The following is a 72,089-nucleotide window of genomic DNA, read 5'->3' on the forward strand; positions in this document are numbered from 1 at the left end:
CGATTAAAGGAGTTACAATTGTTTAGTCTTGAGAAGAGACGTCTAAGGGGGGATATGATAAACGTATATAAGTATATTAATGGCCCATACAAAAAATATGGAGAAAAACTGTTCCAGGTTAAACCCCCCCAAAGGACGAGGGGGCACTCCCTCTGTCTGGAGAAGAAAAGGTTTAGTCTAAAGGGGCGACACGCCTTCTTTACCATAAGAACTGTGAATTTATGGAACAGTCTACCTCAGGAACTGGTCACAGCAGGAACAATTAATAGCTTTAAAACAGGGTTAGATACATTCCTGGAACAAAATAACATTAATGCTTATGCAGAAATATAAAGCTACATTCCTTCCCCTTACACCCTTCACTTCAATTCCGTGGTTGGACTTGATGGACGTATGTCTTTTTTCAACCATACTAACTATGTAACTATATGTATCCAGTCCAAACAATGCTCTGTGAGCTAAACAGCCTGACGTTCAGACTGATACATTGTACATAGTTTTTTCTAGGGATGCACCGAAAGGGAAATTTTAGTCCGAAACCGAAAATTTAGGCTGTGCTTGACCGAAAACGAAAATGAAAATGCAGTTTTCTTTTCACATTTTATTACTTTTTTTTGAGGGGGGGGGGGGGTGATGTGGTATGACCAAAGTCGTCAATTTTTGCATTTGGAATTTTTTGGAGTTTACGAGTGCAGGATCAGAGACATAATAATTTAATAGTTGGGACGATTACGCACGTGGCGATACTAAATATGTTTATTTTTATTATTTTTATATATTTTTTATTTGGAAAATGGAAAAAGGAGGGTGATTGAAACTATTAATATGGAAGGGGTTGATGGGTGTTTTTTAAACTTTTATTTTACTTTATTAACACTTTATTAGTCCCCTTAGGGGACTTTTAGGAGGAATCATTAGATTCCTCATACAGATCAATGAAGTTCCATAGAACTCCATTGATCTGTGTGATCTGTGCTCATTTGGTTAAGCCTGCTTAGCTAGGCTCAATCAAATGAAGAGCCACGGACACCAATGATGCAGAGGTAAGCTCTCAGGGGGGGCGATCCACCCCACTGGACCACCAGAGAGCATTTACATGTCCCTTTAGATGCCGCTGTCAACTTTGACATCTGCGATCTAAAGAGTTAATAGCCATCAGTGGTGATCGCCTCATGTCGGCTTTTTGCAGTGGCCCCTCGCTACAAGAATTAGCTGCGGGTTATGATCAATGACGGACAAAGGAGCAATCTCCGATGTCAGTCATTACAGGCAGATGTCAGCTACTGATAGCGGGTCCGCGTCATGTCCTCACAAAACCCATGACGTTCATGAATGTCATGGGTTGGGAAGGGGTTAAGCCATGTTATATTCTTGTTCAGTGTTCTGGAGTCTATTCAGACTCACCCAGTTCTAGTTTGTATGTTCTTTGTCTTTGTGTTAACAATATCCTATATTTATATCCTGTTTGGTTGATCCGATCCTTTGTCCTTTGTACTTGAACCTGCTTGTGATAGTTCTTAGTAACTTACCTGTTGAGTTTAGTGTTTTGGCTCTCAGTTCTTCCACTATCCCCTTCATCTCCTGGTTTCTGCTGTATACTCCTATCATGCCTAGTCTTGTTCATTTTATCATGTTTGCTGATATTTGATATCTGGTTTAGTGAACTGTTTGTTAATTCACTATATTCTGTTCTGTTTGTGAGTTTATATTCTGCCCTCTTAATATTTGTATTGTCTAGTAGGTTTCTGTTTCTGGCCTGTGACCGACTATGTTTATTATTTGTTTTTATGTCACTGCACTTTAGCGCAGGCAGGGGCCGGCTCCCAGTTGTCGACTCACAGTATTGGGTTAGTGGGCAAGTAGGCAGGGACAAACGTTTTAGGGTAAGTTTAGGGCTCACTCTCCCTATCCCCCCGGTCGGCCCTTGACACCTCCCAGTTCACTGCCCCAATCATGATAAACCACCCCCTGCCTTTATGTTTATTATTTTTTAGCTTTCTACCTTGATATTGCTCTGTATTTTCTGCTCAGTCAGATCGGACTGGGAAGGGGCGTTCCCCAGCTGGCGTGACATCATCTGAAGCCATACAGGGGAGAACTTCCTTCCTCACTCTGCTACACACAGCCCAGAGCTATGATTGGCTAAGGCTGCAAACAACACCCTCAGCACTCCAGATTGCATTTCCTGATTTTGGACTTCTGCCAGGCCAGTAGGAGTCCAAAGTCTGTGCAAGAGATGGGGGCAAATGTGCTCTGGACAAGTAGGGAGACACCTAGTGGTAGATTTTTTAAACACAAATAAAACATAGAAAACTTCATTTTTTTTAAATAAAGTACATTAAAAAGATTTTTTTTATTTACCATAAGGAGTGCAATAGTAAAAATGAGTTTTAATGACAGTGCCCATTTAAGGGATACAATACTAGCATATTGTTCAATATGGCTAGCCCTGCATCCCCTCCCCCAGGGCTGAAGAGGCGTAGCGGATAACATAACCTGAGACAGTATTGCTATAGATGATGTGCTGGAGGCAATCACAGTATCTGGATTTAGTCTTCTGTAATCTTTTCATTTAGTCTTTAGATGAATAGCAGGACATTGATCATAATAGGCCCCCCCCCCCCCCATCCCTGCCATTACACCACATTCCCAATGTCACCGATACATTTCCCAAAACCCAGTAACATCTGTAACATAAAGGAATAATCGCCTCAAAAAGATTCCTATTGAACATCTTATCTGCCTCATCTGTATCTGACAAAAGGCAATTACTGAGTCTTTCATCGAGAGCCAAAAAAAGGCCTAAAAATGAAGGACTATGTGTGTCGGCTAACATTATCCTAAGATCTTTCTAATATATAATACAGTCACTATTTTTGCTAATTTAACCTACATTTCATATTGGAGATTTATTATTGCATTTACAGCTTTTTTTTCTTACTCCAGGCGCACAAAATGTCTCACATGTGCCTAAGCACTTTTTTTTTTGGCGACCTTTATGAGTAGGCATAAAGTAAAGTAAACAGCCTTCCCTAAGAAACTTTCAGTTTTCACTTTGCAGCGGTTGTGAATTTATGATAGACATAAAAAAATGGGCACAAACCCTCCAAAAAGTCACAAACCTGGCCTACAAAAATCATACCTGGCCTACAAAAATGCCTGTGAAGGGCACTTGGGCAACTGTGACTTTTTGGAAACAAGTTTAGACAAATCTAGTCATGGCCTGCCTGGCTCAGGGCGCAGTTAAATAGAAGAATAACTATACTTACCCCCTCGCTCCCCTGCTGCGCCCACTATCTCCATGTTGGTCCCCCCACTGCATTGCACCTCCCTGTGTCAGGCTGGGTACACACTACGTTTTTACAGTATGGGAACCGGATCTGGCTGGGAGGAGCGAAAACCTGGCGCTCCCGTATGCCAGACGTGATATTCTTCAAAATATCCCTTTAACCCATTCTTACTTTAACATATCTGTCACATAGGGAAGTATGGAGTGGGCTCAGAAGTCTGTCCCATTCCATAGCCAGAGGCTTGAGTGCTTATTAGTTTCCGTGGCAGCCAGGGGGCTTTTGAAGGCCTCTGTGGCTGCCACATCAGATCTACCATTACAGCCTGCCATAGAGTGTAATAGACTGCCGAAATGACAGTACACTGCAACTGAAAGATCTCTTGTACAAGAATGGCTCACCATAAATACCCAAGCTGCTGCCTGTGGGAAGTTCTGGTGAGCACCACCACACTTGTACATTCGTGCTACGGATGCAGTGCTCCTTATTGGCTTGTGACCTGTGTTCTGTCAACTAAAGCTGACTTTAGGTTGTCAGCCAATCACTATCTGGAAGCACAGGACACCAAACATAGTTACATAGTTAGTATGGTTGAAAAAAGACATACGTCCATCAAGTCCAACCAGGGTATTGAAGTGAAGGGTGTAAGGGGATAAGGGGAAGGAATGTTGTTTTATAATTCTGCATAAGCATTAATGTTATTTTGTTCCAGGAATGTATCTAACCCTGTTTTAAAGCTGTTAATTGTTCCTGCTGTGACCAGTTCCTGAGGTAGACTGTTCCATAAATTCACAGTTCTTATAGTAAAGAAGGCGTGTTGCCCCTTTAGACTAAACCTTTCTTCTCCAGACAGAGGGAGTGACCCCTTGTCCTTTGGGGGGGTTTAACCTGGAACAGTTTTTCTCCATATTTTTTGTATGGGCTATTTATATACTAAACAATTGTAACTCCTTTAATCGCTCCTCGTAGCTAAAATGTTCCATGCCCCATATTAGTTTAGTCGCGCGTCTCTGCACCCTTTCCAACTCCGCAGTGTCCCTTTTATGGACAGGCGACCAAAACTGAACGGCATATTCCAGGTGAGGCCGTAAAGTTAATTTAAGTAAAGACTTGTGTGGTGGCCCAGTACTCCTGTACCCTTCTGTCATGTGTGGCGGACTCTATCGCAGTGTCCCCTGGGTCCACCCTTATTGTATATTTCTCAAATGTTTAATACGTGCCTTATGATATATATGAGAATGTCTTTATAATGTTCACATGCCTTTAGATGTTGTTACCAAGTCATGTAACCAGGGAAGGTGTCAGTGACCAGGTGACTTGTGAGGTGACCTATAGGACTCCCCAAAAGACCTCCTATAAAAACCAAGGGAGAAGCTAGTTCACTCTCTTGAGTTCCAGTCTTTGCTGAGGAGCAGTACAGTCAAGACCTGGGAGTGTCTGGTGTCCTGAGGAGATCCAAGGCCTAACCGCGCAGCCGTGCTTCCATCAAAAAGTGCCCCACAGGTGAACATCAAAGCCTGGTAAGCTACACAAGGGGTGAAGTCTAGTTGGTCCTAGTAAAGTCAGTCAAGTCTTTCTAAATTCAGCATGGGTTTGCATAATTCAGCCAAGTCCACTACAAGTCCCAGGGAGCCTGCAAGTCTCCTAAGTCACTGGTCATCTCCTTGGGCCTAACTGAGTTGTAAGGACTATTCCATCTGTATGCCTCCGTAAAGCTGCCGTTGTTCCGTAACTTGGCATCGGAGTGATTATTTGCCCCACGCCTAGCCCAGGATTCAGCGGCCATACCTCGACTGGTGCAGAGGTTAACCACACCCTGGCGTCACAAATACAAGGGGTTAATGCCATCTGCCCCTAGGGTAATAACATCTGCCCTCACCACACTTGTTTTACTATTTTGCAAAACCTGTGTCTGGCTGCATTAGTGCGCAATAAACATTAGGGGCACCCCTGTTGCCCCCACCAGACACATCACACCTGGTGTACCCCAGGGAACAGAGACTTATAACAACAGTACACCCCTCCTTTATCACTTGTGATCTGCTGCCGTAATACTGATCACGATGACCACATGTACCACAATTTCTATCTGGCCCTTGTCTTATGGGTGAGCAGTATATAGGGGGAGATTTATCAAAACCGGTCCAGAGGAAAAGTTGCTGAGTTTCCCATAGCAACCAATCAGATCGCTTCTTTCATTATTGAAAAGGCCTCTGAATAATGAAAGAAGCCATCTGATTGGTTGCTATGGGCAACTTAGCAACTTTTCCTCTGGACAGTGTTTTGATAAATCTCCCCCTTCGTTTCTGAGGGGTCGAGTGGAGCATGTGCCGCACATGTCCCGAGAATGAGTGTAGTGTGCTCATAAAAGTGTATTACCCCTGACTAAAACACTGACTCATATGGGTGTCAGGTCCGAGCATTCCTAGATGAACAGTTTTCTGGAAAATGGATTGGTCGTCGTGGACCAGTTGAATGGCCCCCAAGGTCTCCCGATCTGACCCCCTGAGACTTTAATCTTTGGGGTCATCTGAAGGCAATTGTCTATGCTGTGAAGATACGAGATGTTCAGCACCTGAAACTACGGATACTGGAAGCCTGTGCTAGCATTTCTCCTGCGGTGTATATAGTAGTATATAGCAGTGTATACGGATACTGGAAGCCTGTGCTAGCATTCCTCCTGCGGTGTATATAATAGTATATAGCAGTGTATACGGATACTGGAAGCCTGTGGTAGCATTTCTCCTGCGGTGTATATAGTAGTATATAGCAGTGTATACGGATACTGGAAGCCTGTGCTAGCATTTCTCCTGCGGTGTATATAGTAGTATATAGCAGTGTATACGGATACTGGAAGCCTGTGCTAGCATTTCTCCTGCGGTGTATATAGTAGTATATAGCAGTGTATACGGATACTGGAAGCCTGTGCTAGCATTTCTCCTGCGGTGTATATAGTAGTATATAGCAGTGTATACGGATACTGGAAGCCTGTGCTAGCATTTCTCCTGCGGTGTATATAGTAGTATATAGCAGTGTATACGGATACTGGAAGCCTGTGCTAGCATTTCTCCTGCGGTGTATATAGTAGTATATAGCAGTGTATACGGATACTGGAAGCCTGTGCTAGCATTTCTCCTGCGGTGTATATAGTAGTATATAGCAGTGTATACGGATACCGGAAGCCTGTGCTAGCATTTCTCCTGCGGTGTTTATAGTAGTATATAGCAGTGTATACGGATACTGGAAGCCTGTGCTAGCATTTCTCCTGCGGTGTATATAGTAGTATATAGCAGTGTATACAGATACTGGAAGCCTGTGCTAGCATTTCTCCTGCGGTGTATATAGTAGTATATAGCAGTATATAGAGAAGAGGGTTGTATTGACAATCCAACACAATGGGCAGCACATTGAACACATTTTATAAGTGGTCAGAAACTTGTAAATAACTCATGAAAGAATAAAGTTACGTTAAAACCAAGCACATCATTGTTTTTCTTGGGAAATTCCCAATAAGTTTGATGTGTCACATGACCCTCTTCCTATTGAAAAAACTAAAGTTGGCCGACTTCAAAATGGCTGACTTCAAAATGGCCGCCATGGTCACCACCCAACTTGAAAAGTTTTCCCCCTCACATATACTAATGTGCCACAAACAGGAAGTTAATATCACCAACCATTCCCATTTAATTAAGGTGTATCCATATTAGGGTTGCACCGATATATCGGCGGCCGATACATATCGGCTGAAAATAGCTATTTCGGGGAAATGCCGAAACAAAAAAAAATTTGCTGATAATGACCCACCTCCCCTCCCCGCCCACAGCACAAGTTACAAACACTGCCAGTGCCAGAGGCGTAGCGTGGGGGGTGCAGGAGGGGGGCGGCCGCACCGGGCGCAACATCTGGGGGGGCGCGCTCTCCGGGATAGGAATACTTCTTTTTATGTGCCCGGGCCGGCTCCCGTGTGTGGCTGCAGGCGGGGGCCGGCCAGAGCATATAAAAACTAATACTGTATACTAAAAACCAGGGGGCCTCCAGCTGTTGTGAAACTACAACTCCCAGCATGCCCGGACCGGCAAAGTCTGTCCGGGCATGCTGGGAGTTGTAGTTTCACAACAGCTGGAGGCCCCCTGGTTTTTAGTATACAGTATTAGTTTTTATATGCTCTGGTCGGCCCCCGCCAGCAGCCACACACGGGAGCCGGCCCAGGCACATAAAAAGAAGTATTCCTATCCCGGACATCCCTGTGTCCCGAAAAATCTTTTCAGGACATAAGGATGTCCGCCGGTCACTCACCATTCCCCGGCGTCCTCCCGCGATCCTCCTTCGGTCCTTCGCTTCTCCGCCTCTATGGTTGTACGCACGGCACGGGACGTCCCGTGCGTACAACCATAGAGACGCAGGAGGACCGCAGGATCGTCGCAGGAGAACGCGCGCCGGCCGGGGCCTGGTAAGTGACCGCGTCATCTTGTTCAGTGTTCCGGTCAGTGCTCCTCCGGTCCCGGCACCTACTGCTATGGTCCATAGGCCATAGCAGTAGATGTGACCCTGGGCCGGAGGAGCGGTGACAGGAACACTGTGGGGGCAGCAGTACAGACATACAGCCTGGAGCCATACACTGTATATGGCTGGAAGCTGTATGTCTGTGGGGTGGGGGGAAGCTGCCTACTATTGTGGGGGAACTGCTGACCTAATGTGGGGGGGGAGCTGCCTACAAATGTGGGGGGACCTGCCTAATATTGTTGGGGGGAGCTGCCTAATATTGTGGGGGAGCTGCCTACTATTGTGGGGAACCTGCCTACTATTGTGGGGGAAATGCTGACCTAATGTGGGGGGGGGGGGGGAGCTGCCTACAAATGTGGGGGGAGCTGCCTAATATTGTTGGGGGGAGCTGCCTAATATTGTGGGGGAGCTGCCTACTATTGTGGGGAACCTGCCTACTATTGTGGGGGAAATGCTGACCTAATGTGGGGGAGCTGCCTACTATTGTGGGGGAGCTGCCTACTATTGTTGGGGAGCTGCCTATTAATGTGGGGGAGCTGCTGACCTAATGTGGGGGAGCTGCCTATTAATGTGGGGGAACTCCCGACCTAATGTGGGGGAGCTGGCAATCTAATGTGGGGGAATCTAATCTAATCTAATGAGCGGAGCGCTGCATTTTACCAGAAGACGGGGAGAAGTCATTTTCGGTTTCGGTATCGGTTTCGGCCGGACATTTTTTTTTTTTATTTCAGTTTCGTTTCGGTTCTGAAATTTCCATTTCGGTGCACCTCTAATCCATATAAATGGCCCACCCTGTATATCTTTTCTATACAGTACTATTGTTTTTTCTCGGCGTTGCATTCCAACCATTCCATTAATTACTCTAATTGCTCGGCTCTGCTATGTCGTATACACAGGCACCCGACACTGTACACAGCATTCCATGTGTGGTCCAACCAGTGATTTATTCAATGCTAAAGTATGGCCCTCGTCTTGTGCATCTCGCCTCCTTTTTATCCCATGATTTCATGTGACTTGGCAGCAGCTACCTGGCATTGGTCACTTCTGACTATTTTGCCATATGTTTATTACCTCCATATCTGCCTCGTTGTCTATTTTTACCCATTTTTTCACCATGAAACTTATTGTTTGTATTCTCCTGTAAGCGGACACTGTTATCGTAAGCTTCATAATCTCCTGTTTTATTTTCTTATTTGCCTAGAGAGAAAGCAAACACAGGACCGGGCCCTTGCTCCTATCGAAATCTCCTGCAACGGGGCCTTTGTTCTGCTCCGATTGTATCTCTGTCCCAAGTTAAGTCTCGGATCATTTCCTACAATATCCTTTTGCTTGTTTATTGATAAAGCTCCAAAGCAAACACTGGTAGATGACCGGGAATGGCCCGAGACTTTGAGGCCTAGAAGAAGATTGTTGTCTTAAGACTGGAGGGGGCTCCGGGCGCACAGACTGCGCGCCAAAACCTGTTTGGACACCGAGGCCACAGTAGTGTCCCTACTCCCAGCGATTTTGCTAGAGCAACACCGCACTAATGCCAAGGTGATGGCTCCTCAATGGGGGGAAACCAAGCCCCAGAAGTCACCTCAACTTTCCCAGACTAGATAGACAAACCCATGGTGGCTCTCAGGGTATTGTGTTATGTTTGTAGTGCGTCTCCTATGTGATCGCGTCTGACTTTTTCCTTTTCATGGTGTTTATTTAATCTTTCCAGTGTCTACAAAAGTTGATCTGGTGGCAAAAAAATTTCAATCATACTGTGACTTAAAGTAATTGCGGAGGCCACCCGGCGGAGGTGAGGAGCGAAGCTCAGGTTTCAAAGGGTGAACTCCATGGCTTGCGTAGGACGGAATAATAAAAGGAGCCTGAAACCGTAAGTGTAGTCTGTGGTGTATACTATATACTGCTAATATCCTAATAAAAGGTTTTTAGTGGGGTTTTTTTAATGCTCAAATTACGGGTCTCTAGGAACTCTGTATGCTACTAGATCAGTGGTCTCAAACTGTGGCCCTCCAGATGTTTTAAAACTTCAACTCCCATCATGCCCGGACAGCCGTTGGCTGTCCGGGCATGATGGGAGTTGAAGTTTTAAAATATCTGGAGGGCTTCAGTTTGAGACCACTGTACTAGATAGTGCCAAAAGCCCATAGAACGGGGCATGCTGTAGCTTTAAATGGGTACTCTGGAGGAAAACTATTTTTTACTTATTTATTTATTTTTTCCAATCAACTGGTGCCAGGAAGTTAATCAGATTTGTAAATTACCTCTTTAAAAAAAATAAAAAAAAATCTTAATCCTTCCAGTACTTATCAGCTGCTCTATACTACAGAGGAAGTTAAGTTGTTCTATTCTGTCTGACCACAGTGCTCTCTGCTGCCACCTCTGTCCATGTCAGGAACTGTCCAGAGCAGGAGTGGTATGCTATGGGGATTTGCTCCTACTCTGGACAGTTCATAGGGTTCACAGGGAGGACTACAGTACCCAGAAAGATTAGCAGAATTAGAGATATTTAGTTTAGAAAAAAGAAGGCTTAGGGGCGACCTAATAACTATGTATAAATATATAGGGGACCGTACAGAGATCTCTCCCATGACCTATTTATACCCAGGACTGTATCTATAACAAGGGGGCATCCTCTACGTTTAGAGGAAAGAAGGTTTCTACACCAGCACAGACGGGATTCTTTACTGTAAGAGCAGTGAGACTGTGGAATTTTCTCCCGGAGGAGGTGTCATGGGGAACTCTGTGAGAGAGTTCAAAAAGGGGTCTGGATGCATTTTTGGAGAGAAATAACATTACAGGTTATGTATATTAGATTTATAGGGACAGAACGTTGATCCAGGGATTTATTCTGATGCCATATTTGGAGTCGGGAAGGAATTTTTACCTCTAGTATGAGGGGTTTTTGCCTCCTCTGGATCAACTCAGTAGGGACTTATTAGGGATATAGGTTGAACTTGATGGATTCTGGTGTTTTTTCAACCTTATGAACTATGTTACTAGGGGTGTCAGCAGAGAGCACTGTGGTCAGACAGAAAAGAACAACTCAATTTCCTCTGTAGTATACAGCAGCTGATAAGTACTGGAAGGATTAAGATTTTTTAAGAGAAGTCATTTACAAATCTGTTTAACTTTCTGGAGCCATTTGATTTGAAAAAAATTGATCTACACCGGAGTACCCCTTTAAGGGTTTTTAGGGGCCCATACACTTAAGACAAAAGATGTGGACTTCTGCAGGTTCAGCCCACGGTCTAAAGCGTCGGCGTTAGGCTGTCTTTCCAGCACTCCGACGAGCCCTTTATTTAGCCCTCTCCCCTATATCCAGTTATGAAGTGTGATCATTAAAGGGGTACTCCCATGGAAAACTTTTTCTTTTTAAATCAACTGGTGCCAGAAAGTTAAACAGATTTGTAAATCACTTCTATTAAAAAAATCTTAATCCTTCCAGTACTTTTTAGGGGCTGTATACTAAAGAGAAATGCAAAAAAGAAATGCATTTCCTCTGATGTCATGACCACAGTGCTCTCTGCTGACACCTCTGTCCATTTTAAGAACTGTCCAGAGCAGGAAAAAATCCCCATAGGAAACATATGCTGCTCTGGACAGTTCCTAAAATGGACAGCAGAGGTCAGCAGAGAGCACTGTGGTCAGGACATCAGAGGAAATGCATTTCTTTTTTGGATTTCTCTTTAGTATATGTTACGCCGAGCGCTCCGGGTCCCCGCTCCTCCCCGGAGCGCTCGCTTCTCTCTCGCTACCGCAGCGCTCCGGGCAGCCCCACTGACCCGGTGCGCTGCGATACCATCTCCAGCCGGGATGCGATTCGCGATGCGGGTAGCGCCCGCTCGCGATGCGCATCCTGGCTCCCGTACCTGACTCGCTCTCCGTCTGTCCTGTCCCGGCGCGCGCGGCCCCGCTCCCTAGGGCGCGCGCGCGCCGGGTCTCTGCGATTTAAAGGGCCACTGCGCCGCTGATTGGCGCAGTGGTTCCAATTAGTGTGTTCACCTGTGCACTCCCTATTTATACCTCACTTCCCCTTCACTCCCTCGCCGGATCTTGTTGCCATTGTGCCAGTGAAAGCGTTTCCTTGTGTGTTCCTAGCCTGTGTTCCAGACCTCCTGCCGTTGCCCCCGACTACGATCCTTGCTGCCTGCCCCGACCTTCTGCTACGTCCGACCTTGCTTCTGTCTACTCCCTTGTACCGCGCCTATCTTCAGCAGTCAGAGAGGTTGAGCCGTTGCTAGTGGATACGACCTGGTCACTACCGCCGCAGCAAGACCATCCCGCTTTGCGGCGGGCTCTGGTGAAAACCAGTAGTGACTTAGAACCGATCCACTAGCACGGTCCACGCCAATCCCTCTCTGGCACAGAGGATCCACTACCTGCCAGCCGGCACCGTGACAGTAGATCCGGCCATGGATCCCGCTGAAGTTCCTCTGCCAGTTGTCGCCGACCTCACCACGGTGGTCGCCCAGCAGTCACAACAGATAGCGCAACAAGGCCAACAGCTGTCTCAACTGACCGTGATGCTACAGCAGCTACTACCACAGCCTCAGCAATCATCTCCTCCGCCAGCTCCTGCACCTCCTCCGCAGCGAGTGGCCGCTTCTGGTCTACGACTATCCTTGCCGGATAAATTTGATGGGGACTCTAAATTCTGCCGTGGCTTTCTTTCCCAATGTTCCCTGCACTTGGAGATGATGTCGGACCAGTTCCCTACTGAAAGGTCTAAGGTGGCTTTCGTAGTCAGCCTTCTGTCTGGAAAAGCTCTGTCATGGGCCACACCGCTCTGGGACCGCAATGACCCCGTCACTGCCTCTATACACTCCTTCTTCTCAGAAATTCGAAGTGTCTTTGAGGAACCTGCCCGAGCCTCTTCTGCTGAGACTGCCCTGTTGAACCTGGTCCAGGGTAATTCTTCCGTTGGCGAGTACGCCGTACAATTCCGTACTCTTGCTTCAGAATTATCCTGGAATAATGAGGCCCTCTGCGCGACCTTTAAAAAAGGCCTATCCAGCAACATTAAAGATGTTCTGGCCGCACGAGAAATCCCTGCTAACCTACATGAACTCATCCATCTTGCCACTCGCATTGACATGCGTTTTTCCGAAAGGCGTCAGGAGCTCCGCCAGGATATGGACTTTGTTCGCACAAGACGTTTTTTCTCCCCGGCTCCTCTCTCCTCTGGTCCCCTGCAATCCGTTCCTGTGCCTCCCGCCGTGGAGGCTATGCAGGTCGACCGGTCTCGCCTGACACCTCAAGAGAGGACACGACGCCGCATGGAGAATCTCTGTCTGTACTGTGCCAGTACCGAACACTTCCTGAAGGATTGTCCTATCCGTCCTCCCCGCCTGGAAAGACGTACGCTGACTCCGCACAAAGGTGAGACAGTCCTTGATGTCTACTCTGCTTCTCCACGTCTTACTGTGCCTGTGCGGATATCTGCCTCTGCCTTCTCCTTCTCTACTATGGCCTTCTTGGATTCCGGATCTGCAGGAAATTTTATTTTGGCCTCTCTCGTCAACAGGTTCAACATCCCAGTGACCAGTCTCGCCAGACCCCTCTACATCAATTGTGTAAACAATGAAAGATTGGATTGTACCATACGTTTCCGCACGGAGCCCCTTCTAATGTGCATCGGACCTCATCACGAGAAGATTGAATTTTTGGTCCTCCCCAATTGCACTTCCGAAATCCTCCTTGGACTACCCTGGCTTCAACTCCATTCCCCAACCCTGGATTGGTCCACTGGGGAGATCAAGAGTTGGGGGCCCTCTTGTTTCAAGGACTGCCTAAAACCGGTTCCCAGTACCCCTTGCCGTGACTCTGTGGTTCCCCCTGTAACCGGTCTCCCTAAGGCCTATATGGACTTTGCGGATGTTTTTTGCAAAAAACAAGCTGAGACTCTACCTCCTCACAGGCCTTATGATTGTCCTATTGACCTCCTCCCGGGCACTACTCCACCCCGGGGCAGAATCTATCCTCTGTCCGCCCCAGAGACTCTTGCTATGTCGGAGTACATCCAGGAAAATTTAAAAAAAGGCTTTATCCGTAAATCCTCCTCTCCTGCCGGAGCCGGATTTTTCTTTGTGTCCAAAAAAGATGGCTCTCTACGCCCTTGCATTGACTACCGCGGTCTTAATAAAATCACGATAAAGAACCGCTACCCCCTACCCCTCATCTCTGAACTCTTTGATCGCCTCCAAGGTGCCCACATCTTTACCAAACTGGACTTAAGAGGTGCTTATAATCTCATCCGCATCAGAGAGGGGGATGAATGGAAAACGGCATTTAACACTAGAGATGGACACTTTGAGTATCTGGTCATGCCCTTTGGCCTGTGCAACGCCCCTGCCGTCTTCCAAGACTTTGTTAATGAAATTTTTCGTGATCTCTTATACTCCTGTGTTGTTGTATATCTGGACGATATCCTGATTTTTTCTGCCAATCTAGAAGAACACCGCCAGCATGTCCGTATGGTTCTTCAGAGACTTCGTGACAATCAACTTTATGCCAAGATAGAGAAATGTCTGTTTGAATGCCAATCTCTTCCTTTCCTAGGATACTTGGTCTCTGGCCAGGGACTACAAATGGATCCAGACAAACTCTCTGCCGTCTTAGATTGGCCACGCCCCTCCGGACTCCGTGCTATCCAACGTTTTTTGGGGTTCGCCAATTATTACAGGCAATTTATTCCACATTTTTCTACCGTTGTGGCCCCTATCGTGGCTTTAACCAAAAAAAATGCCAATCCCAAGTCTTGGCCTCCTCAAGCGGAAGACGCCTTTAAACGGCTCAAGTCTGCCTTTTCTTCGGCTCCCGTGCTCTCCAGACCTGACCCATCTAAACCCTTCCTATTGGAGGTTGATGCCTCCTCTGTAGGAGCTGGAGCGGTCCTTCTACAAAAAAATTCTTCCGGGCATGCTGTTACTTGTGGTTTTTTTTCTAGGACCTTCTCTCCGGCGGAGAGGAACTACTCCATCGGGGATCGAGAGCTTCTAGCCATTAAATTAGCACTTGAGGAATGGAGGCATCTGCTGGAGGGATCAAGATTTCCTGTTATTATTTACACCGATCACAAGAACCTCTCCTATCTCCAGTCTGCCCAACGGCTGAATCCTCGCCAGGCCAGGTGGTCTCTGTTCTTTGCCCGATTTAATTTTGAAATTCACTTTCGGCCTGCCGATAAGAACATTAGGGCCGATGCTCTCTCTCGTTCCTCGGATGCCTCGGAAGTTGAACTCTCTCCACAACACATCATTCCTCCTGACTGCCTGATCTCCACTTCTCCAGCCTCCATCAGGCAAACTCCTCCAGGAAAGACCTTCGTCTCTCCACGCCAACGCCTCGGAATCCTCAAATGGGGTCACTCCTCCCATCTCGCAGGTCATACAGGCATCAAGAAATCTGTGCAACTCATCTCTCGCTTCTATTGGTGGCCGACTCTGGAGACGGATGTCGTGGACTTTGTGCGAGCCTGCACTGTCTGTGCTCGGGATAAGACTCCTCGCCAGAAGCCCGCTGGTTTTCTTCATCCTCTGCCTGTCCCCGAACAGCCTTGGTCTCTGATTGGTATGGATTTTATTACAGACCTACCCCCATCCCGTGGCAACACTGTTGTTTGGGTGGTCGTTGATCGATTCTCCAAGATGGCACATTTCATCCCTCTTCCTGGTCTTCCTTCAGCGCCTCAGTTGGCTAAACAATTTTTTGTACACATTTTTCGTCTTCACGGGTTGCCCACACAAATAGTCTCGGATAGAGGCGTCCAATTCGTGTCAAAATTCTGGAGGGCTCTCTGTAAACAACTCAAGATTAAATTAAACTTTTCTTCTGCATATCATCCTCAATCCAATGGACAAGTAGAAAGAATTAACCAGGTCTTGGGTGATTATTTACGACATTTTGTTTCCTCCCGCCAGGATGATTGGGCAGATCTTCTACCATGGGCCGAATTCTCGTATAACTTTAGAGTCTCTGAATCTTCCTCCAAATCCCCATTTTTCGTGGTGTACGGCCGTCACCCTCTTCCCCCCCTCCCTACTCCCTTGCCCTCTGGTTTGCCCGCTGTAGATGAAGTGACTCGTGATCTTTCCACCATATGGAAAGAGACCCAAGTTTCTCTTTTACAGGCTTCATCTCGCATGAAAAAGTTTGCCGATAAGAAAAGAAGAGCTCCCCCCATTTTTGCTCCCGGAGACAAGGTATGGCTCTCCGCTAAATATGTCCACTTTCGTGTCCCCAGTTACAAACTGGGTCCACGCTATCTTGGTCCCTTCAAAGTCTTGTGCCAAATTAATCCTGTCTCTTACAAACTTCTTCTTCCTCCTTCTCTCCGTATTCCTAATGCCTTTCATGTCTCTCTTCTTAAACCACTCATCATCAACCGTTTCTCTCCCAAATTAGTTTCTCCCACTCCTGTCTCCGGTTCTTCTGACGTCTTCTCAGTGAAAGAGATACTGGCCTCCAAGACGGTCAGAGGAAAAAAGTTCTTTTTGGTGGATTGGGAGGGCTGTGGACCTGAAGAGAGATCCTGGGAACCTGAGGACAACATCCTAGACAAAAGTCTGCTCCTCAGGTTCTCAGGCTCTAAGAAGCGGGGGAGACCCAAGGGGGGGGGGGTACTGTTACGCCGAGCGCTCCGGGTCCCCGCTCCTCCCCGGAGCGCTCGCTTCTCTCTCGCTACCGCAGCGCTCCGGGCAGCTCCACTGACCCGGTGCGCTGCGATACCGTCTCCAGACGGGATGCGATTCGCGATGCGGGTAGCGCCCGCTCGCGATGCGCATCCCGGCTCCCGTACCTGACTCGCTCTCCGTCTGTCCTGTCCCGGCGCGCGCGGCCCCGCTCCCTAGGGCGCGCGCGCGCCGGGTCTCTGCGATTTAAAGGGCCACTGCGCCGCTGATTGGCGCAGTGGTTCCAATTAGTGTGTTCACCTGTGCACTCCCTATTTATACCTCACTTCCCCTTCACTCCCTCGCCGGATCTTGTTGCCATTGTGCCAGTGAAAGCGTTTCCTTGTGTGTTCCTAGCCTGTGTTCCAGACCTCCTGCCGTTGCCCCCGACTACGATCCTTGCTGCCTGCCCCGACCTTCTGCTACGTCCGACCTTGCTTCTGTCTACTCCCTTGTACCGCGCCTATCTTCAGCAGTCAGAGAGGTTGAGCCGTTGCTAGTGGATACGACCTGGTCACTACCGCCGCAGCAAGACCATCCCGCTTTGCGGCGGGCTCTGGTGAACACCAGTAGTGACTTAGAACCGGTCCACTAGCACGGTCCACGCCAATCCCTCTCTGGCACAGAGGATCCACCTCCTGCCAGCCGGAATCGTGATATTTATTATATCCATTGTTGAAGTAGTGACCCTGATGACCCACAAGGGCCCTGAGTCACAGGTCACATTATAATTTATTATTAATATATGTCTGTGAACATTTGTTTTATACAATAAAAAATATATTGGTTTAATATCCGTGACCTTGAGCCCCATGTTTTGTATTGTATTTACCCATGTTGGATTTTAACTGTCCGACCCCATTGTTATCAGAAAGATAAGCCACCACCAGAGCTGTCTGGCTGCAGTTTACCCCCAAAGGGGACATCATCCAATCCAAGCCATGTGTATGGGGAGGTCATGAGAGCTAGCTGTCTGCCAAATGAACGTTAGATCTACAGCTATTGAAAATGTATGACTAGCTTAAGAGGTCACACTTGCAATCAAGACCCCCACCCCCACCACAGTAAATGCTGACCCTCTTCATAATGATCAGGCAGTGCCAAAATCATTCTGCCCAATCGCAAAGAGAACTGTGGCCATACAGTTACTGCTGCACAGTCCCCTTTGTTCCCTCCCTACATGTCTCTCTATTATCAATGCACGAAAGAGACAGAAGTTACAGCCTGAAGAGGTGAGGATCCAGGTAAAAAAATAAATTAACCTTCCACTGCCCCCCACCCCCCAGTCAGTATTATCCTCTTCCATTTCCTAGACCACAAGGGACATTTACTATGGCTTGATGATGTCTAGCATTAAATGCTCTCCCCCTGAGCCACGGGGACCCCCTGCGATCTCCTGAACGGGGCCCCAGCAGCCTGCTGGAATGGGGCGTGCCAACTCCAGCACGGAGCGGCAGCCAACACGCTTCCATGCATCTCATAGAGATACATGGAGGGGGCGTGTCACCCACGGCTTCCTGCAGGGGTTGGACCGTCCGCTTCCGGCAGACTGCCGGGGCCCTATTCAGAAGATCGTGGGGGGGGGGTCCTATGGGTCGGACCGCAAGCGATCTATAACTTATCCTCTATCCTTTGGATAGGGGATAAGTTGCATTTCACTGCACTACTGTCATGTCTGTCTTGGTCGGTGTTCACACACAGCCTATTAGTTTTGCTGTGTGTGAATCATTTTATGTTCCCTGGTTAGGGAAGAGTTAATGTCTATGGCCTTTTCAGCTTCAGCCTCTGTTAACCAATAGCCTTTTGGGTGTGTCTATTTATGGTCAGCCCAGCCTAGCCTCGGCGCTGGTGATTATCCTCATTATATTCTTACTTGCTGCTATGCTGGACATGCGGCTAATGGCGGCTGGGTGAAACTCTTCTTATTTGAGCTTTTATCTACTATCTCTGTTTTAGCATGCACTTTGTATTTTCTTGTTTTAGCTATGTTTATGGGGCTTGCTCTTAGTAGGTTTTAAGCTGTGTTTATTTAGTCGGTTTTAGGATTTATTTATCCTTTCTGCTATGTGTCTGTTCACACTGTGTTTTCTCTTGTATCCATTTATGTGAAGTTCTGTGTTTTATATTTCTGTTTTCCTACTGGGCCAGCATTCTGAACTCGGTGGAGTGTGCTACTGGCTAGTAGTCTATTTGGATTTATTATTAATGGCTACTCCTATAGTGGAGCAGGGTGTCCAGTTTGTGTGTCCAGTGTGAACAGTGTCTTTTGTTAGGCATCCCTGTTTCTGCTCCATGGGGACATCCTTGACTACTGGAGGTGTTCTGAAGGGATTGCGATTTCTGTCTTGTGTTCTGGGTGAACATTGTTCTATAAATATATCCTGTGTATCTGGCATCCCTTTTACCTGTCCATGGGGACTTCGTGTCTACTGGAGGTTTTGCATAGGGAATGCGTATATTCCTGATTAGCGATAGATCCCTGTCTCTGGTCCAATGGGACTTTGTTTCTATTGGACTTTCTGGGGGATTATGCTATATTCCGGTCTGTTTCTAAAGTTTGTTGACTTATCCGTTTTCCTGTCTGGTGTTTTTAACTCTATGTTTATTAGTTCTTGATTTCAGATCTTTGGTGTTCTGTACATGACTATTTATCTATAGTGTCCTCTGTTCACAACCACAGATCTATAGAGTCCTCTGTTCACGACCATTGAGTCCTCTGTTCATATCCGATGATCTATAGTGTCCTCTGTTGATGTCCACTGATAATGTCCTCTGTGCTGCTCACTGATCTGTGTCCTCTGCACTTAATATATTATAGAGTTGTATGTTCCTGTTATGTTTCTGGTTTGTGACTGTCACGATGCCGGCTGGCAGGTAGTGGATCCTCTGTGCCAGAGAGGGATTGGCGTGGACCGTGCTAGTGGATCGGTTCTAAGTCACTACTGGTTTTCACCAGAGCCCGCCGCAAAGCGGGATGGTCTTGCTGCGGCGGTAGTGACCAGGTCGTATCCACTAGCAACGGCTCAACCTCTCTGACTGCTGAAGATAGGCGCGGTACAAGGGAGTAGACAGAAGCAAGGTCGGACGTAGCAGAAGGTCGGGGCAGGCAGCAAGGATCGTAGTCGGGGGCAACGGCAGGAGGTCTGGAACACAGGCTAGGAACACACAAGGAAACGCTTTCACTGGCACAATGGCAACAAGATCCGGCGAGGGAGTGAAGGGGAAGTGAGGTATAAATAGGGAGTGCACAGGTGAACACACTAATTGGAACCACTGCGCCAATCAGCGGCGCAGTGGCCCTTTAAATCGCAGAGACCCGGCGCGCGCGCGCCCTAGGGAGCGGGGCCGCGCGCGCCGGGACAGGACAGACGGAGAGCGAGTCAGGTACGGGAGCCGGGATGCGCATCGCGAGCGGGCGCTACCCGCATCGCGAATCGCATCCCGGCTGGAGACGGTATCGCAGCGCACCGGGTCAGTGGAGCTGCCCGGAGCGCTGCGGTAGCGAGAGAGAAGCGAGCGCTCCGGGGAGGAGCGGGGACCCGGAGCGCTCGGCGTAACAGTACCCCCCCCCCCTTGGGTCTCCCCCGCTTCTTAGAGCCTGAGAACCTGAGGAGCAGACTTTTGTCTAGGATGTTGTCCTCAGGTTCCCAGGATCTCTCTTCAGGTCCACAGCCCTCCCAATCCACCAAAAAGAACTTTTTTCCTCTGACCGTCTTGGAGGCCAGTATCTCTTTCACTGAGAAGACGTCAGAAGAACCGGAGACAGGAGTGGGAGAAACTAATTTGGGAGAGAAACGGTTGATGATGAGTGGTTTAAGAAGAGAGACATGAAAGGCATTAGGAATACGGAGAGAAGGAGGAAGAAGAAGTTTGTAAGAGACAGGATTAATTTGGCACAAGACTTTGAAGGGACCAAGATAGCGTGGACCCAGTTTGTAACTGGGGACACGAAAGTGGACATATTTAGCGGAGAGCCATACCTTGTCTCCGGGAGCAAAAATGGGGGGAGCTCTTCTTTTCTTATCGGCAAACTTTTTCATGCGAGATGAAGCCTGTAAAAGAGAAACTTGGGTCTCTTTCCATATGGTGGAAAGATCACGAGTCACTTCATCTACAGCGGGCAAACCAGAGGGCAAGGGAGTAGGGAGGGGGGGAAGAGGGTGACGGCCGTACACCACGAAAAATGGGGATTTGGAGGAAGATTCAGAGACTCTAAAGTTATACGAGAATTCGGCCCATGGTAGAAGATCTGCCCAATCATCCTGGCGGGAGGAAACAAAATGTCGTAAATAATCACCCAAGACCTGGTTAATTCTTTCTACTTGTCCATTGGATTGAGGATGATATGCAGAAGAAAAGTTTAATTTAATCTTGAGTTGTTTACAGAGAGCCCTCCAGAATTTTGACACGAATTGGACGCCTCTATCCGAGACTATTTGTGTGGGCAACCCGTGAAGACGAAAAATGTGTACAAAAAATTGTTTAGCCAACTGAGGCGCTGAAGGAAGACCAGGAAGAGGGATGAAATGTGCCATCTTGGAGAATCGATCAACGACCACCCAAACAACAGTGTTGCCACGGGATGGGGGTAGGTCTGTAATAAAATCCATACCAATCAGAGACCAAGGCTGTTCGGGGACAGGCAGAGGATGAAGAAAACCAGCGGGCTTCTGGCGAGGAGTCTTATCCCGAGCACAGACAGTGCAGGCTCGCACAAAGTCCACGACATCCGTCTCCAGAGTCGGCCACCAATAGAAGCGAGAGATGAGTTGCACAGATTTCTTGATGCCTGTATGACCTGCGAGATGGGAGGAGTGACCCCATTTGAGGATTCCGAGGCGTTGGCGTGGAGAGACGAAGGTCTTTCCTGGAGGAGTTTGCCTGATGGAGGCTGGAGAAGTGGAGATCAGGCAGTCAGGAGGAATGATGTGTTGTGGAGAGAGTTCAACTTCCGAGGCATCCGAGGAACGAGAGAGAGCATCGGCCCTAATGTTCTTATCGGCAGGCCGAAAGTGAATTTCAAAATTAAATCGGGCAAAGAACAGAGACCACCTGGCCTGGCGAGGATTCAGCCGTTGGGCAGACTGGAGATAGGAGAGGTTCTTGTGATCGGTGTAAATAATAACAGGAAATCTTGATCCCTCCAGCAGATGCCTCCATTCCTCAAGTGCTAATTTAATGGCTAGAAGCTCTCGATCCCCGATGGAGTAGTTCCTCTCCGCCGGAGAGAAGGTCCTAGAAAAAAAACCACAAGTAACAGCATGCCCGGAAGAATTTTTTTGTAGAAGGACCGCTCCAGCTCCTACAGAGGAGGCATCAACCTCCAATAGGAAGGGTTTAGATGGGTCAGGTCTGGAGAGCACGGGAGCCGAAGAAAAGGCAGACTTGAGCCGTTTAAAGGCGTCTTCCGCTTGAGGAGGCCAAGACTTGGGATTGGCATTTTTTTTGGTTAAAGCCACGATAGGGGCCACAACGGTAGAAAAATGTGGAATAAATTGCCTGTAATAATTGGCGAACCCCAAAAAACGTTGGATAGCACGGAGTCCGGAGGGGCGTGGCCAATCTAAGACGGCAGAGAGTTTGTCTGGATCCATTTGTAGTCCCTGGCCAGAGACCAAGTATCCTAGGAAAGGAAGAGATTGGCATTCAAACAGACATTTCTCTATCTTGGCATAAAGTTGATTGTCACGAAGTCTCTGAAGAACCATACGGACATGCTGGCGGTGTTCTTCTAGATTGGCAGAAAAAATCAGGATATCGTCTAGATATACAACAACACAGGAGTATAAGAGATCACGAAAAATTTCATTAACAAAGTCTTGGAAGACGGCAGGGGCGTTGCACAGGCCAAAGGGCATGACCAGATACTCAAAGTGTCCATCTCTAGTGTTAAATGCCGTTTTCCATTCATCCCCCTCTCTGATGCGGATGAGATTATAAGCACCTCTTAAGTCCAGTTTGGTAAAGATGTGGGCACCTTGGAGGCGATCAAAGAGTTCAGAGATGAGGGGTAGGGGGTAGCGGTTCTTTATCGTGATTTTATTAAGACCGCGGTAGTCAATGCAAGGGCGTAGAGAGCCATCTTTTTTGGACACAAAGAAAAATCCGGCTCCGGCAGGAGAGGAGGATTTACGGATAAAGCCTTTTTTTAAATTTTCCTGGATGTACTCCGACATAGCAAGAGTCTCTGGGGCGGACAGAGGATAGATTCTGCCCCGGGGTGGAGTAGTGCCCGGGAGGAGGTCAATAGGACAATCATAAGGCCTGTGAGGAGGTAGAGTCTCAGCTTGTTTTTTGCAAAAAACATCCGCAAAGTCCATATAGGCCTTAGGGAGACCGGTTACAGGGGGAACCACAGAGTCACGGCAAGGGGTACTGGGAACCGGTTTTAGGCAGTCCTTGAAACAAGAGGGCCCCCAACTCTTGATCTCCCCAGTGGACCAATCCAGGGTTGGGGAATGGAGTTGAAGCCAGGGTAGTCCAAGGAGGATTTCGGAAGTGCAATTGGGGAGGACCAAAAATTCAATCTTCTCGTGATGAGGTCCGATGCACATTAGAAGGGGCTCCGTGCGGAAACGTATGGTACAGTCCAATCTTTCATTGTTTACACAATTGATGTAGAGGGGTCTGGCGAGACTGGTCACTGGGATGTTGAACCTGTTGACGAGAGAGGCCAAAATAAAATTTCCTGCAGATCCGGAATCCAAGAAGGCCATAGTAGAGAAGGAGAAGGCAGAGGCAGATATCCGCACAGGCACAGTAAGACGTGGAGAAGCAGAGTAGACATCAAGGACTGTCTCACCTTTGTGCGGAGTCAGCGTACGTCTTCCCAGGCGGGGAGGACGGATAGGACAATCCTTCAGGAAGTGTTCGGTACTGGCACAGTACAGACAGAGATTCTCCATGCGGCGTCGTGTCCTCTCTTGAGGTGTCAGGCGAGACCGGTCGACCTGCATAGCCTCCACGGCGGGAGGCACAGGAACGGATTGCAGGGGACCAGAGGAGAGAGGAGCCGGGGAGAAAAAACGTCTTGTGCGAACAAAGTCCATATCCTGGCGGAGCTCCTGACGCCTTTCGGAAAAACGCATGTCAATGCGAGTGGCAAGATGGATGAGTTCATGTAGGTTAGCAGGGATTTCTCGTGCGGCCAGAACATCTTTAATGTTGCTGGATAGGCCTTTTTTAAAGGTCGCGCAGAGGGCCTCATTATTCCAGGATAATTCTGAAGCAAGAGTACGGAATTGTACGGCGTACTCGCCAACGGAAGAATTACCCTGGACCAGGTTCAACAGGGCAGTCTCAGCAGAAGAGGCTCGGGCAGGTTCCTCAAAGACACTTCGAATTTCTGAGAAGAAGGAGTGTATAGAGGCAGTGACGGGGTCATTGCGGTCCCAGAGCGGTGTGGCCCATGACAGAGCTTTTCCAGACAGAAGGCTGACTACGAAAGCCACCTTAGACCTTTCAGTAGGGAACTGGTCCGACATCATCTCCAAGTGCAGGGAACATTGGGAAAGAAAGCCACGGCAGAATTTAGAGTCCCCATCAAATTTATCCGGCAAGGATAGTCGTAGACAAGAAGCGGCCACTCGCTGCGGAGGAGGTGCAGGAGCTGGCGGAGGAGATGATTGCTGAAGCTGTGGTAGTAGCTGCTGTAGCATCACGGTCAGTTGAGACAGCTGTTGGCCTTGTTGCGCTATCTGTTGTGACTGCTGGGCGACCACCGTGGTGAGGTCGGCGACAACTGGCAGAGGAACTTCAGCGGGATCCATGGCCGGATCTACTGTCACGATGCCGGCTGGCAGGTAGTGGATCCTCTGTGCCAGAGAGGGATTGGCGTGGACCGTGCTAGTGGATCGGTTCTAAGTCACTACTGGTTTTCACCAGAGCCCGCCGCAAAGCGGGATGGTCTTGCTGCGGCGGTAGTGACCAGGTCGTATCCACTAGCAACGGCTCAACCTCTCTGACTGCTGAAGATAGGCGCGGTACAAGGGAGTAGACAGAAGCAAGGTCGGACGTAGCAGAAGGTCGGGGCAGGCAGCAAGGATCGTAGTCGGGGGCAACGGCAGGAGGTCTGGAACACAGGCTAGGAACACACAAGGAACGCTTTCACTGGCACAATGGCAACAAGATCCGGCGAGGGAGTGAAGGGGAAGTGAGGTATAAATAGGGAGTGCACAGGTGAACACACTAATTGGAACCACTGCGCCAATCAGCGGCGCAGTGGCCCTTTAAATCGCAGAGACCCGGCGCGCGCGCGCCCTAGGGAGCGGGGCCGCGCGCGCCGGGACAGGACAGACGGAGAGCGAGTCAGGTACGGGAGCCGGGATGCGCATCGCGAGCGGGCGCTACCCGCATCGCGAATCGCATCCCGGCTGGAGACGGTATCGCAGCGCACCGGGTCAGTGGAGCTGCCCGGAGCGCTGCGGTAGCGAGAGAGAAGCGAGCGCTCCGGGGAGGAGCGGGGACTCGGAGCGCTCGGCGTAACAGTGACTGACTGTTTATTGGTATGTGTTTTCATTAGGGCCCAGCACTTTAGTTCAGGAAGGGACAGGTGCCCAGTTGTCGAGCCTCCGGTTAGGGTGGATGGGCAAGTAGGCAGGGAGAGCGGTTTTAGGGTTAGTTTAGGGCTCACTCTCCCTGTCCCCCAGTCGGTCCCTGACAACTACTCCTTTAAGACAGGGATGAGTAGGGCTTAAAGAGTATCTGTCCTAGCCTGATGCTCTCCTTGCTTTGTTTCTATGTTGGCGAGATCTATGAGATCTTTTCGGTCATATGACACAGGGCAGGAAGATAAGGCACTAAAGGCAAACTTCACCTGGCTTGTTATACTGACTGGTCATGGTCTGAACACTATTGATATGTCCTAGCGCACTTCTGTCCCCGCTCTGTGTCTATGGGAATAAGGTTATTTCTAAGACTTCCATTATGAGACTGTTTGGATCACATGACACAGAGCCTACAGAGAACTCAATAAACTCCTCATGGCTCGTACTGCGGATCATTTGAGGTCTAGACACTCATACTCCGACCAATCAAACTTTTGAGATGTCTCACTTCTGATATCTCTTTGCCATATGAAAAGTTATGTGGCTTAGCTATGTCCAGTGGATTAATTGACAACGATTTTTTTTTCTCGGAATACATCTTTAAATCTTCTTTTTTTTTGTACATACATTTTCCTATACATTTTGTACAGTCATCAGAATATCAAGCTAATGTTCCCAGAGTAACTTACTTGTGCCATTGCCAAGAAACTGGTCTCTGTCATCGTAATCTTAAGGATCTTTAGACAACTTCCAGAATATTTTGTGACTGCGAGAATGTTATGGGAGTTACGGTTTCTAAGATGATGTCATGTTGATGGATGTACAGACGACAGTGATAAGACTTCCTAGAGAAACAGTCCGTGTGGGTCATTGCACTGCTTCCCTGGAATCACAGCTGTCATCTCCGCACAGGAACATGGAAATATACGCGGAACATCTGGAATGACTTAAAGCAGCAGCTTAATCCATCACAATCTAAGGAGTTCAACAAGTTTCTAGAAGACACGAATGGAGAAATCTTCAGCAATGATTATACCTTCATGTTTGTCATGTTGTCTAACATTGCCTGAGTAATATCTTGGTGTTTCTTCTATGCTTGTGTCTAATATGGAGTTCATATTGGAGTATTGTTACTAACAGGTACTATTCTGCTGTCCATTGTTATGGTATAATTTTTAGTAATACTTAACCCACTCTCTTGGATCAATTGTCTTAAAAAATGGACAGGTCCCCAGATGTTGCTGCAGTTGTTAAGCAGGGAAGCAGGGTAGGAAAAAAAATATAAGTGCGGTACCAAGAGTGGTGAAGGGAAATACCTGATCACTTTGTGACGCCAGGGCACCGTTATCCTATACACGGTTCGAGGTTGGGGACAGCTTCTCCTGGGCCAGACACGGAGGGGTAAATGAACACACCGACATCAGGTTACGGATAACTGTCTTTACTAAACAGGGTGCAGATGGTATTACACTAAGTCTAGTGCAGAGTGAGGGGATGCAGCGTAACCCCTTGGGAGCCCTGTTGCCTTGTTGGGACTTGTGGTGCTTTCACCCAATAAATTGATACTGACTTGAGAGACTTGAAGTTTGATCCTGGTAGCTAGGGTTCTGTCAAGGTCTTGTTGCTTCCTCTGCAACACCCCTCTGTCACCCATGTACACTCCTCTATACATCCAACACCCCTGTTACCCATGTACACCCCTCTGTCACCCCCTAAGCCTCTGTCACCCATGTACACTCTTCCATAACCATCTGTCACCCATGTATAATATTCTACACCCCTCTGTCACCCATGTACACCCCTCAACACCCCTCTATCACCCATGTACACTCCTCTACACCCCCAACACCCCTGATACCCATGTACACCCCTCTGTCCCCCCCATGCCCCCTGTCACCCATGTACACTATTCTACACCCCTCTGTCACCCATTCTACACCCCTCTGTATAAAGCAGCACTGTAATCTACAAAGCCAACAGATAAATTGATGTTGTGATGTTGTGCATTGATTCCCCCCCCCCCTTTTTTTTTTTTTTTGCTTGCCAGATTCGGTAGGGGTACTCAGCAAAAAATAATTTTTCTGAGGGGCTCCCAGAGCCGTAAAAGGCTCTCAACAAGATAGTTTCTCCACAAGATGATTACTCCTGTATACAAGGGGGTGCCAGCAACCAAAAGGATATAGTTCAGCAACGGATATATGTTGTAAAAGAGAAAATGGAGCTGCTGTCAGGGACCGACCAGGGGACAGGGAGAGTGAGCCCTAAACTGACCCTAAAACCACTCTCCCTGCCTACTTGCCGATCCACTCTAAACGGTGGATTGACAACTGAGCGCCGGTCCCTCCCTGAACTAAAGCGCAGTGGGCTTAAAAACACATACAAATAAATAGTCGGTCACAAACCAGAAACATAACAGTAACATACAACTCTATAACAGATTAAGTTCAGAGGACACAGATCAGTGAGCAGCACAGAGGACACTTATAGACCAATGGAAAAGCACAGAGGATACACTAGCTAAGTGATCATGTACTCCATGATCAGTGCATGTACAAAAACTCCAAAGATCTGAAATCATGAACTAATAAACAGAGTTCAAAACACCAGACAGGAAAACGGATGAGTCTGAACAGACTCAAGGAACAAACAGGAACAAGCTTAATCCCCTAGAAAACCTCTGGTAGACACAGGAATAACAATACCCTCTGAGTCCCCACGAACAAGTAAACAGGATCTATCGCTAAACAGGAATAATCGCAATCCCTCAAAACACCTCCAGTAGACACAGAGTCCCCATGGACAGGTAACAGGGATGCCAAGTTACAACACAGGAAAACAGATACAACAGGATATAATTATAGAACACTGTTCACACCGAACACAAGACAGGAATCGCAATCCCTCAAAAAAACCTCCAGTAGACACGGAGTCCCCATGGACAGTTAACAGGGAGGCCTAGATACAACTTAGAAAAACAGATACAACATGATCTAATTATAGAACACTGTTCACACTGAACACACGACAGGAATCGCAATCCCTCAGAAAACCTCCAGTAGATACGGAGTCCCCATGGACAGGTAACAGGGATGCCTAGTTACAACTCAGAAAATGGATACAACAGGATATAATTATAGAACACTGTTCACACTGAACGCAAGACAGGAATCACAATCCCTGAGAACCTCAATAGCAGCATGTCCAGCAAGTTAGCAGCAAGACATTAGGAAGTCCATATGTAATGATCTCAATCACCACCACAGCTAGGCTGAGCTGATCTTATGTAGGCACACCCTAGGACCTATTGACTAGAAAGCCAAAGGCTTTAATTATTCCCTAACCGGGGAACATAAAACTGTTCACACACAAGCAAAACCAATTGCTGCGTGTGAAAACAGACTTACACAGACATGACAGCAGCACTCTAACTATCCTGAAGTCTCCTTTTGTATTGTATGAAGAAAAAATAAACATCTGTTGAAGATACATTGGGTGAGTGGAGCTCCGTTCTTTCTTTTGCATCGTATATCATTATATAAAGTAACCACAAGGAATTATTACTAACCTCTGGCCGATGCATACCAATGGCAATATTCACTATTGTCCTCTAAGCTACACCCATTTGGAAAATAAAATGCATTAGCCCCTAAATCAAAAAAATTGCCTTAAAAATTGCACTAGCGCTCTGTGTCTGTCACATATGTTATCTTTCCTTAGCACATCAGGTTCAATATATGAATGTTCCCATCTACTGTTTGTAGGGGGTCTTATCTTGTCAAGGGCATGGAAAACTTGTGGGCGGCCATGTGGCCACATACATAAACTGGCAGTGAAGTAATGTGTTATGTCTTCTTAGGTATTTGGAATGATTGGAAGTGAAATATTACATTGTAACAAGTGGGAAGAACTTTGGACCAGGGACCCTTACCAGGTCACTTACAAGTCTGGGTAATTTCTGTTCCCTTGGAAAATTATCACCTAAGAAAACAACAGACAGTCTCAGCTCTTATTTTACATTTGTGTGCATATACATGCGGATAAAACATTTTGCTTCTATTTACCTCTAATGCCAAAAGGATTGAGACCAGATCGGCCTTGATCACTATAAACCAATTGGCCCAATTGACCCACCTGATTCAAACTTACTTTTTATTATCATAAATAAAATGCAAGACAAATTAATCAGATGGACATGAGATTATTAAAGGGGTACTCTGGCGCTTAGACATCTTATCCCCTGTCCAAAGGATAGGGGATAAGATGCCTGATCGCTGGGGTCCAGCCGCTAAGGACCCCCAGTGATCTTGTACGCCCCACCCCGATAAAATCAGTCCCCGGAGCATGTTTGCTCCGGGTCTGATTACTGTTGATCACAAGGGCCGGAGCATTGTGACGTCACGGCTCACGAACACGCTCTGGGGACTGATTTTATCAGGGTGCGGCATGCAAGATCAGGCATCTTATCCCCTATCCTTTGGATAAGGGATAAGATGTCTAAGAGTCAGAGTACCCCTTTAAAATCACAGCTATAGATACTAGTATATCAATGAGAAATTAGAGGGAGAAAAGGTATCATGGTTGTGCTATGACAATATGCTAGTCAATTACTGTAGTATGTGGTAGCTACAGTCTACATAAACTTGCTGGTGTGTGCGTGCATTTTAATAACCAAAGAAATATCCCGCCAACATGTTTCACTCCACCAGGAGCATCATCAGGAACTAATGGCTAAATTTTAGTCAGGGGGGTTCTTAGTGGGTGTTTGTGTCCCTATGGCATCTTTTGGTTGCTAGTGATTGGTTATCAATCACTCCTATCCAGTCTGCTGATAGCTAGGGTTAAGTGTTTCAGGTAGGCCGCAAGCACAGGGATATATAACAGATATGTGCTAAATAGATCCAAAACATTCTATTCTATACCTCAATGTGCCTCCATTTTCATAAAGGGATATCCTTTATTCTCCCTCTCTCACACTCCACTCCATCACAGGCAGTAGAATAGATAGGAGATTTATCAAAACCTGTGCAAAGGAAAAGTTGCCCATAGCAACCAATCAGATTGCTTCTTTCATTTTGCAAAGGCCTTGTTAAAAATTAAAGAAGCGATCTGATTGGTTGCTATGGGCAACTTTTCCTCTGGACAGGTTTTGATAAATCTCCCCCATAGTCTCCCCTAAAAGAGCTGCTAATAGAGGTAACATACACCGCCATTTCTACAGTTATCCAAACCATGTGTGGTAGCCTGGGGGATGTAGGGTATGGGGAGTGAAGCTGTGCGGGTATTAAAGGGTGCTTGTTATCCCTTGCTATTCGTGACGCCAGGGTGGGGGCTCCTCAATAAAACTTTTCCTACCGCCGCCCTTCCCAGGAACGATAGGAAGATAGATGATACTGAGTTTAAGTAGAGAGTAATAATGGATTGTCCACAACCAGAAAGCTTCTGCAAACAGCGTTAACTTTACTGAAGATTTTCTGTATGCTTCATTAACATAACAGTCTCTCATCAATTCAGCTTCCTTTAGGAGATTGACAATGGTTGGGACTTTAGCTTTAAGAGTCTCTAGTATATTGCCCTGTTCCACTGGATTTAGGGGAATTAGTTGCGGTCCAGTAGTCAGGCTAGTATTAGCAGGAATTAGAGTAAGACTCACGATTTTTGGTTCTGCTGAGGCCATAGGATTTGAGGCCTAGCGTGTCTTTGAAAGTTGCGTAGCACCGTTCTGTTAGTCTGGCATCAACGAGAGCAGCAACCCAAAAGAGCGATAATTGGACGCAGCTCCCTTATATGGGCAGGGGCTGAACTAACGCTAATTTGTCCAAACTGATATCAATCACCATTACAGAGAATGCTGGGTAACACGTGACCGAAGGACCTCCTAAGGTCCTGCAACATACCATAGAGGTTACCAGCATGGCCACATGACCGAAGGTCCTGCGACGCTAAAACAAGGTAAGTACTATACATTTCTATACAACATAGCTATAATTATTAATATATACATTTATTAACATGAAAGTTAGAATTAAGGAGAGGCGACTAGGGGCTGTCCCACCTGAGGAACCCTACCTAAATGTTTGGGGACCTCTACACTAGGTACTGGATGCAATACGGTACCGGGACACCACACATGTACAGGGAATTGTATCACAAAGTCTGCTGTCAACATTGCACATACAGATGATATTAGAATTACTAGTGAATTAAGCCAAAAAAGTTGTAGCACCTGTTCAGCACTCACCTGTGAATACACCACTGTCATCCTCAGCAGAACTAGGCATTGGTCCCCTGAAGACGCCTTGAGGGGAGGAATGAAGCATGAGGCTGAGCACCTGAGTTCTGAGTTTGCGCCAAGGAAGAGGAAGTTCAGAGTTGACAGAAACAGGTCAAGGAGCTCCAGAGGTGCAGTTCTGAGGAAGAGAGCCAAGGTTCCAGTGCAGCTGAATCAGTAGGAATGTTTTCAGTATTTGACAAAAACAGGACAAACCGGCACTGCTGGCTATTAAGTCCAGCGTATAGGAGACGTACTCTAGCAAGAGTGAGAAGTACTGCCCCACAAACATGCAAGAGTCCCGTGTAAATGGTGCTCAGTCAAGTGCAGCTCCCCCTGTCTGTGTCTCTTCCTGACCTGCATGCGTCTCTCTGCAACTGAAGAAGAAACATTCCCCGGTTTATGGTGAGTGCTTCCTTCTTGTCTTCTTTTTTCAGTGTTTGAGTATGCTGCAAGTTCAGAGCCATTGCCAGTTCCAAGCCAGTGCCCAAGTGAATTGGAGACCCTAAAGCAGCAACAAAGTAAGCTGCCAGTCTCAGACCCAGACCAGAGCCAGTCACAAGTGATGCCAGGCCAAAGTCATTGCCAGTCTCCAGAGATGCCTGAACAGAGAAGGCTCTGCCATATTGAGGAGTACAGAACAGGGCCAAGTCATCTATAATCCAGCAGGTGTGTAAAGACGGAAAACCTTGTCCACCCCTTTGCCAGGATTCTGTGAAAAAGATGTCCCCATACAGTCTAGTGATGAGCGGCATGCGTGATTATATCTTTCACCTAAAAGAAGGGAGGGATCAGTGTCCTCTGGAAGTGCCGATATTCGTGAATATTTGCATATTCGCATATACGAAATATTTGCGCTCCGCACCGACCCGCACAGTAAATAATATTGGAGCCTTCTTTGGACCACAAGCTGGAAGCATGGAGGGATGATCACTTTTTTTTATACACAGTACACATCATTGTTGTGAAATAAACATTCCCCATTACGAATATATATCGCTATATTCTAATTATTTGCAAAATCGCGAATTGCCGATATTCCCGGTAAAAATTTGCATTTCGAATATTCGCGCTCAACACTAACACACACTAGGTAGGTGGCTGATCGTGTCTAAATTGGTGGATCCAGCTGACATTGTTCTAAAGTGTATAGGGAATATTTACCCTCAACATAGGGATATGACTTGGAGGAGTAAAGAAAAGATTGATCCGTTATCAAAGTTGTAGTTGTCCTTAAATGACACATCTGATTGACGATTGCCATTAAGTTCTCTCAAGAAGTAAAAACAAATACCATTGCCCTCGGGACACAAATCTGGGCTGGATATTTCCTAGTTTTAAATTTGACGTGATATGGAAGACAATTGTATTGATTTAGCTTAACCATACGTAGCCCTATCACATGCTGAGGTATTGCGATGGACGTACAATGGCCTACTGTTCATTTGAATAAACACATATAGGAAGGTCTTGGTTCCTGAGCACAGTGGGGCCTCACTTTCTCACACAGGCCTCTAATGGGAATTAAACCAAGATAAGATCTGTAATATTATTTATGTAGGATCCACGTTCATGAGCTCAGATGGTATTTTACAGCTTCTAATTTCCTGCCTGATGAGACGAGTAATGCAGAATAAATGAATACAGGAACAACCATGGGAACTCAGCTCGGTGATAGGATCCCAATTTTCTTCAAGTGTCGAGTTGACAGCACTAAGTCTTGACAGTTTCAGCCAGTCAGTAGCTGCTCATGGGTATCCGAGCTGTGAAGCCAAGTGCAAGGCTGGACAGGCGACCAACATAAAATTATCCAATAATTGACTAAATCATAGCATGCCGTAGCTGCGGGATACCTAAAAATGCTGGTGTATGCATGCTTTTTTTTTTAAATAAATAAATTGCCCCGCCAACATGTTTCACCCCACCAGGAGCATCATCAGGGACTTAATTGACTAAATCCATAAAGTTTAATTTTGTAGGACAAACAGAGGACTGTAACCTTTCTCCATAAAGAACAACAAAGGAGGTCAAGGCGGTCGTGCCTAGCATCGGCTTTCATTGTATTTGGTCACAGCAGTGTTCTACTCCAGCCTCTCTTACTCAAGGGTAAGCAGGTTGGGAATTAAAGGGGTATTCCTATCTGGGACATTCATGGCATATCCACAGGATAATAGATGTTTAATAGATGTGGGTTCCACATCTTGAGATTGAGGTCCCCTAGATTGAGGTCCCCCTTTGGCCTGTTTGTGGCCACTATGAATGGTCAAGAAGCCATAAATACCTCAGCTGTTTGTTTTATGCGGTTTGAGTAACACATTAAAACATTTTGGGGAGAGCGACAATAAATTGCGTAAAGCAGTGTGTTCCCAAACAGGGAGCAAACAGCTATTGCTATACTACAACCATCAGCATTCCCAGACAGCCTTTGGCTGTCTGGGAATGCTGAAGGTTGTAGTTTTGCAACCGCTCCCTGTTTGGTAATACACTGCCTGTATGGGTCTGTTCACATTACACATTATAGTTGGCTGTATACAGTATACTCATCCACCCCAATGAAGTTAACTAGTGCTGCACAGCGGTACTACTTAGCTCTTTCCTTGTTGGTTCACAGCAAATTTATTTGCCACAAACCAAACATTTTCCAAAAGCCTGGTCAAGCCTGGCAAACTAAAACTAATGGAAAGTTTGTTCATCTCTAATAGTCAATATGGATAAGGCAATCCAGCATTTTGCCAAAATTCATATACTGAAAAAGTAGAAAAAAAATTGCATACTTACCTAGCTCGAGTCCCCAATGCGCCTTTTTGGACTCTCAACCTTTTCTCTTCTTCCTGCTTCTGCAAAAAGCACCTTCACTGGCCACAGAGGTGTCCTATCTTGGCCAGTGATTGACTGAGCAGGTAGGTCCCCTTTCAAATGCATGTCTTGAAATACAGAAAGAAGACAGAAGATCAGGACTAAACAGAGCTGAATGGGAGCTGCGGGAGACCAGGGCTAGGTAAGTATAGATTTTTGTGGGGATTTTTCCCCCAGCATGATAGGAATTTTGGCAAATTGCTGGATAACCTCTTTAAAGGGGTATTCCACACATTTAGTTCCGAACGCTGGGTGCGGGCTTTGGGGTCACCATGCCTCCTCATGATGCCACGCCCTGCCCATTGTGATGTTACGCCCTGCCCCCTCAATGCAAGTCTATGGGAGGGGGGGTGAGACAGTTGTCATGCCCCCTCCCATAGACTTGCATAGAGGGGGCGGGGCATGATGTCACAAGGGGGCGTGGTGACCCCAAAGCCTGAACCTAGCATTCGGAACTAAATGTTCTGAACGCTGAGGAATGGAGTACCCCTTTAAGTCTCAAATAGGTAACTGATTCTCCTTGTGGAGACCGATGAGTCCTATAGATCAGTCAATGCTCATTGGTATTGGCTCACTTGTTTTCTGTGGAAACCTTAGTAAATATGTAGTTTTTTTTTTGAAAAATTTGGCAGCCACGCCCCTTTTTCGGGTTTTCTCAGTAAAATGGAGAGTTAGTTAGTTTTTTCCAATTCTGGCACACATTCTGCCGCACATAGAATTTCTGGCGCACAACCTGACAAAACATGTCGGGTTTACAATGGTAAATCAGGGCCAATATGTGACCGATAAGGGCTCATTCACACAGGCCGATTACCTGCAGAAAATCCGCAGCGGAAATTTGCTACCATTGACTTCAATGGGTCATCATAAAATCCTCAATGGAGACAGATTTGCAAATTTTCCTTCGGACTCATTGAAGTCAATGGTAGCAAAATCTGCGGCGGATTTTCCGCGGCAGATACGATGTGGAAATTCTGCAGGTAATCCGCCCATGTGAACGAGCCCTAAAAAGAGTCTTGAAATGTGTTCTGTAAGTCATATGTTGGAATGAGCCTGTAATGTCCTATCCCTTATATCCAAGTGACTGCATGCTGGGAGTTGTAGTTTTTCAGCAGATGGAGGCACCCTGGTTAGAAAACACTGACGGCATCACAAAGGTCCCTATAGTGACCAGCAGGCTTGTGCCATTTGATAACTTTCAGGAAAGAGTCTTGTAAATAAATTAAACTAAACTTCTCCAATACAGATAAGAGTGGGAAAGGACTAGAAAAACACAACTTTTTTTTTTTCCAAAAAAAAACACGTCCATATGTTGTGTCCGGTGTTGCAGTGAATAGGTGCCTGATGCCACACACAACCTGTGGACTTTTGTGCATATTTTTATTTTTCATTTTTAAATGTTTTTTTTTTTTTAAATGAACAAGCCACGTGCTGCCAACAACTCCATAGACAATGAAAAAAAATGTTAAATTTTTTTTGTTTTATTTACAGGTTTTGTTGTGTCCCAGAATACAATAAAGAACAATCATAAAACAATCATGTAAAACAATGGTCTCCATACGGCAGTTGTTGGCTTTGGGGCATGATGGGAGTTCTAGTTTTGCGACATCTGGAGGGCCATAGATTGGAGACCACTGATCTACACAGCTCTGCTACATCTGTCTATGTATTAGCATGCCTTGATCTACCTTTTCTTGGCTGGACAGCTCCTATACTGCATCATGGAGCAGACACGGTTAGGCCTCGCCTATACTGCGGACATTCTGCTCGGAAATTCTGCTGGCTAAATATTTGCTTGTAGAGGGCGCCACTTCTATGGCAGTAGGATGGCACAGACATTATTGCCTCGATAGACGGCAATGCAGTCCTGGCCAGGGACGTGCACACATAGGCTTCAAAGGGGGCTCTAGCCCCTGCCCTTTTTTGCATCTGCCCCTTTAATGCCCTTTTTTTCTTTTTTTTAATAAACATCTACAGCACTGCCCAAGTCAGGGCAGCGCAATCTCCACAGGTTGTGAGCAGAGCTCGATTCACATAACGAAATTACCAACCCCGACAAGCCCCCCTCCTTCTCTTTCCTCTCCCCCTCCAGTCTGCTTGCTCTCTATCTCAAGTCCGGCCAGTACCTGAACTATCCTTAGGCCTCCGGGAGTCCTCCTTACATTAGAGTGCAGGGGCTGCCTGGGTAAAAGATGTGCGCACGTCTGCTAGGTCACGTGACCCCGCAGCATTACAGCAGAGGAGTCTGCATTCCTGAAGTGTCTCCGGTGATCTCCTTTGCCCTCTGCCCTGCCTGCCACAGTAATAGTTTTAATTTAGTGATTTTTTGTGTGTGTAACTTTCAGTATGCAAAGGAACAAAACACTACAACAATTGTAGTTCCTTGTCCCTTTGCATATTGGGGGTTGTAGTGCTTTGTCATTATACATGCTGGGGATTGTAGTGCCTTGTCCCTTTTCATATTGGAGGATGTTGTGCTTTGTCATTATACATGCTGGGGATTGTAGTGCCTTGTCCCTTTGCATATTGGGGGTTGTAGTGCTTTGCTGGGGATTGTAGTGCTTTGTCACTTTACATGCTGGGGGTTGTAGTGCTTTGTCACTTTACATATTGAAGTTTGTAGTACATACTCTAATATGCAAAAGTTTAAAACACTACAACCCCCAGCATGTAAAGTGACAATGCACTACAACCCCCAGCATGTAAAGTGACAATGCACTTCAACTCCCAGTATGTAAAACTACAGTGCATTACAAGCTCATAACCTCCAGCACACAAAACAAGAAGGCACTACACAGTCTGTAGTGCCTTCTTGCCTTGTGTGCTGGAGGTTGTGAGCTTGTAATGCACTGTCACTTGGGAGTTGTAGTGCATTGTTGCCCCAAATACTAGAGGTGGTAATACAAAATAGTAAATAAAATATTTCAAAAAAGTGTTAATAAATGTGAATAAGCCCCTTCCCTAATAAAAGTTTATATCACCCCCACTTTTCCCATTTTTCAAATTAAATAATGTAATACAAAATAAACAACAAAAATAAACATGTGGTATCGCCACGTGAGCAAATGTCCAAGCTATTGAAATATAATATTAAACCGCACAGTCAATAGCATAAAAGTAAAAAAAATCTGAAGTCCAGAATTGCAAATTTTTTGATAACTTTGTGTATGAGAAAAAAATGTATAAACAGTGAATAAAAATTCCAATAAAAAACTACGTATCAAGGCGTAAAAATGAGCCCTCATACGGATAAGTAAACATTGACAGAAAAAAGGAGCGTTTTTCCTTTTTTGCACTTTTGTATTTTCCTCCTCATTTTCTAAAAATCGTATCGGTTTTCCACCAACAGACCTACCGTATATGAGAACTTTTTTTATGTGCTACCAATAGTACTTTGTATTGACATCAGTCATTTCACCGCAAAATCTACAAAAATTATTTGTAGTACAAATGCACTTTTTGGTAAAAATTACACCTTTTGTCTATTCTTTAGGTTCATACGTTTACAAGGATACCCAATTTATGTAGGTTTTATTTTATTATATAAATGTAAAGAAGACTGATCGCACTCCACTGCCGTAGACGAAAACCGTTTTATTTATCCAACAAAGTGCAAGGTGCTCAATACAGACAAGGACATGGCTCGAACGAAGGGGTGACAGCCAATGCACGTACGCATAGGCACGCTTCCTCAGACCCTCATTTTATTATATTACTTTAAAAAGTTATAACTACACGCACCAAAATTACTATGTTTAAAATTGTCATCTTCCGACCCCTATTATGCATGCGGCGATACCATGTATGTTTATGTTTATTTTTGTTTACATACTTTTTTTTTTATGGAAAAAGGGGGGTGATTCTAATTTTTATTAGGGAAGGGGTTAAATCACATTTATTAACTTAATTTTTTTACTATTTTTACACCATTTTTTTAGTCCCCATAGGGAATTATTATATGCAATATTCTGATTGTATACACTGTTCAATGCTATGCTATAGCATAGCATTGATCAGTGTTATCTGCACTCTGCTGCTTCAGCCACCTGAGCAGGCATGGAAGAGCAGATCGCTGATCGGATGGAGATGGCTGCAGGTAGGGACCCTCATATACAGGGAGAGAGCCTGCTGTCCGAGTGCAGCTGCAGCAGACATTTGGAGGTATCATTCATGACTGTGTAACCTGTCAAATGTGAAGTAATAGTATTATAGTTTTCAGTCTGTATTTGAAATTCAACTTATATAGTTCATTTTTATTATCGCATGCATATAATTTTTGAACACCTAGAGCAGGGGTCCTCAAACTACAGCCCGCGGGCCACATGCGGCCCACCGAGGACATTTATCCGGCCCGCCGCTGCCTGGGACATCCCTGTGTCCCGAAAGATGTTTTCGGGACACAGGGATGCGCTCTCGGAGACCCCACGTTTACTTTAAAAACACAGGGGCCGCCGGGAAGGTGGCGCACGCAGGGACGTCACTGACGCCGTGCGTGCGCCCATAGCAACGGAGCCCAGAGGAGCGGGGCAGCGATGAGGACGTGCGCTGGCCAGCTAGGTAAGTGTTACCAGTGGCACGTCAGCTTCGGTGCTCCGACCACCGCTCCTTCGGTCCTGGGACTTACTGCTATGTCCGGAACGGAGGAGCGGTGGTCGGAGCACTGAAGTGGGGCAGAACACAGGCATGCAGCCTCCAGCCATACACTGTATGGCTGGAGGTTGTGTGTCTGTGGGGGAACATACTGCACCTAATGTGGGGGAACATACTGCACCTAATGTGGGGAGCTATACTTCACCTAATTTGGGGGATCTATACTGCACCTAATTTGGGGCATCTATACTGCACCTAATGTGGGGGAACATGCTGCACCTAATATGGGGGAACTATACTGCACCTTATGTGGGGAGCTATACTGCACCTAATATGGGGAGCTATACTGCACCTAATTTGGGGAACTATACTGCACCTAATGTGGGAGATCTATACTGCACCTAATGTGGGGGAACATGCTGCACCTAATGTGGGGGACTATACTGCACCTAATGTGGGGGAACATGCTGCACCTAATGTGGGGAGCTATACTGCACCTCATTTGGGGGATCTATACTGCGCCTAATGTGGGGGAACATGCTGCACCTAATGTGGGGGAACATTATACTGCACCTAATGTGGGGGAACATTATACTGCACCTAATGTGGGGGAACATTATACTGCACCTAATGTGGGGGAACATTATACTGCACCTAATGTGGGGGAACATTATACTGCACCTAATGTGGGGGAACATTATACTGCACCTAATGTGGGGGAACATTATACTGCACCTAATGTGGAGGAACATTATACTGCACCTAATGTGGGGGAACATTATACTGCACCTAATGTGGGGGAACATTATACTACACCTAATGTGGGGGAACTATACTGCACCTAATGTGGGGGAACTATACTGCACCTAATGTGGGGGAACTGTACTGCACCTAATGTGGGGGAACTGTACTGCACCTAATGTGGGGGAACTATACTGCACCTAATGTGGGGGGAACTGTACTGCACCTAATGTGGGGGGAACTGTACTGCACCTAATGTGGGGGGAACTGTATCGCACCTAATGTGGGGGGGACTGTACTGCACCTAATGTGGGGGGAACTGTACTGCACCTAATATGGGAGAACTGTACTGCACCTAATGTGGGGGAACTGTACTGCACCTAATGTGGGGGAACTGTACTGCATCTAATGTGGGGGAACTGTACTGCACCTAATGTGGGGGAATTGTACTGCACCTAATGTGGGGAAATTGTACTGCACCTAATGTGGGGGGACTATACTGTACCTAATGTGGGGGGAACTATACTGCACCTAATGTGGGGGAACTGTACTGCACCTAATGTGGGGGAATTGTACTGCACCTAATGTGGGGGAATTGTACTGCACCTAATGTGGGGTAACTGTACTGCCAACCCTAATGCGGGGGAACTGTACTGCCAACCGTAATTTGTGGGGGGAACTGTGCTGCATACTTAAAGTGGTAGTCCACAAATAAGATATATAAGTGTGCATAGTGTTCATGTTTTGATATCTATAGTCCGACCCTCCAACGGTTTGAGGGACCGTGAACTGGCCCCCCGTTTAAAAAGTTTGAGGACCCCTGACCTAGAGTATGCTACTAGACTTTGAAGTGAGATATGGAGCTGAACTCGCTTCAAAGCCGGTAAGTAATGGCTGTTATCAGCAGCCAGAACACAGTTAATGCCAGACCTCGGCGATCACAGCAATGTCCGGCACTAACACTTTAGATGCTGTGATCAAACTTGATTGCGGCATCTAAAAGTGCAAACTACTGGTGACAGTGGGTTTTAGGGGGGCTGATTGGGACCTACTTGGGGTGATGCAGGGTCCTATTTAGCTGACATGACAACGGAGGCCCCTACCTCAGGAATTGTGTTCTGTTATAGGGGAACTCTGATACAGAACATCTTATCCCCTATCCACAGAGTCCGACCGCTGGGACCCCCCTCCCCACTCTCTCATTCCCAGCACCCCGGCTCTTCTCATGTATTGAACGATCTAAGCACCGTGCATGGATTACTGTCGACCGCTGTGCGAAGAGGTGGCTGACATGTCCCTCTATGCATCTTTAGGGGGGAGCCAGAGATACATGGAGGGAGCCAGAGATATATGGGGAGCCAGAGATACATGGAGGGGTGTGTTTGCCACAGCTTTGTGCAGTGGTAGACAGGAATCCATGCACGGTGCTTAGATTGCTCCATACATGAGAAGAGCCGGGGTGCTGGGCAGGAGATAGAAGGGGGTCCCAGTGGTCGGATCCCCTGTAATCAGATACTTATCCCCTATCCTGTGAGTAGGAGAGAGTAAGATGTTCTGTACTAGAGTTCCCCTTAAACATATGTAAGGCTTTTACTAACATCTTTTTTTTTTTTATAATGAAAAGTGCCCTTTATTTTATTTGAGCCCCTGCCCTCCAAAATGTCTGTGCACGTTCCTGGTCCTGGCAGAAGTCCACTAAAAAATTAACATGTTCATTCTTTGTGTGGAAATAATTTCTGCCAACTGCTGCGATTCTGCAGTCTGAACTGAGCAGCAGAATCCCATTGAAAACAATGGGACTCTACTGCAAGCGGAATTTCACTGTGGAATTCTGCCGGCGGAATGTCTGCAGTAGGGACAAGGCCTTGGGGTATGTTCAAGCGGTGGAATGTCTGCAGACTTTCTGGACAGACATTTCACAGAACATGTTGGAGCTAGAACTTCTCGGAAATGTGCTGATAGTTAGTAATGCATTTTTGCGGAGGACGAAATCGGAATTTCCAAAGCAGATGTTTGCGCCATGGAAATTCCGCCGCATGCACAGTGCAGCAATATCCCATTGAAAACAATGGAACTCTGCTGCAAGGAAATTACTGAGCAGAATTTTTCATCTGAATTCCACTCAGAAATTCCCACTGGCTTAAAGGGGGACTCCGCCCCTAGATATCTTATCCCCTATCCAAAGGATAGGGGATAAGATATATGATCGAGGGGGTCCCGCCGCTGGGGACCCCAGCGATCTCGGCTGCCACACCCCAGACATCCGGTGCACAGAGCGAACTTTGATCTGTGCCGGATGACTGGCGATGCGGGGCGGAGGGTCGTGATGTCACGGTCACACGGAGTACCCTTTTAATGTTGTCTAGAAGCTGGCGCCGCCCTATACTTCAGCGGTAGCACCGCCAGGACATTGCCATCTCCATAGACACCAATGCAGTCCACTAGAATTCTGCTTAGAGAATGAACATGTTTCCTCTTTTCACCGGAGTAATATCGCTGCAGCAATTCTGCAGTCTGAACAGAGCAGCAGAATCCCATCGAAAATGCAATGTCCGCAGTGTGGACAAGGCTTTACTGTCTATTCCCTTTTTTCTAGGTGTTTCTTCAAATCTTCCAACTAATGTCAGGAAAATCAAAAGCTGCAGTTACAAGGAGATGTGTAATGACCGGGGGTGGACAGGGAGAGTGAGCCCTAAGCTGTCCCTAGAAACACTCTCCCTGCCTACTTGCCCATCCGCCCTAAACGAAGGATCGACAACTTGGAGCCGGTCCCTCCCTGCGCTAAAGTGCAATGGGCGTAAAGGTACACAAATACAGTACATATTCGGGGACAGGTCAGAAACATAGCGGGAAAACAAAAAAACAGAACCAATAAACCAGGCAGGATATAAATACTAACAGGGTGGGATAAAGCATACTAACATACAGTTCAGAAACCGGAATCAAGATAAACGGCAGATATGAATAAATGAACAGGACTAGATATGGAATAAGTATACAGCAGAAACCAGGAGATGCAGGGGATGAACAGATGAACTGAATATCAAACACCAAACAGGTCAGGAAACATAGAACACAGTTCACAGTGGACACTGAACAAAGAACAAACTAGACTCCCCACTCCAACATGGAGGGACATGAATACCAAAGCCAAATGGACTCCTAGCCAGCCTGCACACTCCACCGTCTGATCAGGATACTGGCCTAGAAGGAAACAGAAATATAATACACAGAACACTAGAATGAGAACCGGATGAGTCTAAATAGACTCAAGAGAAAACTTGAAAAGCCAAACTCCAAAACATAGAGGAATACACATCAGGATACCAAACAGGAATACTAAATACTGAGCTAGGGTACAAGCACAAGAATATCATTGTGAACACAGACTAAGATAATAAGGTTAAAACCAAGCAGACTAAAATCTATCATAACAGGATTGTAATGATGCTTAAAACACAGATATTAACAGACGGACAAAGCAAAGGTGAATCATAAAACAGACAAAGTCAAAGTAAGAACTAATCACCAGCACAGAGTTCAGCAGAGCTCGGGTTTTAAAACCACACCCGAGTTCTTATTGGTTAATAGCATTAACTATTCCTTAGCCAGGTAGAATAGCACAGAAAACAGTTCAGGCACAAAACTAGTGTCTGAATAGACACCAAAACAGAAAAATACAAAAACACAAAAACGGACATTACATGATGATGACGCCAGCTAGTGGGGAAATGGAGGAAGTGGAGGAGGCCAGGAGGCTTTGGTTCTCAGTAAGCAGTGATCTTGTCAGTGTCATCTTCCACCGCTACATCTCTGCACGTGTACATCTCTGCACGTGGATGTAATGTACATGTATGGAGACAACTCTCAGGTATATTTACCAGGGTAAATTGCAACTAATAGGACTTGCCCAGAAAACGTATATTCTCTTCTCTTTAAGCCCTTGTCAGACGACCAAGCCATAATACAAGTAACTGCCAGGGCTGGCACTACATAGGTCCTGCAAGGTCTATTGGACCAAGGCGGTACTATAAAAGGGAAGGCACTTTGCCTCCCGAGATTTTTTTTTTGTGGTGCAGCTGCGAGTTCCGTGGGATGTTACCTATTTTGGGGTGATGTTCCACCATCCAGGTACTGCCCCCACAGGTCCCAAAAATGTTTTCAATCAACTGGTGCCAGAAAGTTAAACAGATTTGTAAATGACTTCTATTTAAAAATTTGAATCCTTCCAGTACTTATCAGCTGCTGTATGCTCCACAGGAAGTTGTGTCGTTTTTTCCAGTTTCACCACATTGCTCCCTGCTGCCACCTCTGTCTCTGTCAGGAACTGTCCAGAGCAGGAGAGGTTTGCTATAGGGATTTGCACCTACTCTGGACAGTTCCTAACACGGACAGAGGTGTCAGCAGAGAGCACTTCCTGTGAAACACACCAGTTCAGTGTGAGAAGCGTGCGGGTGTGTCCCTGTTTGAGCTCTCCAGGACTTCCAAGCAGACTACAGAGGCAGGTGTTCTAACAGCTTTTCCCAGGAGGGTGGCAGACTCCTGGGGAGAGCCTCCCTGCATGGAGCCCCGGGAATCTCGGGGCTCCACTTCCCGTTCCAGGCTGGCGGGGGGTGGAGAGAAGCCAACTACAGCCAGTCTTCCGGCCTGTGTGAGAAAATCTAGCAGGGACCGCAGTAATGTGGTCCCTGCTCCCCAGGCAACGGCGAGTAGTGGAAAGGCCACTAGTGGCAGGAAGGCCAAGAAAAGCCTGCAGAATGTTGAGATGTGGGGCAACCGAGACCCGAAAGAGTCCGCGGAAATATATTGCTCCAGGATGACGGCTCGGTTTACAGAGTACGACCGCTGTGGGAAAGAACTAAAGGCAGCCAGGGAGGATTTGCGCCTGGCCCAAAACCTGGCTGATAGGGGTCCCAAGAAAAAACGACCCGAGCTGAGGGTGAGAATACAAGCCCGGAAAACAGAGATTAAGGCGTTGGAAGAAAGGAGAAAGGTCCTTTTGGAAGGCAGTGGACTTTTCCGTGAAAAATTGCTAAACAAGGACAGATTCACCGCCATGAAATCCCCAGGTAAGGAGGTGGTGGATGATGGGGAGAGTAGTGGCGGTGTGGAGGAGGAGGTGGAACAGTCAGAGATTGTCGGAGAGGCTGAGGGGAGGGTGGAGAGTGTGGTGCTGGATGGTGGGGCCCCTGCTGTCTGTGTCACCCCTAGCCCCCCCCTCAGTGAAGACCACCTTGCTGCTGCTCAAATGGTGGCCTTACCTGTGTCATCTGCTGATGAGAGCGAGGAGGACAGTGATGGCGGGGTGCTCCGGGCCATCATCCTGCAGGAATCCCCCACTCATTTCCAGAACTTTTCTTTTGGTGATGATCTGGGCCCTGAAGGAGGGAAGAAGAAAGGGCAGAGGAGCAAAAAGAAGAGGAAAGTGGGAGAAGTCACCCGTTTTGTATTTAGTCCTTTCCAGCAGTCTGGGCCGGCTGAGAAGTCGGTACAGGCTGCTGGGCCCCCCACTCTGCAAGACCCCACTTCTGAGGTGGAGCGGGGCCAGCACGGGGGGTACAGTGTGAAATCCAAGATGGCGGAGGGAGATGCTGAGAAGCCCTCCTGTCCTGTCGGTAGGGAAGGGCAGGACAGGCTTGAAGTGGGGGGCGGTCCCCTGGGCATTGCTGGTGCTGCAGGGCACTCCCCTGTGAGGGGGGGGGGGAGTGTCCGGGCATCAGCTGGACAGTCCATGCGGTCGTTCAGTGCAAGTGCTGACATAATGGAAACTTCCCCTGTGAGGGAGGGGATTTCCTACACGTCACATGGTGAAGGAGGGGCGGCCCTGCTCATGGAAGTGACGTCAGGAGATGGAACTAGTGACATCAGCGGCAGAGATGTGATGCCAGAGGCAGAGTTAGTGACATCGGCACCAGCAACATTACAGTCTATCCCGGCCAGCTCAGCCAAAAGTAAGAGTGAAAAAGTTACTGCACTGAAAGGGTTTAGTAATACCTGTGTGGATGAGAGGAGTGGTAGTGCTGTGAATGGGAGGAGTGGAAGTTCTGTGGATGAGAGGAGTAGTGGTGTGAATGGGAGGAGTAGTAGTGCTGTGAATGGGAGGAGTGGAAGTGCTGTGAATGGGAGGAGTGGAAGTGCTGTGAATGGGAGGAGTGGTAGTGCTGTGAATGGGAGGAGTGGAAGTGCTGTGGATGAGAGGAGTAGTGGTGTGAATGAGAGGAGTGGTAGTGCTGTGAATGGGAGGAGTGGAAGTTCTGTGGATGAGAGGAGTAGTGGTGTGAATGAGAGGAGTGGTAGTGCTGTGAATGGGAGGAGTGGAAGTTCTGTGGATGAGAGGAGTAGTGGTGTGAATGGGAGGAGTGGTAGTGCTGTGAATGGGAGGAGTGGAAGTTCTGTGGATGAGAGGAGTAGTGGTGTGAATGGGAGGAGTGGTAGTGGTGCAGATGGGAGGAGTGGTAGTGCTGTGGATGAGAGGAATGGTAGTGGTATGAATAGGAGGAGTGTCATGGATGGGAGGAATGATTGTGGTGTAAGTGCTGGTGGCTCTGGTGTGTCGGGGTCTGGTCCGGCTGCCCCCCCAGTCGCCAGGAGTTATGCAAGTGTGGCGGCTGGGGGTTCGGGAGGTTCAGGGAGTTCTTTACCTTTGGAATCTGGAAATGGTCACTTGCAGCGGCGCCTCCTGGAGGCGCTTAGGAGAGGAGAGAGGACGCTCCAGGTAGAGGGAAAGGAGGTGGACCTGTCTTTTTGGGTGGAGAGACATGGTCTTGGAGCGTTCCGAGAAAAAGATGGGGAGATCGTATGGTCCCTCCATACACCCGGGCAGGAGGCTGGCCGCAGGAATGTGGCCCGTTTGGTGTGGACTGGCAATGATGCGTGCCCACAAAGGGGCAAGGTGGTGGAGCTTCTGCTCCAGATGGGTTTCAGGGCTAGGGACATCTTTGCCCTGATTCACCCCTTCGGCTCCTCCGAGTTTGACGTCAGCTTTGTTAGGCCAGAGGGACTTGATCTTTTCTGGTCTAATTATGAGCTGATGAAGAACGAGCCCGGATGGCGTGATTTTGCTGTAAAAGCGGTATCCCGCCAAAGCATGCTGAAGAAGGTGACCGTATTAACCCGTAATGAGTCACTTTCATGCTACGATATCATGACCTGGCTGGGCAGGTACGGGGAGGTGACGGACGTCCCCCGAAAGAATTTTGATGAACACGGGATCTGGTCTGGGGCCTGGACGTTTTCCGTCCGTCTCAGGCGTTCAGGGAACACAGTCACCCACATCCCTTCGGCCACCTTCCTTGGACGCGACAGGATTCAGGTCTTCTACCAAGGGCAGCCGAAGCTGTGTCACAGGTGTGGTGACCCCAACCATTTTAGTGCAAACTGCACTCAGCAGATATGCGCCCTCTGCTGTGGGGTGGGTCACCTGGCAGCCACCTGTGGGCAGATTAGGTGTAACTTGTGTGGTGACTTAGGTCACCCTTTCAGCCGGTGTCCGCGCTCCTTTTCCTATGCTGCGACCACTCCTGCTGGGGAGAGCCTGTCGGTTGCCTCAGTGGGGGAGGGGACCAGCCATGGAGAAGGGGCACCAAAACCAGTGAGGGAGAAGCACAAGACCCCCTCTAAGCTGAGGCGAGAGGAGAAGCGCAGGTTGGAGAGGGTCCAGGAGATTTCCCAGGTGCCAGGGGTAGCTCTGGGTCCCTCTCCAGGCACGGGCTCAGTTGGTCAGCAATCTGAGGTTTTGGGTGAGACTGAGTTGGATGAGGAGGTCGGGAGAATTCGCAGAGAGGAGGGTGAGATTGCCCTCTCCTCCAGTTCTTCCCAATACGAAACAGTGGATGAGGAGGAGGAGGGAGGGCAGAAACTAAATGGTGACCGTAAAAAGAAGAGGAGGAGGAAAAGGGGAAAAAGTAAGGAGGTTCTGTTCCTCTCTTCTGTTACAGCCCCAGACCTGAAAAGGAACATCCCAGTCTCCGACCCTCTGATCGTCCTCTCGAATCGGTATGAGGCCCTCGGGGATACTATCTCGCCTCCTCCTCTTGAGGGGGAGGAAGAGGGGCGGGAAGTGGTGCAGCCTCAAGGGGGCGCCGAGCCTTCCACCCCTGAGGTGGGTTCCTCAAGGGGAAAGGCAACTCTGGATTCCAAAGGTAAAGATCCTGGGATGGATTTATCCCACAGCCTTAAAAGGGGTAAGGGGTCTTCCTCTGACTCAGATGGGGGTGGGGGAAAGGAGAGGAAGAAGGTGTAAGGGATAGAAGGCCGTCTAACTCAATCACCCTGTATGGCGGCACTCACCCCATTGACGCTGGCATCTATTAATTGTGCCAGCATAAAATCTGATACGGCTAGATTTGCAGCCTTTGATTTTCTCGGCCGCGTTGAAGCCGACATTTTCTTTTTACAGGAGACCAGGTTGTCAGATCTAGCCTCCCTGGTAAAAGCCAGGAGAGAGTGGAGGCGCGGTCCCTCCCACTGGTCTCTTGCGGCTGAGCCGTATAGTGGGGTGGCGGTCCTTTTTACCGCTCCTGTTGAATGCCGACGGGTTATTGAATTAGAAATGGGGAGGTGCCTGATCCTAGATGTCCTCATGAAGGGGCAGGAGCTCCGGCTCATTAACATCTATGCCCCGCAAACTAAGCGGGGCCGTAAAGATCTCTTTATGAGGATTAAGCCCTTTCTTTTTACGAGTTGGCAGGTGATCTTTGGAGGGGACTTCAATAATGTTACGAGGTCCCAAGATAGGAGAGGCTCCAATGGTCCGCTGACTTGTGATAGTGTGGCACTGATTAGCATAGCTAGAGAAGCTCGCCTAGAGGATGCCCACATCCGGAACCCCTCGGGCCACGCGGGTTTCACCTATCATCAAGGTAGTCGCAGGTCTAGAATAGATAGGTTTTATTTAAAGGAGGAAGCCGTCTCTTCCGCAGTGTCCGTGGTTGAGGTGGAGTTCTCCGATCACTGTATGATTTTGTTTTCCCTGAATGTTTCAGAGACCCCCCGGATGGGTAAAGGTTACTGGAAGCTGAATTCGTCCCTCCTGGAGGAAGTGGAGGTAAGACAGTCCTTTGAGGATTTTCTTCAGAGTCAGGTACCTTTACTGGGCCTATGTAGTAGTAAGTCAGAGTGGTGGGAGATATTCAAGAAGCGGGTTGCGGGGTTCTTCCACCAGCTCTCGAGCCTCAGGTCCCTGAACAGGTATCGCCTGTATCAGGGACTGAGGAGGAAACTCGAGCTTCTCGTCTCGACTGGAGGTAGCCGAGAGGATATCTCCAGAGTGAAATCCTTGCTGATGGGGTGTCAGTATGATAGGCACGCATCTTTGGTTTTTGAGAGGGATTACGGGAGGTACCGCTCGCCCGACCCTTACAGAAACTGTAAGATGTCAGTGAGTAGTAAAGTCATTTCAGGACTGATTGATAGTACAGGATCTCTGAATCGGTCCAGATCAGGGATCTTGGAGGTCGTCAGATCCTTCTACTCGCACCTCTTGGGGAGGAAGGATCTAGATCGAGACAAGATGTCGGTTTTCCTGACTGAAACCATTCCTGAGCCAGGGGTAGACCCCTCTCTTGATGTTTTGGCAGAAGAAATCAGGGAAGAGGAAGTGAGACTGGCGATCGAGGGGCTTGCCCCTAAGAAGTCACCAGGTCCGGATGGCTTAACATCCGAGTGGTACAGGACCTTTAAGGAGTCTTTAGCTCCCCTCTTGACTGAGGTATTCAATGAGTGTCTCTCCTCGGGCACTCTGCCGAAGTCATTGAGGAGGTCAGCCCTGATTCTTTTGTCAAAGGGTAAAGATCCCAGCCGTATTGAGAATTGGAGGCCCATAGCTCTTCTCAATACGGACAGGAAGCTTCTGGCTAAGATACTGTTTAATCGGCTGGTGAAGTTTGCACCCTGGCTCCTTTCGCGGGCCCAGCACTGCTCTGTTCCAGGCCGAAGCACCTTAAGTGCGGTCCTTAGTGTCAGGGAGGCAGTGGAGCGGAGTAGTGCGGGTTTCTGGAAGGGGTACTTGCTGTCCCTGGATCAGGCCAAAGCGTTTGATCGGGTGAACCACGAGTACCTCTGGTCCGTCCTCCTGAGATATGGCTTACCGAGTCCTTTTGTTAATTGGCTTAAGATCTTGTATGCAGGGGCAGAGAGTTTCCCACTGGTGAACGGTTGGTCTGGCCGCTCTTTTGAGGTGGGGTCCGGAGTCCGTCAGGGTTGTCCTTTGAGCCCGCTGTTATACGTGTTCGCAATCGATCCCTTCGTCCGGAGGGTAGATTGTGGGCCGTTGGCGGGAGCCGGGATGAGTCTGGCGGAGCTGGATGTCGCCCAGAGAGTGGTGGCGTACGCTGACGATGTCACCATTTTCGTGTCCTCGCGAGAGGAGGTCGATGTGGTGATGTCGGAAGTGGACCGCTACTCGGAGGCATCCGGGTCTAAGATCAACCGGGATAAGTGTGAGAGTCTCTGGCTGGGAGGGGGAGATCCCACGTTTGATCTCCCGGACACCCTTCCAGGGCCCCAAGAGTCAGCAAAAGTTTTGGGCATCATATTCGGCAAGGATGATTATCCCACCAAAAACTGGGATGGTAAGCTCCAGGATGCCGCTCAGAAGGTGGACCAATGGAAGAGTTGGTCTATGACCCTCAGGGAAAGGGTACACCTGATCAAATCGTACCTGCTCCCCTTGTTTATCTATCTGGGCAGCGTATGTATCTTGCCAGAGGCTTACCACACTAGGATCTACAGCCTGTTTTTCCAACTGTTATGGGGAAACAGGATGAACCTAGTCAAGAGGGAGGTTACGTACCGCACGAGGAGACTAGGGGGTTTATCTATGGTAAACCCTGTGGTGTTCTTAACCAACACCTTCTTGAAAGCTAACATCTCAAACCTCTGGTCAGAGAGGGCTTCTCCGTGGGTACTCTCCTGCAGGGAATGGTTTCGGCCTTTCTTCCAGGAATGGGAGACAGGAGGGCAAGTGAAGGACCTCCGTACGCCCCATGGGCATCTTCCGGCTTACGCTACCCCGACTCTGAAGGTGATACGTCGGTGGGGTCTGGGAGTGTGGGAGATCAGGACCCAGTCAAGGCAGTTCCTTGACAAACGGGTTCTGTTGACCCACTTCCAGAAGCCTCTGGCGCTCAGGGACTGCCCAGGTCGGGATCTGAGGGTGGGGTTGTACCTTTTAAACATGAAAAGGATCCCCCAGAAGTTTTGGGACTTGGCCTGGCGCTGCTTTCAGGGGAAGCTATATGTGAGGGACAATTTGAAGTGTAGGAACTCTGATGACCGGGGATGTCCCCGAGAAGAGTGCGGGGACACGCTGGAAAGCATGGACCATTTCCTGCTTCATTGTCCCTTTAATATAGGGGTTTACAACAGGGTGGGCGCTTCCATCGGCTGGAGTCAACTTGCCGGCCTTACCTATCAGGAGTGGGCTTATGGGGCATTCAGGAACCTGGGTGGCCGAGATCGGGGCACTTTATTCTTAGTTAGTTTAGTGGTTAGGTACTACACGTGGAATGCACGGTGTTTAGTGTCGACCCAACAGAAAATCCTCTCCGAGGTGGAGGTCTGTAGGAACATCACTGGTGACCTCGGGAAGATCAGGTCTTTGGAGTATGGCAGTCTTGGTACCAGTAGGGCTTCTCTCCTATGGAGAGGGTTTTCTTTTGATGTGCCCTAGGTACTAGACCTTTTAGGTAGAGTACCTTTATTTTGGTTAGGGACAGTGTTATAGGGATAGAGATAGGATGAGAACAGGGTTAGTTTGAATGGAGGGATAGGATTAGGGAGAATTGTAGGGGGAGTTAGGGAAAGAGTGTAAAATTATTTTGAATGTATCAGGTCTGCCATCCTTCTCCCTGGTGGTGGGCTGATGCATGTGCACGCTAGCTTTTTGTTTTGTTTTTAAGCTGATATGGTATGAAGGGCTTACAGGCGACCAAACTTGGGCCTAAAGTGGTTTGTGGTTCAGTGTGTATAAGTTTGTGTATAAGTTGGTTGGGAGGAGTGCTAGGTGGGGAGGGCGTGCTTGTGGGTGGTGGTGTTCATCTTTGGGGGACCTGACATGGGTCAGTTAAGGACTGGACTTTGTGAACTGTAAGAACGGTATGGACTCTGACCCATGTACAGGAGGGGTGGTATGGGTGAGGGTACAGTTTTAGTGTAGGGTTTTTCCTAGGGTTTTCTATTGATCTTGTAGGTGTTTTCTGTAGTGCATATATTTTGTTTATATTATATTTTATTTATATAGTATATTTAGTAATTTTGTACGTATATTGTGTTATATCTATATTGTTATACCTATATTGTTTCATATTGTTTCATGTTATAGCGTTATGGTAGCCGGACCAGTTGTTGTGTTGATATGTGATTTATTTTGTTTATTTCAGTTATTTGGTCTGTTTTATGTTTTCTTTGGTATTTTCATTAGTCCCGGATAGAGGATCCAGTTAATTTGGACATTTTGTAAGTGAATGTATGTGTGATATGATTATTTTGATTATTATTATTATTCTTATTATTATTGCTATTTTATTTTATTTTATTTTATTTTTTTTATTTTTTTTATTTTTTTATTTTTATTTTTTTTTTTGTTTATAAAAAAAAATGTGTGTGTGTGTATGTATATATATATGTATATATGTATATATATATGTATATATATAAAAAGATTAAAAAAAATATAAATAATGTAAAAAAATAAGTAAAAAAAAATATATAAAAAAAAAAAAAAGTAAAAAAACATAATAATTTTTTTTTTTTTTTTTATTTTAATTTTTTTTTTTTTTTTGAGGTTTCTGTTTAGTTTTCTTGTTGCGTGTTCCCAAGTATGGATGGTTTTGAGTTATAGTCGGGTAATGATAACTTTTATGTTTATATTTTGACAAGCCAAGTTGTGCTATTTTATTTATTTATTTATTTTTCTTATGTTCATTTTCGGTAAGCGTGTGAGTGTTTGATTTAGATATTTTGGGCATATTTTAATATCTTAGTATTTTAGTATCTTAGTAAAGCTGGGCTGGCCGGTTAGGCAGGGTTTTGTTTGAGGTTTTGTTTTTGGTTCTAAAGTATTTCTTATTTATGTTATAGCTGGTTAAGCTTGCTTTGTGTTTTGTATTTGATAAGTTTTGTATTTTTCTAATAAAAAGAGTGTCAGCAGAGAGCAGTGTGGTCAGAATGAAAAGAACTACACAACTTACTCTGGAGCATACAGCAGATCCCGCCCTCATATCCCGCTGATGAGGGTCGGATATGAGGACAGGATATGAGGGTGGGATATGAGGGTGGCATATGAGGCTGGGATACGAGGTTAGGATATGAGGGCGGGATATGAGGGCAGGATATGAGGACAGGATATGAGGTCAGGATATGAGGATGGGATATGAGGCTGGGATACAAGGTTAGGATATGAGGATGGGATATGAGGACAGGATATGAGGATGGGATATGAGGTCAGGATATGAGGATGGGATATGAGGACAGGATATGAGGACAGGATATGAGGTCAGGATATGAGGATGGGATATGAGGTCAGGATATGAGGATGGGATATGAGGACAGGATATGAGGACGGGATATGAGGTCAGGATATGAGGATGGGATATGAGGACAGGATATGAGGTCGCGATATGACGTCGGGATATGAGGAGGGGATATGAGGACAGGATATGAGGTCAGGATATGAATATGGGATATGAGGCTGGGATACAAGGTTAGGATATGAGGATGGGATATGAGGACAGGATATGAGGAAGGGATATGAGGTCAGGATATGAGGATGGGATATGAGGACAGGATATGAGGATGGGATATGAGGACAGGATATGAGGAAGGGATATGAGGTCAGGATATGAGGATGGGATATGAGGACAGGATATGAGGATGGGATGTGAGGTCAGGATATGAGGATGGGATATGAGGTCAGGATATGAGGATGGGATATGAGGCTGGGATACAAGGTTAGGATATGAGGGCGGGATATGAGGTCAGGATATGAGGATGGGATATGAGGCTGGGATACAAGGTTAGGATATGAGGGCGGGATATGAGGTCAGGATATGAGGGTAGGATATGAGGTCAGGATATGAGATCAAGATATGAGGATGGGATATGAGGATGGGATACGAAGTTAGGATATGGGGTCGGGATATAAGTAGAAGATTTTTCTCCTATGTTGCTTTTCCTCTTCCCCAAGGATTAGGTAGAAAAAAACGGCAACGCCATGAACTCTGCTATTACATAATTCCATCTAAAATTGAAAAATCAGACAAATAAACTTACACAAATGATAGTTTCATCACTCACTTGCCTTATGTCCTTTTCAGTGGCCATTACTGATACACAGATTTCCTCAGTTTAGTACAATACAAGCCAAATATTTAGAAATATGTCCGATTTCACCAGGAAAACCTCATAGTGATGACAGAAGACAAAGCAAAACACAACGAACATAAGAGACAGATGTCGACCTGAACCATATGAATAATGGGTGTTTGCTTGGTTTGGGGGATAAAGGTTATAATGTTTGTTATAGTGCAGAGGAGGCAGAGATAAGATGGGGCTGTGTTCCTTGCACTTTAATGGGTCACTTATGCCCCAATGAAGCCTTACCACAGAGATCAGATACGCTCACACTCATTGCCTCTCGGGGTAGGATTCTTTAATGTAGGTATTGCCAGACAAGGCACGCACACACAGTTTACATTGTCATGGGGTGTTACTGAAGTATTCTCGGAAATTACACATTGTATGTGAAATGAAGGTTTTGGTGGCACCATCTTAAACAGTTCAAGATGTTCCCATTTAATTCGGTCGCTGATAAGGAATCTTAATTACATTGCGGTTTTTCCTTGTTCATAACCCTGGCTAAAAGCTTCATTAGACACAACAGATACAGCATCTTTCTGCCTTAGAAGGAAAAGAATATGAACCCAATTTTAGCTTTGTATTACTCTAATGCAGTGGTCTCCAAACTGTGGCCTTCAAGCCACAAAACTACAAATTTTAGCATGTCTGGACAGCTATAACTACCATCATACTGTTACTGTACAAATCCTGTATACTGCAACCAATATTACCAATAAATATCAGTATACAAGGAGGAATATTATCACCATACATATTACTATCATACTGTTACTGACCAAATCCTGTATACTGAGACCAATATTACCAATAATACCAGTATACAAGGAAGAATATTATCACCATAAATAGTACCTCCATACTGTTAATGACCAAATCCTGTATACTAAGACCAATATTACAAATAACACCATACATATTACTATCATACTGTTACTGACCAAATCCTGTATACTGAGACAAATTTTACCAGTAAAACCAGTATACAAGGAGGAATATTATCACCATACATATTACCATCATACTGTTACTGACCAAATCCTGTATACTGAGACCAATGATATCAGTATACATGAAACAAATTAAACCACCACACAATGGTTGGATAATACCACCATACTGAGTAAAAAAACAATTTGTAAAGACCAACAATACCAATAATACCAGAATACAAATAATACCAGGGCCAAATAATATCAGCACATTCAGATCACACTATACATCACACAGTGACTGACCATGCTGTTATAAACCTGAACAAAACTCCTGTACACAGACAGGTATTCATAGTCATATATTCCATACAGGACCATATAGAAGTAGATACCAGCTGTATACAGTATCTGTATACCATATAAGTAATTACAGTTACATCCAATGACTTACAGGTGATGTCCTCTCTGATCGCAGTTGTCCTCCTCCCTTTTCTTCTTCTTCCAGCCACAATTTATCTCTCTTACGATAGATCAGTGCCCTTCCCACCTCTATACAATCTCCCCATTTGTAGGCCTCCAAACTGTAATAATGCCGGCTTGGTGTCCTGCCTAGTAAAAGTCTGTAGGTTAGTAGGCCCCCCATTAACCCCTCGACGACGCAGGACGTAAATGTATGTCCTTGTGAGCTGGTACTTAATGCACCAGGACGTACATTTACGTCCTAAGCATAACCGCGAGCATCGGAGCGATGCTCGGGTCATGTGCGGCAGGTCCCGGGTGCTGATAGCAGCCAGGGAACCGCCAGTAATGGCAGACATCCGCGATCGCGCGGATGTCCACCGTTAACCCCTCAGATGCCGTGATCAATACAGATCCCGGCATCTGCAGCATCGCGGTCACTAAAATGGATGATCAGATCGCCCTTAGCGCTGCCGCAGCGATCCAATCATCCAGCACGGCAGACGGAGGTCCCCTTACCTGCCCCCGCTGCCTTCCATGGGTCTTCTGTTCTGGTCTGAGATCGAGCAGACCAGAGCAGAAGATGACCGATAATACTGATCAGCTCTATGTCCTATACATAGCACTGAACAGCATTAGCAATCGAATGATTGCTATAAATAGTCCCCTATGGGACTATTAAAGTGTAAAAATAAAAGTTAAAAAAGTAAAAAAATAAAGTAAACAAAATGTGAAAAACTCCCTCCCCCAATAAAAACGTAAATTGTCCCATTTTCCCTATTTCATCCCCAAAAAGTGTAAAAAAAATATTTTATATACATATTTGGTATCACTGCGTGCGTAAATATCCGAACTATTAAAATAAAATGTTAATGATACCGTACGGTGAACGGCGTGAACGTAAAAAAAAAAAAGTCCAAAATAGCTGCTTTTTTATAACATTTTATTTTAAAAAATTATAAAAAATGTATTAAAAGTTTTATATAAGCAAATATGGTATCAATAAAAAGTACAGATCACGGCGCAAAAAATGAGCCCTCATACCGCCACTTATACGGAAAAATGAAAAAGTTATAGGTCTTCAAAATAGGGGATCTTAAACGTACTAATTTGGGTATAAAGTTTGCGATTTTTTTTAAGCACAACAGTAATAGAAAAGTATGTTATCATGGGTATCATTTTAATCATATTGACCCTCAGAATAAAGAACACATGTCATTTTTACTGTAAATTGTACGGCGTGAAAACGAAACCTTCCAAAATTAGCAAAATTGCGGTTTTCTTGAGTGAGTGATGGCATTACAACGGACAACTGGTCGCGCAAAAAACAAGCGCTCATACTAGTCTGTGGATGAAAATGTAAAAGAGTTATGATTTTTTGAAGGCGAGGAGGAAAAAACTAAAACGTCAAAATAAAATTGTCCTTAAGGCCCAAATGGGCTGAGCCCTTAAGGGGTTAAGTAGGTATCTCACCCAAAGTTGGCAGGTAGTTCCCCTATTAGGTAGGTATGTCCCACAGTTGTTAGATGGTTAGTACCTTATTAGGTAGCCCCCCCCCCCCCCCCCATTAGGCAGGTATGTCCTCAGGTAGGTACCCCCCCTTAGGTAAATACATCCTTAGGTACGTAGTTGGTTAGATGGATCCAATCCCCCAGTTGATACATATGTTTGTAGGTAGGTAGCTAGGTAGGTAGCCATGTAGGTACATAGCCAGCTAGGTACATAGCCAGCTAGGTAGTCAGGTAGCTAACTAAGAATGTGGCTTGCTAGCTTGGTAGGTAGCCAGATTGGTAGGCAGGTAGGTAGCTAGCTAGGTAGGTTATTAGCCAGGCAGGTAGACAGCTAGCTAGAAAGGCAGCCAGGTAGGTATATAGATAAGAAGCTACTATGCGGCCCTTGGAGAGAGGGGGTCCTGTCCTGGTTTGTCCAATTTTTTTTGCTACTGGTAGGAAACTGTACAGCACTGGGTGCATTGATCCATGGGTTGTGGAAAGCTAAGGTAAGAGAATTCCATGACCTTTCTGTCCTAAGAGCAAAATCAGAAGTATAAGAGCAGGGCCATTACTATCTTCTCTATAGGGCTCCCTTCCTTTTATGTACACCACTGCTTGTATATACCCCTTAAATAGAAGGTGCAATAATTTCATTTGTCTTTAAATAATAGTTGTGCTAAGGCCATACTGAAACATATTGAAGTCAGCATTTTGGGTATTAAAGGGCTACTCCGCCCAAGACATCTCATCCCCTATCCAAAGGATAGGGGATAACATGTCTGATCGCAGGGGTCCTGCTGCTTGGACCCCCGCAATCTCTCCTGCAGTCTCCCAAGTCATCACTGCACAGAGCTAAGTTTGCTCCGTGCGCAATGACTCACGATACCGGGGGCGAAGTATCGTGACATCCCGGCTCCGCCCCCTCGTGACGTCACGCTTCACCCCCTCAATGAAAGCCTATGGGGGGGAGCGTAGTGGTCATTCTTTTGCATATCAAGTATATACTGTATACAGGGTGGGCCATTTATATCGATACACCTTAATTAAATGGGAATGGTTGGCGATATTAACTTCCTGTTTGTGGAACATTAGTATATGTGAGGGGGGAAACTTTTCAAGATGGGTGGTGACCATGGCGGCCATTTTGAAGTCGGCCATTTTGAATCCAATTTTCGTTTTTTCAAGAAAAACAATGATGTGCTTGGTTTTAACGTAACTTTATTCTTTCATGAGTTATTTACAAGTTTCTCTTTGTTTACAGTCATTGACATGTCGTGAGGAGCGGATAGAAATTGTGTTGATGTCTGGTGAACGCAGTAACCGGGTCATTGCAGCAGATTTTAATGCATGACCCCCCCCGAGACCACCCATCTCCGACAGTTAGCAAACTGCTTGCTAAGTTTCGTGAAACTGGTTCAGTGTTGGATTTGCCAAAATGTGGACGCATGAAATCTGTCACTAATGAAGAAACATCAGTGGCTGTCCTAGCTTCATTCAGCAAGAGCCCACAGCGTAGCACTCACCGCATGTCACTGGAGAGTGGCATTAGTCGAACATCCCTTCGGCGGATATTAGCTACTCACAAATGGCACCCTTACAAACTCCAGCTACTGCAGCATCTCAACGAGGATGACCCAGATCGGCGCACTGAATTTGCAGAATGGGCAAAACAAAAATTGGAACAGGACCCTCAGTTTACGCAGAAGATTTTGTTCAGTGATGAGGAAACTTTTATGTGAATGGTGAAGTTAACAAACAAAACCACTGCTATTGGTCTGACACTAACCCACATTGGATAGATCCCTCCAAGACTGTTGGAACACAAAAATTAATGGTATGGTGTGGTATATGGGGTACAAATATAGTGGGGCCATTCTTCATCAATGGAAACCTCAAGGCCACTGGATATGCGAAATTGCTACATGATGATGTGTTTCCCTCTTTATGCACTGAAGCTGCACGTTCCCTGAGTTTTTCCAGCAAGATGGTGACCACCACATTATGGGTGTCAGGTCCGAGCATTCCTAGATGAACAGTTTCCTGGAAAGTGGATTGGTCGTCGTGGGGCAGTTGAATGGCCCCCAAGGTCTCCCGATCTGACCCCCTTAGACTTTTATCTTTGGGGTCATCTGAAGGCAATTGTCTATGCTGTGAAGATACGAGATGTGCAGCACCTGAAACTACGGATACTGGAAGCCTGTGCTAGCATTTCTCCTGTGGTGTATATAGTAGTATATAGCAGTGTATACAGATACTGGAAGCCTGTGCTAGCATTTCTCCTGTGGTGTATATAATAGTATATAGCAGTGTATACAGATACTGGAAGCCTGTGCTAGCATTTCTCCTGCGGTGTATATAATAGTATATAGCAGTGTATACGGATACTGGAAGCCTGTGCTAGCATTTCTCCTGCGGTGTATATAGTAGTATATAGCAGTGTATACAGATACTGGAAGCCTGTGCTAGCATTTCTCCTCCGGTGTATATAGTAGTATATAGCAGTGTATACGGATACTGGAAGCTTGTGCTAGCATTTCTCCTGCGGTGTATATAGTAGTATATAGCAGTGTATACGGATACTGGAAGCCTGTGCTAGCATTTCTCCTGCGGTGTATATAGTAGTATATAGCAGTGTATACAGATACTGGAAGCCTGTGCTAGCATTTCTCCTGCGGTGTATATAGTAGTATATAGCAGTGTATACAGATACTGGAAGCCTGTGCTAGCATTTCTCCTGCGGTGTATATAGTAGTATATAGCAGTGTATACAGATACTGGAAGCCTGTGCTAGCATTTCTCCTGCGGTGTATATATTAGTATATAGCAGTGTATACAGATACTGGAAGCCTGTGCTAGCATTTCTCCTGCGGTGTATATAGTAGTATATAGCAGTGTATACGGATACTGGAAGCTTGTGCTAGCATTTCTCCTGCGGTGTATATAGTAGTATATAGCAGTGTATACGGATACTGGAAGCCTGTGCTAGCATTTCTCCTGCGGTGTATATAGTAGTATATAGCAGTGTATACAGATACTGGAAGCCTGTGCTAGCATTTCTCCTGCGGTGTATATAGTAGTATATAGCAGTGTATACGGATACTGGAAGCCTGTGCTAGCATTTCTCCTGCGGTGTATATAGTAGTATATAGCAGTATATAGAGAAGAGGGTTGCATTGACAATCCAACACAATGGGCAGCACATTGAACACATTTTATAAGTGGTCAGAAACTTGTAAATAACTCATGAAAGAATAAAGTTACGTTAAAACCAAGAACATCTTTGTTTTTCTTGTGAAATTCCCAATAAGTCTGATGTGTCACATGACCCTCTTCCTATTGAAAAAACAAAAGTTGGATTCAAAATGGCCAACTTCAAAATGGCCACCATGGTCACCACCCATCTTTAAATGTTCCCCCCCTCACATATACTAATGTGCCATAAATAGGAAGTTAATATCACCAACCATTCCCATTTTATTAAGGTGTATCCATATAAATGGTCCACCCTGTATGTCAATTTGCCAATAGTGCATCTGAACTGATCTATGTCCCGTGAGCTATATGGATCATAATCCTGGTGCTAAGGACATAGTTTTCTTTGCTCAGAGCAGAAATGCTAAAATTGCTGGTACCCAGTAGTTGAAGGGGTGTCCAAAGAATAGGAGATAAGATGTCTTTTGATTGCGGGGGTCCTCCCGCTAGGAACCCCCACGATCTTGGCTGCGGCACCCCAGACATCCGGTGCATGGAGCAAACTTCGCTCAGTGCTGGATGACTGGCGATGCGGGGCGGAGGCTCGTGACTTCACGGACACACCCTGCTCATGACATCATGGCCGTCACGCCCCCTCCCATATGTGGTGGCCCAGTACAGGAGTTGCTACCCTCTACCATTGCTGCCCTGTCAGGCGGACTCCATTCAGTGACTCCTGGGCCCCCCTTTTGTCTGTGTTCCCTAAGTAGTTAACTATCACCTGTGTTATCTATTGTAATGTATATAACTTGTCATACACCTTTAAGTAATGTTGCTAAGTATTGTAACCTAGAAAGGTACCAGTGACCTATAGAGTGACCTATGGGACCCCTCCAGTGTCTCCCCCATATAAAATCTTGGAGGTTCTAGTTCAGTCTCTTCTCTGCTGAGTGCAGTGAAGTGAAGTCCAGAGAGAATGTCTGGTGTCCTGAGGAGGCCTAAAGTCTAGCCACGCAGCCACGGATCCACAAGTCTACTGCCCCACAGGTGAATGTCAAAACCTGGTAAGCTACAAATGGGGTGAAGTCTGTCTAGTCAGTCTCAGTCAAGTCAGTCAAGATTAATCTGTGTCAAGTCAGCGTGGTCCTGCATCAAATTATCCAAGTCCACTACAAGTCCCAGCGAACCCTAAGGTCTCTGAAGTCACTGGTAACCTCCGTGGGCCTAGCTAAACGGTTAAGACTGTTACACCTGTCTATCTCAGTAAAGCTGCCGTTGTTCCGCAACTTGGCGTCGGAGTCATTATTTGCCCCCGTGCCTAGCCCAGGATCCAGCGGTATACCTTCGGGTGGTGAAGAGGTTAAACCACGCCGTTATGAATACAAGGGGTTATCCATCTGCCCCTAGGGTAATAACATCTGCCCTCACCACACATAGACTTGTATTGAAGGGGTGTGGCCGGGATGTCTCGAGCTCTAAACAAACGCCGGGTGCAGCAGGGAGATCACGGGTGGCGGGACCCCGGCTGCAGGACCCCCGCGATCAGACCTTTGGATAGGGGATAAGATGTCTAGGGGGGAGTACCCCTTTAAAGCTTCTCATGTTTTTATGTGTTTTTGGGTGATGGACTACACTTTAGCTATGGTGATTTTTTTTTTAAAATAAATACTCATTAACAGTGTTAGGCACATATCCAAATTTTTCTTTTGATTGTTTTGAACATAATGAACAAACATAGTTAAGTACGGCGCGCAGTCGCCCCTTGTATCACATGTCGGAGTCTATGCCTGAAAGAATGACTCTATTTTTGTATGATGAGTGAATCCATAGATGAGGAAAGCATATGTACAGCTCTATGGTCCATGTATAGGAAGATAGGTCCTAAATAAGAAATCCCAGTGCAGAGCTTAGCATACGGCCAAGACAGTTTTCTCTCCATTGAAGCTAAATAAACATTTTCTGAGATTTTTACAACCTTCTAGTATTCATTTGGTCTTTACAGTTCTTACACTGCCCTCTACTGTTTTGCTTTGGAAGTAACAAAATGTGCAACCGCAAATCTGCACGAGATCTGCAGAATAAAATACTTACGTGTGAAATGTACCGTACCAGAGATTATTCATGTAGTGATACTTAGGAATCTGATGGAAAGTGACTGCTACCATTGTGATGCTCATTGTGTTAAACCTTTTTTTATTTTTTTTATTTATTTTTTTTTATCTGAAAAAGGAACATTAGTAGAGTCACAGTCCACCAAGGGGAAGGCTAGGTTTCAGCGCTAAGAAAGTACAGGGGGAGACGATAATGGTGAGTATTAAAGCTGAAAGACAATGTTCATCATGTACTAAGTTTTATTTTGGGCATTTATATTTTTTTTATACTATTTTTTTTGCAGCTTCACAGAAGAAAAGGAAGTGGAGGAAGACCCATCATTCCCAAAAAGAAAGGACATAAAACATGCATTTTGTGAGATGGGGTGGAATGGCTTTGGGACACAGAGTGACAAATGCTATCACCCTGGGGTGTTGGAATGGGGTTTGGGTTTGGAATAGGACAGAGCTTTGAAAACAGACTTTTGGTCTGGGGAGGCGCAAAGGACTGAGAAGGATCCTTGGAGGATATCCCAGCTGCCAACTGCGCCCCCTCCCATCGTGGGATCAGACATGTGTGGTGACACAGGGGTGCAAGGAATTCTTATCACTTTGTGACACCAGGGCACCGTTAGCCTATACACAGTACGAGTTGGAGACAGCTTCTCCTGGGCCAGACACGGGGAGTAAAGAAACACACCGAAGTCAGGTTACGGATAATTGTCTTTACTGAGCAGGGTCCAGATGTTATTACACAAACACAGTATGGTGGAAAGTGGAGAGGATGCAGTGTAACCCTTTGGAAGCCATGTTGCCTTGCTGGGACTTATGGTGCTTTTCACCCACTTAATTAATACTGACTTGAGATTAGAGACTGTAGATTTCTCCCTCTGGCTAGGGTTCTGAAAAGGTCCATTTACCTTCACCGCCAGGGCTTGACTTTCCACTGTACGGATTGACAAAAAAAAACATGATCTCAAATGGCTGGAGGTGCTCAACCCCAAATGCATTTATACTGGGGGAGCAGATCCTGCCCTTGTAGTCCGTTGCTAGGGGCGATCCCCAGCATAAACATGTATACAATGGAGGATGCCTGCAGCGGACTACAAGTGCCACAATAGAATCCTACACCAGATAAACGGTGTGGATATGTAACAATTAGAATACAATACAGGAATATGGGTGCACTACTGTGGTAGATGAATACAATGAAATGGAAGCCATGTTGCCTTGCTGGGACTTATGGTGCTTTTCACCCACTTAATTAATACTGACTTGAGATTAGAGACTGTAGATTTCTCTCCCTGGCCAGGGTTCTGACAAGGTCCATTTACCTTCAGCGCCAGGACTTGACTTTCCACTGTACGGATTGACACTTGCAGAATAGTAGGGCTGACCTGAGAAGAGATTTGATCTTAGGCTTCCTTCAGGATTTCTCTACACACGACTTCACCTCTTTACCACACTGTACTCAGCTTTAGCTCTCAGGCAAGACTGGGGCAACTGCTCCTCCACTACACTATATACCTGACAATTTAGGGGTTCCCATTGGGCAGGCAGGATCACCTGGTTTACACTGCTCCTCACTCTTAAAGGTATAAAGTGAATAAAATAAACATAAATAAATATGTAATAAAGTGCTTGAACGTTTCAAATACAATCAGGGGGCCCTACACATGTGCAGCAGGCATGCCCGAGGAGATCCGCAGCCCACAGGACAGCCTTTTGTGCTGGGACACCACGCATGCATTCTCCTACTTAACCCCAATCCACAACATCTCACCAAAAGTGTTAGTTATGGCTGGCTGAGATTTCACAGAGGTTTTGGAGGACAATACTACGAAACTCGAACTGGTAATCAATCGGCATGCGCTTCATGTTAGGGAGCAGATTTCATTAAAAAAACGAGAGGGGTTGAAGGGGGTCCTGCTGCCGACTCTTCCCCCTCTTGTCTGGCAAGCATGCGTGCATTCTTCTCCTTATACCCCATCATGAGTTGTCCAATTCTTGTCAAGGTGTCTCTTAACAATCTGACAAGATCTTAAAACTCCAAAACACGTCTCCTATCAGTTCTCCGGCCCCGAAACAGCTCGCCAAAAGGGGCACTAACCCCTGTGGGAGCTGAAACGGTGGAAGAGTTAGCTAATAGGGGAGCTTCTTATGATTGCTTACCAGTACTTGAGACACTTGTACTGGGAGTTCTGGCATCTGGAGGAAGAGCTAGGTCTCCAAGGTTAGAGGCAGTCCTGGAATAGAACTGAAAATGAAGAAAATTATTAACAATTTACAGCTTGTAGGTATATACAAACAACCAAATACGAATATGGTATTGAGAACAGAAACCGCAAAAGACATGGCTTTAAAAAAATTATGGTAAAAAAAAAAATGATGTTCTGGGCTCAGAGGACATATTTTCAAACTGCAATTGAGGGGCGTAACAGGATCGTGTCCTCATGGAAGCCACCAAGCCCTTTGGGCGTGATGCTTCCTCTTGGAGGTCCCTCATGGACCTCCATCTCTTTCTTATATTTTTTTATTAAAAAAATTGAAATTTAACATTCCAGCATAACACTATAAAATTTGAGTAAAAACTGTGGTACCACAGGGTGCTAAGAGAGATACCTTATCACTTAGTGATGCCAGGACACCGTTATCCTATACACGGTCCGAGGTTGGAGACAGCTTCTCCTGGGCCAGACACAGGGAGTAAATGAACACACCAACGTCAGGTTACAGATAACTGTCTTTACTAAGCTGGGTACAGACAGTACTACACCGACAGTTGGTTTTGGGTGAGAGAGTGCAGTGTAAACCCTTGGGAGCCCTATTGCTTTGCTGGGACTTGTGGTGCTTTCACCAAACGGATTTATACTGATTTGTAAGATGGGTAGATGAATCCTGGTAGGTAGGGTTCTGTCAAGGTATTGAAGCCTTCTCCGCCGGGGCATGAACTTCCACAGTACAGGAGATTTTTGCAGAATGACCAGATGCAGTAGATTTGAGCTAGACATTCCCTTGGAGCACACAACACCACAGCACACCTGAAGCTCACTGGAGGAGGCGGTGCTGGGAGCACTGGTAGATCTTCTCTCAGACATAACTTGATTCGATTTTGGTGAACAACTTGTGGCTTGTACGGTTCTGTCTCCCAGATAGAGTCTAACTCGTGGGTCCTTGGAAACTTCCGCAGCCAGATATATTACCCAATTGAAAAGGCTTGGCAGAGGCATGATGGTTATAGTCCTCTTGTTGTCTCTGTTGAGCCTCGCCCATCTTCTTGCTGACAAATTCTTTGGCTTCTTGGATTCTTCTCTGGTGGTCAGAGACCCATTCCAGGGAGGCTTGCGGACAGTTGTTGAACAGGGCTTGGAGCCCAAATATCCGATCTTTAGGCAGCTGCCCATGACGCCCCATCATCAAGTAGAAAGGGGTGTACCCTGTAGAACAATGGACTGTGCTCTTATAGATCTCCAATAGTTCAGGCAACAGTCGGGGCTTCTTGTCTTGACACAGAGGCTGCTCTCAACATGTGGATAAAGATTTGATTGATGGGTTCACAGAGCCCGTTCCCCTGGGGGGTAAGCGGTAGTCTGGAGTTTCTTGCAGGCATGGAATTGACACAGCTCTTGGAAGAGTTGGGCCACGAAGGCCGCTCCACAGTCCGTTAGGACAGACTCCGGACACCCAAGGGTTTTCACCCAATTGGAGTAGAAAATCTGGGCCACTGTCTTGGCTGTGAGGTCTTTAACGGGTACGACTTCTCATTTGGAGTAGTGAGCCACCATGGTGAGAGCATAAGTGTACCCGGAGCAGGTAGGCAACAATTTGACATGGTCTAGCGCGACCAACTGGTTAGGATGGAATGGAGGGGTGCTCTTGCATCCTTGCGCACATTCTTGGTCACGTTACAGACTGCACATTCACTGCACCATTTCTCATTGATGCTCCACATTCCGATCCAATAGAATCTTTGCCTGACAGTAGCTTTGGTCTTGTGGACTCCAAAGTGTCCCGACTGATTATGGTATGCGTTGAGGACCATCGCCGTGTCTCTTCAGGGAACCAGAATCCGATGAAGTTGATCACCAGAGACCGGATCCAAAGAATTTCGGTACAGTCGTTTCAGCTCGTCCTCACACTGGCCCCGGTATAGACGGGTTGGTACCTTTTTCGCCAGAAAGTAGTCATACAGATTCCCCATGACTCAACTTTCGAGTCTTCCAGGTGTATAGGTCTTCTTTAACCTTTTCGGACCTGAGTTCACCATCCATGAGGGTGGTCACAACATTCTGGTTCACAAACCGTTAACAGAATGGGGGCATCTCCACGTCTTCCCACCCTTCTTCGATAGGGGGTCAAGACAGTGCATTGGCATTGACATTTGACTTGCCGCTTCTATACTTGATGGTGAAACAGTAATTGGCTAATCTTGAAGCCCAATGCTGTTTGATAATACAAAAGAGAACAGGGTGCATGCCCCTGGATAGAACCTGATGGATGAGATAGTGAAGAGCCCAATCAAAACGCACTCACCTATGCGAGTTGTGCGAATGGAGGCACAACACTCAATGTGCTTGATCAGGAATCCTGTAATCGCGGCTGCTGCGGCTCCCAGCGTCAAGGCACAAATGTAGATAAAAGGAGATCCAAGAAAGGGAGATGAATCGCGCTGCCACAAGAAGTATATATGGGTAAATTTATTGCACGTAACGCGTTTCAAAGCCGTTCTGGCTTTTTCGTCAGGCGTGACGAAAAAGTCAGAATGGCTTTGAAACACGTTGCGTGGATCCTTTGTGTGCAATAAATTTACCCATATATACTTCTTGTGGCAGCGCGATTCATCTCCCTTTCTTGGATCTCCTTTTATCTACAATGCTGTTTGATGGCACCGAACTTGGCATTGCTCAGGTGGGCCAACGGGTTATTGTCCGTGTAGACAGTGAATGGCATGGCAGCCAAATAGTCTTTGAACTTTTCTGTCACGGCCCATACCAGGGCGAGAAGTTCCAACTTGAATGAACTGTAATTTGCATCGTTCTTCTCTGCTCCTCACAGGTTATGACTGGCATAGGCAATTACTCGCTCTTGCCCCTGTTGGACTTGGGACAGGACATCAGTATACAGCCAGAACGGCTGACTGTAGTCTGGATACGCCAAGATGGGTGGTTCTGTCAGCGGACTTTTAAGAGCTCGGAATGCTGTTTCTTGCTCTTCGGCCCATTCAATAGGTAGTCTTCCATTGTAGTTCTCCTTCGCCGTACCCCGTAAAAGAGCTGTGAGGGGTTTTGCAATCTGAGCGAAGTGGGGAATGAAGCGGCGGTAATAGCCGGCAAATCCCAGGAAGCTCCTGACATCTTTCACCATGCGCGGGGTAGGGCAGTTCTTGACAGCTTCCACCTTTTCAGGATTGGGCTGGACCACTTCTGCACTGACAACATGACCCAAGTAATGGACCTGAGGCTTGAGCAGGTGACACTTGGATGGCTTAATCTTTAATTCCTGCTTGATTAAGACTTGGAAGACATCTGACAGATGACTGAGGTTTTCCTGGTAGGACTTGGAATTAGAGATGAGCGAACTTACAGTAAATTCGATTCGTCACAAACTTCTATGCTCGGCAGTTGATGACTTATCCTGTGTAAATTAGTTCAGCCTTCAGGTGCTCCGGTGGGCTGGAAAAGGTGGATACATTCCTAGGAAAGAGTCTCCTGGGACTGTATCCACCTTTTCCAGCCCACTGGAGCACCTGAAAGCTGAACTAATTTATGCAGGAAAAGTCATCAACTGCCGAGCCGAGAAGTTCGTGACGTGATCGAATTCACTGTAAGTTCGCCCATCTCTACTTGGAATACACAATGATATCGTCCAGGTACAATAGTACACTTTGAAAATTCAGATGGCGCACGACTTGATTGGACCTCAGCAAAGACTAAGAGAGCGTGCAGAGGCTCCACCCAGGGCTTATATGGGGGAGGCTCTGGTAGGGTCCCATTGGTCTCCCCTAGGTCACCTGGTTACTGATACCTCCTGGGTAACAATCACAATAGTCTTAAAGATATAGCACACTTACATATATAACATAGGGATTATATACAATTACAATAAACAGATGCAGGGGGGGGGGGGCAGGGGACACTGCAGGAGGCTGCCTGACTGGGCCACTACAAAAACATATTTAAGGTGCTGCTACCCAGTTACAGAAATTCCTCTGCATCAGACCGCAATTGAGTGTTACTCGCCCTAAAAAGGACAGCCCCACACAGGGACCTCTCCCCATTTCCACCTAAAAACCCTGGGAAATGGCAGTGTTTGTAGGGGGAAATAGGGAGAGGTTCCTGTGTGGGGCTGCCCTTTTTAGGGGCGAGTAACACTTGCCAAGAAGGGAATTAATAATGCGAGAATAGGGCCTCACAGGGGAAGTTTTTACCCCCACCGGTTACAATGAACCATATGTTGTTCCCTTCCACCTTTTAGAGGTCTTTGCATCACATCAATACTTGGTGGTGTAGGTGGCACATGGTGTTTTTTGCACACTTTTCCTTTTGTTTGATTTGCAAAAAATTTTGGATCCATAAATTTTATCCTAAGAATATTATTTAAAGTTGAGTAAACTTACCCACTTGCATTGAGGGGGCGGGACGTCATGAGGGGGCGGAGCTATGACATCACGAGTAGTGTTGCTCGCGAATATTCGCAATTCGAATATTATTCGCAAATATCGCATATTCGCGAATTCGCGAATTTCGCAAATATAGCGCTATATATTCGTAATTACGAATATTCGTTTTTTTTTTTTTGTTTTTTTTTCTTCACAGTACACATCACAGTGATCACCCCTCTCTGCCTCCAGCTTGTGTGGTGTAAAGAAGGCTCTAATACTACTGTGCGAGACTGGCGCGCGAAAATTCGCATATGTGAAAATTAGCATATGCTACTTTTCGCATATGCGAATTTGTTCATATGTTAATTTTCGTATATGCGAAAATAAAACGAGGATATAACGAATATGCGAATATTCGCGGCTATATGCGAATATTCGTCCATATATTCGCGAATATTCGCGAATTCGAATATGGCCTATGCCGCTCAACACTAATCACGAGCTGACGGCTCCAGCATTTGGAACAGTTGAGCAGCGGGGTACCCATTTAAGTGAGAAAAAAGGGTCATATACTTTTGGAGTAGCTGCTGCCACCTTGCTGTGACCTGGAGAAAAAAACTATTCCCCTTTGGTTGAATCCACATGGGTCAGAACTGCAGTAAAAAACGTACCGGCATCATGTTGTGGATTTGTAATTGATTTGACCATGTTCTGTGTGTAGGGATGAGATCCACATTGAATCTGCAACAAAATCCGCACGTAGGGGGGAATTTTTCTTTGCTCAACTTGTGCAAAATTTTTGTGGAAGCTTCAGTGTTGCGCAATTTTTGGTGGGAGTTTGTGCAACATTGTTTACGCAAATCCTTTGCAGTTTCTCCACTCTGCGCTGGTGCACGTAATGATAAATTTCCCTCCACATTTACTTCTCTATCATTCCTATTTACAAATAGAAATACCCGACACATTCAAAATGATAAAAAGTAATAACAACTGCATACTCATCTATGGCCAGAAGATGTCACTGTGATTCCGTTTTGCAACTAACATCAATGCAAAGAACAACAAACAAAAATTACTCCAAAGAACATTCAAACTAAATATTAAACCTATAGAGATCGTGATATTTGTTAATTTTCAGAGCGATATTTTAAGCAAGGAAAATGCAAAGCATGGTTGGTCTCAATTGATTAGAAACTGTGCAGAACTCCTCTCTCCAGGGAACTGCATTGTCAGCAAATTAAATCCAAGTTGGTAGCTTGTTAGCGCAACTGGATGTATGCATACATCCTAGCGATTTCCTGCTCTGCGCGATGTGCAACAGGAGGTTGCTGGTGGGAACTGGCTGTGTGATTGAAACACAGGTCCCAGCGCATGCGTCCTTCAACTAATCATACTAATGTAACGTGTGCGCCGCTGCGTGTCATCCAGCGAGCGCTCGCTCCCGCACTCTCTGCACCTAGCCCTGCGCAAGCGCACTGAGAAGGACGAAGGCGGCGGGAGCGAGCGCTCGCTGGAGGAGCAAGCGCTTGCTGGATGACACGCAGCGCCGCGCACGTTACATTAGTTGAAGGGCGCATGCGCTGGGACCTGTGTGTCAATTACACAGCGGTCCCAGCACTGAGATACAAAGTGAGCGTGTGGGTGGGCGTGGCGGCGGCGGGGCATCGCGTACCTCACACCACGCCTATTCGACCCTCAGTGGCTTTGATTAAAAGCACTTTTTAGCGTCACGAAAGCCTGCAAATATGAGGTAAAATCATTGCTGTACACTAAAATTTCATGACAATTGCGCTTTAAGCATGCATGGGATAGGCATAAGTCTATCCTGCATATAAGATAGGGATATTCATAAGGCTATCCTTCATATAAGATAGGGATAGGCATAAGGCTATCCTTCATATAAGATAGGGATAGGCATAAGGCTATCCTTCATATAAGATAGGGATAGTCATAAGGTTATCCTTCATATAAGATAGGGATAGGCATAAGTCTATCCTTCATATAAGATAGAGATAGTCATAAAACTATCTGTTACGCCGAGCGCTCCGGGTCCCCGCTCCTCCCCGGAGCGCTCGCAGCGTTTACCTTGTCGCAGCGTCCCGGTCAGACCCGCTGACCGGGAGCGCTGCGCTAGTGTCTCTGGCGGGAATGCGACCCGCGATGTGGGACGCGCCCGCTCGCGGTTCGCATCCCAGCCTTCTTACCCGACCTGTTCCCCATTTGTTCAGTCCCGGCGCGCGTGGCCCCGCTCCCTAGGGCGCGCGCGCGCCGTCTCTCTGCGATTTAAAGGGCCAGTGCGCCGCTGATTGGCACCTGGCCCAATTAGTACTTTCACCTGTGCCCTAGCCTATATTACCTCACTTCCCCTTCCCAGCATCGCCGGATCTTGTTGCCATTGTGCCAGTGAAAGCGTTTCTTGTATGTCCCAAGCCAGTGTTCCAGACCTTCTGCTGTTGCCCCTGACTACGATCCTTGCTGCCTGCCCTGACCTTCTGCTACGTCCGACCTTGCTCTTGCCTAATCCCTTGTACTGCGCCTATCTCAGCTGTCAGTCGGGGTTGACTCGCTATCGGGTGGAACGACCTGGGAGTTACCTGCCGCAGCAAGTCCATCCCGCTTTGCGGCGGGCTTTGGTGAATACCAGTAACCCCTTAGACTCTGTTCCCCTGGTACAGCCCACGTCATCACCCCACTGACACAGAGGATCCACCACCAGTATCCTCACAGTATCCGGATCCTGACACTATCCTTCATATAAGATAGGGATAGTCATAAGGATATCCTTCATATAAGATAGAGCTAGGCATAAGGCTATCCTTCATATAAGATAGAGATTGGCATAAGGCTATCCTTCATATAAGATAGGGATAGTCATAAAACTTTCCTTCATATAAGATAGAGCTAGGCATAAGGCTATCCTTCATATAAGATAGAGATAGGCATAAGGCTATCCTTCATATAAGATAGGGATAGGCATAAGGCTATCCTTCATATAAGATAGGGATAGGCATAAGGCTATCCTTCATATAAGATAGGGATAGGCATAAGGCTATCCTTCATATAAGATAGGGATAGGCATAAGGCTATCCTTCATCTAAGATAGGGATAGGCATAAGGCTATCCTTCATATAAGATAGGGATAGACATAAGGCAATCCTTTATATAAGATAGGGATAGACATAAGGCTATCCTTCATATAAGATAGGGATAGACATAAGGCTATCCTTCATATAAGATAAAGACAGACATAAGGCTATCCTTCATATAAGATAAAGACAGACATAAGGCTATCCTTCATATAAGATAGGACTAGACCTAAGGCCGATAACATTTGTTTTTGATATCTCTTTCTGTCTCCTCAAGATACCTCATCTATAGTCATAGTGGGGAACCTCTTACCCTGCACATTTATGCAGTAAGTCACTGCTTCCCAACCAGTGTACCTCCAGCTGTTGCAAAACTTCAACTCCCAGTATGCCCGGACAGCCAACAGCTATCCAGGTATGC

The 72,089-nt window shown here is 46.5% G+C and overlaps 1 long non-coding RNA gene across 1 annotated transcript; it reads left to right on the forward strand.

The window, feature by feature from the left end:
- Positions 1-4,718: 4,718 nt before the first annotated feature.
- LOC130272996 (uncharacterized) lies at positions 4,719-28,991 on the forward strand. The gene is made up of 3 exons (XR_008843819.1): positions 4,719-4,807; positions 9,499-9,657; positions 28,859-28,991. It is a non-coding gene; the product is annotated as an uncharacterized LOC130272996 (long non-coding RNA).
- The last annotated feature ends 43,098 nt before the right edge of the window (positions 28,992-72,089 follow it).

Source organism: Hyla sarda, chromosome 5 (genome assembly GCF_029499605.1).
Source record: "Hyla sarda isolate aHylSar1 chromosome 5, aHylSar1.hap1, whole genome shotgun sequence".
Taxonomy (NCBI): Eukaryota; Metazoa; Chordata; class Amphibia; order Anura; family Hylidae; genus Hyla; species Hyla sarda.